Source organism: Phaethon lepturus, unplaced genomic scaffold (genome assembly GCF_000687285.1).
Source record: "Phaethon lepturus isolate BGI_N335 unplaced genomic scaffold, ASM68728v1 scaffold2251, whole genome shotgun sequence".
NCBI lineage: Eukaryota > Metazoa > Chordata > Aves > Phaethontiformes > Phaethontidae > Phaethon > Phaethon lepturus.
Genome location: NW_010519613.1, coordinates 1 through 59,332, shown reverse-complemented (window position 1 = coordinate 59,332; position 59,332 = coordinate 1). Strand labels below are relative to the sequence as shown.

General features: G+C 38.2%; 1 protein-coding gene across 1 annotated transcript; it reads right to left on the bottom strand.

Annotated features, from left to right (window-relative positions):
* Nucleotides 1-15,531: 15,531 nt before the first annotated feature.
* Nucleotides 15,532-55,359, bottom strand: IPO5 (importin 5). The gene is made up of 25 exons (XM_010297091.1): nucleotides 55,281-55,359; nucleotides 49,223-49,415; nucleotides 48,613-48,715; nucleotides 48,267-48,363; nucleotides 47,073-47,177; nucleotides 43,618-43,740; nucleotides 43,414-43,534; nucleotides 39,720-39,807; nucleotides 36,478-36,584; nucleotides 34,877-35,001; nucleotides 34,699-34,788; nucleotides 34,433-34,606; nucleotides 33,987-34,205; nucleotides 32,801-32,884; nucleotides 31,846-31,978; nucleotides 31,617-31,738; nucleotides 31,009-31,105; nucleotides 30,335-30,507; nucleotides 29,764-29,875; nucleotides 29,107-29,162; nucleotides 25,127-25,249; nucleotides 24,281-24,500; nucleotides 20,618-20,846; nucleotides 18,892-19,033; nucleotides 15,532-16,285 (listed from the first exon to the last, which is right to left on the bottom strand). The coding sequence occupies exons 2-25, from the start codon at nucleotides 49,404-49,406 to the stop codon at nucleotides 16,199-16,201; spliced, it is 3,114 nt and encodes a 1,037-aa protein (XP_010295393.1). The 5' UTR covers nucleotides 49,407-49,415; nucleotides 55,281-55,359; the 3' UTR covers nucleotides 15,532-16,198.
* Between the last annotated feature and the right edge of the window lie 3,973 nt (nucleotides 55,360-59,332).

Genomic DNA, 59,332 nt, shown 5'->3' with positions numbered 1-59,332 from the left:
CTTCCCGCCTGGAGCTGCTGGGGCAGGGGGGAGCAGCGGCCCTGCGCCATCACTGCCCCCTTCTGTGGATTTTGGGGACCATCCGACGTAGGTTGTCCCCTGCTGCCCTTGGAGAGGGCATTGGTTCCCTCGCCGGCAGCTGGGAGGCTGTTAAACTAGTTGCCCCGCTGAGGAGGGACCAGCACATTGCCTCGAGGCATCTGTCCAAACCCATCGATACCCCCAGCTGTTCTGCCTCAGGAACGCGCGGAGAACAGACCAATGTCCGATTTACCAGGAGGTACCCCTCCACACTCCTCACGCTCCAGGTGCTTGCCTGAGACACCAGAGAAGCCAAAGGAATAGGCGTATGGGTAGTGTATTCACGTTTATGGTTACTAGTTAATAACCTCTATTTTCTTCCTCGTTAGACAACCACAGACCACAGCACTGTAAAATTTAATAAGTAGTAGCGATACGGGCTTCAAGGGATGTCTCTCAAAACAGTGTCCGCTGCAGTACGTGAGTAGAAAAGACAGCAGCAGGCAAAGGCCGAGGATGGGGATGTGCCTTTTGCAGAGACTTTGTACATTCCCTCAGAGAAGATCCGGAGCTGTAGCAAAACACCTGGGACCAGCATTGGTGTCTGCATGCAGCAGCTCTTAAAAGACCGCTATCCAGTTGCAAAACTTAAGCTTTAGGGTGAGCATCTCTTTGAGCCTTTTCCAGTCTTCTACCCAAAGTTTTTTCAGGAAGAAGACTAGGTGGTGTACACAAATGAGTGATGCAGGGGAGACACTTCAGGCCTTTGAAGTTCTCTCAATGACTCAGAAGGGAGCAGTAACCTAGGTGTGTATTTATAAATAAACAAATATTTATTTATATATCAGGTGCCTTCTGAGCACCTAGCATTTAAAGACCGTTTGAGGAGCCCAAGTCCTATCTCATTTTTAATCACTGGGGGAAAGAGAAATGATACGTGAACGCTATTAATATTTTTTTTTGTATAAGCCTTGGCCTTGCTTAATCCCCAAAAGACAAATTCCTTTGCTGTCAATAGCAATGCCTCTATGCACAAACACCTCACTACAAATACCTCAATGCATATGCCAACCAACCTTGTGCGATTAAGAGAACTTCATTTCTTTGTTCAGCCCTGAAACCTTAACTGAAGTACGTAACATTACTGACTGAAAGGCTGGAAATTGCCTTTATCTGTCAATACTTGGTAAGATAGTAAATATTATTTTCCCCCAGAATTTTTCCACACAAAATGCATGGTCTGTCTGTAGAAGATCAAGGAGAAAGATTATGTTCTCATTCTGGCTATATAGACTAGAATAGAACAGAACATTTCAGTTGGAAGGGACCTACAACGGCCATCTAGTCCAACTGCCTGACCATATGAACTGTGGTTAAAAACACTGACATAATGAAAAAGATTGCCTTTTCCCAAATACTTATCTTGTCAGCAGCTTTAACTCTTGATTAAGGTGCAGTTTGTGTAAGAGCAGCACTGCAAGAGTCAATCTTAGCATTTAGAATTTCCTGGTGCTTTTTATGTACACCTCCAGATCACTAAAGCCTCATTCACAGGTAACAAAAGAGTTGTTGTAATCTACATCAAATGAGTGAGGTCATCTTCAATGTCTTCCAAGTTTGAGTGACCTTGAAACATTTCTCAGTACTGAACAGAAGTTAACAGGTTGCCCTGCAGCTACTGGTCATTTATCACAAGAGGTCCAAAGAGCACCAGTGAAATACTATCTTGAATGGTGTACTTACTGAAGCATCAAAGATGGTAATACGTTGCTCATTTCTCTAGGAGCCGCGAACAAGCTTGCATGTGTTTAGTTAACCCTTGATTCTTAAATCCTGTGAAGGTATCAAGGACAACTAGGGACTGACATGTAAAAAGGCTTCTTTACTGCCTCTTGATGTTTCTCTAGTCGGTCATGAAGTCATCTTTCACCCATCCATTCCCACTGATGCTCTCTACAGCAATTTTTCTCTAAAACAGATTTCTCTCTTGTAAATTACAAGTGGCAGCAATTTGCACTGTTCTGATTTGATGTTTCTGCTAAGAAAAGCACTCATTGCTGCTGTTAGTTTCCTGTAGTAGGTAGGGTTACATTTCTTACCTGTTGAATGAGATGTGGAATTTGTTGGGATGTCGAATAAACAGGATAATTTGAGAGAAACAGCATTTGTTTTTGAAAAGTCACTGAAATTAGAAAAATGGTTCTAGTTAGTTCATGTTTCTGAAAGAAAACAGATGAGCTTTGTTTGCATCCACTGACAAAGAAGAGAAGAGCTGGAACTGGATTTCAGATTAAGCAAGACCAAGCTAGCATGATCATTCATTTCTGTCTTACCTGATAAGAGGGAACCCAAGGGAAAGGAAAGGAAGGAGAGAAATATGTTCTGTCGAAAAGGATTCTGTCGTCTTGAGAGACGGCTGCTCTCTGCCTTCTGCCTTTTTCCCTGTTCGGAAAGATATAGCAACAGCTATGATGGAATGCCAACACGGATCTCTGGAGAGCCTTCACTTTTTACAACTCATATGCTGGGATGATTTGCAGTTATTTTTTCATTGATGTTTTCTCATATTTGTTGTGAGATTCTGAAAGGTATGCATGTATGCAGGCAGTTATGGCAGAGTGAATTCACATTTTCACCTGCCATGTGGTAACTTGTTTGCCTATCTGTGTGCTTTGTCAGACTAAATTATTGGACTCAAAACCCAAGTATGCAGATTAAGTTCTTTGGTCTGGTTTACACTAAAGTCAGACTAGCTTCTTCAGTGGTCCTTCTGGCCTTAAAATCTATGCCTCTTTTGTAAACTACTTTAAAATATGTGTTGAGTTGAAATGTTTTTCTGTGTTTTATTAAGGCGAAAAGCTAAGATGCTGCCCTTGTATCGAAGTCCGTGTATTATTTCAGCTATGTCTTTTGTCTAGTAATTCTTTTTCATAAAACATTCCACAAATGTTTTCCCTGGAGCCTGAAATTTTGTTTGAAAGACTCTTTTAGCAAATACTTGTGTGCTAGATTTATCAGTGTGTTCTTGTATAAACGTGGTTAGGGGCTCAATCTTGCAAACCTACAGCATTTGATTAGTCAGGTTTAGGCTCTCTCTTATATGTCTTTATGTTAACTTGTGTTAACTCATCTGTGTTTGCTAATTTCGTTGCAAGACCATGACAGAACTATGCATCCAGTTCTTTCAGGATCATTTCATCATTATTTTTAGTACAAGTTTGGTAGCATACATGCTTCCCACCATTTCAGTGGCTTTTTTTTGCAATATATTTTTATCCACGTCTTCTTAAAATATTATTACAGTCATCAGTTGTTAAGATTATTGTACCATTAGCTCTTCTGGTGAGGTTACTAATGTTGAACTAATAAGTCTTTCTTGCTTCTACATCAGAACGCAATGTCAAAATATAGCTAGATGCAGTGGTAATTAACAATTTTCATAATAGTGTATAATACTAGCAGTAGACCATGACTTAACTTTTGAGGGAAAAAAACAAAGGAAAAATAAATTTAGCCAGTTAGCAAAGGAGTCCCTTTCCATTCTCAAACTTCAGGCATTTCATGTGCAAGAATTACTTGACCATTGAAAATAAGCCATTCAAGCACTTAGAGCCAGCTAATTACCAGATTTTGTTTACTGCCTGCTCAAAGTGTGTAACATCATTAATTAAAAGCCAGCCTTTTAATGGTATATGTGACAGTTTCCCAAGCCCTTAAGAATTTCTATAAAGAGAGCTTTTGCATACCAAGCTATTGGAACAAGCCCCTCTCCCTTATTAATACCATACAACATCACCTCTATTATGTGTCATCATAGTTACCTTGTATTGTCCAATGTATTTGCCTGTTTCGGGATTAATGCATTTGTTACATTAGCTGCATATCTGTGCTAAGATGATCACCAGTGCAATAGTTAATAGGGCTAAAAAGCTCACTTGAAATTCATGAACAATTTATACTCCTCAAAATGACATTGATTGCGTGAGCTTATACTTGCTTCATGCTTCCTTGTTCCCTTCTGCAAATCTAACAAGAAAAAAAAACCTCAATTTTTGACACTGAGGATTCCAAAGTATTCATTAATGAACAAAATTCTCAACTCATGCAACATAAATACAAATATTAATAATAATTTATTATAGTTACCTATAAAATAATAATTTATCAAAGTACAAATATCATAACTGTCTAGAAAATAGAGGCCAAAGAAAAGGTTTACAGAGGTTTGTAAAGATAAATCAAACATCCTTTTGCTATTCAGGTTTCCTCTCCTACAATCCATTTTCACCTTTTCTCCCAAAAGAAGGGAAAAAGAACACTGGATGTCAGGACAAAAATACGTATTCCATGCAAGTATTCCCATCAGAAGCCATATACCTCTTCTATCATGGTGAGGTTAGAGAAGTGATAATGGAAAGAGGAAATATTTGCAGATACGAAATTGTTTCACATGTTGAGTAAAAGTAATGCTAAAGAAGAGCTGCCGCCTTCATCAAATGCCATCGAGCCTGCCATGCAAGACGCACCGTTGGGCAGGAACGAAAGCTCATAATCTCCCTGTTGAATGTGGCTTTTAGAAAAAAAACCAAACAACCACGTTAATATTTCAAGACTACTTTTGAGAAGGGAACCAAACGTGGTGTTTGAAACAGGAACACGCCCTTAGTATTCAGAGTTTAGGCTAGAACTCTCAGCGCCATAGTTCCTGCTCTTCCAGTGCTTTTGCCATTTTGGACAGAGCAAACTGTTCATCTGTTAAAAAAAAAGAAAGGTGGTGATACTTTCCAGGAGGACAGTGCAACTAGGTTCATTAAATGACTTTGAGACGATTTAACACTGTGATGAAGAAAAACCTTTAAGTATTTGGACTGATAGAAGCAAATACGGTTCTAAAACAGAGAAAAAAAATGCCGTTTCTGCAGCCCCTCATAATTTACACCATGGGTAAACACAGCTGAAGAGTCCTCTTGCAAATATAAAAAGCAGAAGAATATAGAACATTAAACATGGCTTTTAGCATTATCGGACTTAAAGATTCCCATGAAAATAGTAACTCTCTTGCCCCCCCCCCCCCAATATTTTTGCTTTGACGTTCTGCAAGGGAAGACATCTGGAACATGTCAGTGTGTCTGAATAAATCCTTCTGGGATAATCTCCACTTTAAAGTGGGGGGGGTGAGCCTTATCTATGTGCTCTGTCGCATTCAGGATCTCCCATGGGTCCTTTCTCACTTTGTGTTGGACGACAGTTTATGTTTACAACGGCTCGTTACAACAGGTGACTTAGTTACCGTCTTCTCCATTGTCATATTCTTCTGTTTTAATTTTTAGAACATCTAAACCTGGCTGGAGGGAGCAACTGTAAAACCTGTCAAAGCAAACACCAATTCAGCACATGATTTTGCTATTTCAGAATGCAGCCTCTGAAATAAACCCATTCCTAAATGTCAGACCAGAAGCTGGGTCTTCTAAGGGTGGGAGTTTATTTGCTTCCCATATGATAAACATAGCAGAATGAAGAGAAAAGAGACTGCCTATTTTCTATCCAGGTTTAGTATCTATTTTCTATCCAGGTTTATTTAGTTTAATGAAATTCCTTCCTCAAAAGGGATCTGTGAAATTTTCTGTTCAGAAAGGGAAAGGTATTAAATAATTTACAGAAATAATATTTCACTGTAGAAAGCTTAGCAAGGTCTGCATAACTTACGTTTAATAAAATCAAATAATCAAATTATTAGAGACTTGAAAAGCATTTATTTTCCTGCTTATTTTTCTCAGAAATAAAACTCCAATGAATGAAAACAAAATAACTGTTCTAAAAAGTAGAATTTAGAGTAAAAAAATATGAAGCAACATTTCCATTTTACTGATGGGAAAAATCATCTACAGTGGTATAGCCTACTTCCTGCTATAATCTACTTTCAAATCAAGAAGGAAAATTTGCCTTAAAGGTCAGGTAGATTAAGTCTACACTTTTTCCCCCATCAACTTGCTGGCGATGATGCGGCAGAACGCATTTTACTGATGGGAAAAATCATCTACAGTGGTATAGCCTACTTCCTGCTATAATCTACTTTCAAATCAAGAAGGAAAATTTGCCTTAAAGGTCAGGTAGATTAAGTCTACACTTTTTCTCCCATCAGCTCCCATCAACTTGCTGGCGATGATGTGGCAGAACGGTTGGTCCTGTTCTTTGCCGTGTAAACGCGTTAGCTGGTCTGTCACTGTCCAAGATCCTATTTAACCTGTTTTACATCTGTGGCAACTTGGGCTCTGCCTGTGAGTTTTAAGTGTGAGGGATGAAGACTCTCCTGTTTCCTAGGTTCTCATGCCAAAAGATGCACTGGGAACAGTTTTTGTTTAGTCTCTTAATTTTATGAGGTGCAGGGTGCAGGGTACAGGCAAAGATGGTATGAGTTTTTCCCGTGCCCAGGTTTTTCCACCTAATATGATCATTCATAATTCATTACCACTGCTTCCAATTAGATAATTTTCCCACTCTACTTGAGAAGAAAAAAAATCTCTTATGTCTGTTGTTACTCGTATTTTTTGCTTTTTCCTCAGTTAGTGGTCTGCATGTCATGTATGTCTGCATTGCCTTCAGCATTATGATCCATAGTCTTTCAGTTTATTGTACAGTTTTACAATTTATAAGTATTTTAAATGTGAGATTCACTGTTTGCTCTGACATTGAAGCAAAGAAAGCAATTGCTTCTGTTTTATCAGTAATCTCTAGGATAAATTTGTCCATTAAAAATATCGTAATCTTCTGTTACAAAAAAGAAAAAAAAAAAGAAAAAAACCTTATTTTTTAAATATTAGATTTCAATATGAATATGCACTTAATATGTAACTGGATTGAATTAACTCTGCTGAAATAGGACAGGCTTAACCAGAGCAGTTCCCAGGAAATGTTTTAAAGCACCAGGAGTTTTAATAATAGTCCATACTAAATTTAACCTGTTCTTTATATTAAAGGTGCCTACCACTTCGTGCTTTTAAATTCTGAAACGCTTTCTTTTCTTTGATATTTCCAGTTGCTTCACCACCGCCTGTTTAGTTTGCCCCCTCCGCAGTCTCCCTGCAGTTGTTGACCGCGCCGGGTATTGCACATCTGTGCCGTATCTCCCTCTGGCACGGGGGAGGAAATCTTAATCCCCGTTTCCTGCTGTAATCTCTCCTCCTGAAGAGGCAGATCAGTAACAAAGGAGCTGCAGTTCTCGTAAAAGTGCCCGAATATTAAAACGGTTTAATCTTCTACTAGGGGAAGGCGGAGAGTCTCACCGCGTGCCTGACTTTCTACTGCACTTTGATCCTTTGTGTAAGCTACTAAAATTCAGCGTTTCAGCTTTGCCACGTTTGACTGCATGAAAAATCCATTGGCCCCTTCAAAACGGTGCAGAGAAAAAAGGATAGAACATTTTACTATGTTTTCATTCGATTATATATTTCTCCTTTGTCTTTTATTTAGAATCCACGTAATGCTCAACAGTGTGAAGTTAAGAAAATATTTTTTCCTTCTCAGGCCCCAGAGTATGTGTCTACATGAATATTAGCATTGAGATATGTTTTACAGAAAGTCATTCCTGTTCTAGTTGATCCTGTACGACCTGGGTGAAGAATTATTTGTATCTCAGAAAGTCCCGTGCAAACATAGTGAGGCAGTTCTGATCCATATAAACAAAACCAGGGAGGGAAAAAGTGAGGAGCGGAATGATGTAATGAAGGATGTGTACAAATGGCGACGTGAAGCCTGATCAGAGAACCGGGTGTCTAACAGCAGATAGAGTAAGGGAGCCTGAGGGAAAGAATACAAGAAATGGGACAAATGTAGAGTGATCCTTTCCCTAGCCTACTCTCCCAGCTTCTGACAGCTGATGATTTACGGACTTCTTGAGCAAGTAGTTTCCTCAGGAAAACATTGCTCGTTAACCATTCACACACCTACCCCTAAATACCCAATTCTTTTTTTGGCTTCCAGACACATCCATCAGAAATTAGTTTTGTGCTTTAATTGCAGCGTGTGAAAAAATATTTCTTTTTGGTTTTAAACATCTAATACTTTATTTGGGTAGCATTTGATCCTGTGTTGGGAGAAAGAGTGAATTGTTCCCTCTTCACCTACTGCCCTCCATTTGGAACTACTGGAAGACTCTATCTTCTTCATAGGTATCTATTCTACTTCCCTGAGAGTTGTCACCTTGTTCCAGTCTGAAGAGCCTTAACCTCTTTAATTTCACCTCAGATGCCTGCACTGCATATACTGCACACTTCTTAAACTTCTCACCTCTTCCTCAACCTTTCCAGTTCTGCCACGTCCCTTTTCTGGTGCCGGCATCAGGACTGTGTGCAAAGTCAAGGCAGAGGTGCCGAGTGTTTGCACAGAACAGCCCTGGCAGTGGCAATGTCAGCGCCTGCTGCTCAACTCCCTCCTTAGGAAGGAAGAGGAATTCTTACAAGGAAAACCAGCCTAAAGTCGTTCAGCATCGCCCTTTTTCCAACCAAGGTAATCATTCTCTTCCACCATAATTACAGTATTGCCAGAGAATCACAGAATCATTAAGGTTGGAAAAGATCTTTAAGGTCACCAAGTCCAACCATCAAACCAACACCACCATGCCCACTAAACCATGTCCTGCCAGCTCATGTTCAGCCATCTGTCAACCAGCACCCCCAGGTCCCTTTCCACCAGGCAGCTCTCCAGCCACTCCTCCCCAAGCCTGTAGTGCTGCATGGGGTTGTTGTGACCCAAGTGCAGGACCCAGCCCTTGGTCTTATTGAACCTCATACAGTTGCACCTCAGCCCATCAAAAAACTTAGGATTTTGGGGAAAAGTAATTATGATTATGCTTTAGATGATCCGATAAAACCTTGCCTGCATTTTGAAGTTAGGAATGGTATTTCAGCATGAGGGCAAGAGAAAATATTTAGGTGTCCATGTCTCACAGTTTAGACACTAAGTCCATGTGATGGGTTGTCAGGAAGTTCATTTTTTAAATTTGTTTGAATTTTCAATTCACTTTTCATAAAGAAAAAAATTGGCAGCTGTGTTGAAGAAGAAAAATAGACCTACAAAGTGCGCCAACTAAAACGAGACCATCTTTTCTATAGGACCAGCAAGGGACTCCGATTCCCACAAATCAAACACTGTAGACAAGGTGGCTGAAAAATGATGCAGTGCAAAAATTATCTACTGCACTTATCTTAGGACCTAGAAAACATTACTAAATGTTTATCTAGCGAATAGAAGTTACAATGAGCAACTACTTAGAGTTCTGTTTTATGCTCAGGCATCAGAGTGATGAGAGGAGTCCAACTCCCAACAACCTGGTGGTTTGGGCTAGACCGTTTTACATGTAGTTTGTTTTCTTTCCCAATATTATGTGAAATAAATATTATGTGAAAAGATTTTAATAGCAACGAGGGCAAATGAAGACTCCATCTTCTCAGATTTTATATCTTCCCACCCCTCCCCCTCGTTATCCCTTTTCAACTTTCCACTTAAAATACATTCTCTTGTCACACTCTGCTACCTCCAACAATGTCTTTAAGGTTTTACTCATTTTAAGGACAGGAATCTGCACTTTTTTATGCTAATGTAGAGCCTCAGGAGCTCATCCACACAGCTGCCATTCCTTTTCGCTTGCTCCCAGAGACTGATGGGCAACCCCGAAGGAAACGCATTTCCTCCTTACCAGGTTCCAAAGACAGCGTTTGCCTTCCTGGCAGCAAGGAGAAAGTTGCTATGGCTGTCTCATCCCACAACGAGGCGTATATTTACGGGCATGGACTTTATTGAAACTTTTTAATGATGGGAGAAACGGGGATAGGGAGAAGACTTGGTTAAACCTGTATTGATTTAACGCTCCCCCCGCCCGCCCCGTTCTCTTTCTCTAGGGGTGCAACAGGCAGTTCTGGAGACAAACTACTCGCTCTGTGCACACATTTCCAGTAAACAGAAGTTACAGTTTAACACTCTGCCTATAAAATGGTCCTGTTCAGAAACACCCTCCCAAAAAACTAGGGACTGTAAGGATCAAAACGTCTCCAGTGCAAGTGCGTGGCCTCCTACTACTCCATTCTGTCATCTCCATCTACCGGTCAGGAGAAACTTCAGCTGGAGCAATAGAACCACTGCATCCACACGCTGCTTCATGCTCACTGTTGATAAGGCCCCATTTTAGCAATTTTGGGGTGTTTATTGAGTTACGCCCCCCCCCCCCCCCCCCCGGAATACCAACTCCTAAACAGACAAAACTCCACAGTAAAAACATCTCTTGGTATTTTATTCTCAGCTATTTAAAAAAGGTGATGTTGCATAATTTTACTTCAAGTAATTCAGGCAACGTTAACTTCCCCAATTCAAGATGTTGTGTTGTGACCATATTTTTTGCAGATCTGAGGACAAAATGTGAATTTTATTCCAAGCTTTTTTGGCTGGAAAATTAGCATTAGTTTTTAAGATAGATTATGAACAGAATATTAAACCTTTTCATTAATTTACATCAAATCCTATCACCTCAAGATAGGACCGTGCAGTTATTACAGGACAATGTTTTGTTAACAGCACGTATTACATGAAAAAAGCATACTTCAGATAGATTTAAAATACAACTTTCTGTTGCTACTTAGGAAAAACGCAGTCAGACGTTTAATGCAGAAATAATAAGTTGAAGAAATATCCCCTTACTTTTTTCCTCCTTCCTCACCCTCAAAAGACACTGGCCATCTGCAAAAGATAGCAAGCAGTGGTGATGGTGTTGGCAAGATGAAAGACAAGTAATGACCTTCCGAACAAAAGCGACAAGTTAAACTTGTAATGCCCGTCAGTCACCGCTAACTCGGGAATACTTCACTATATACCCCTGGGTAACGGTCCCCTGGGGAGCGTCTGCCAACATGCATCCTTCCCGCTTTTCTGGAATAAAATTCTAAAATTCCATTTCAGCAACCAGTGTTGCTCATCTGGAGCCTCAGGAGAGCTTTGAGCCTCTTCTGCTAACAGCAACACACAACACCCCATCCTCCAAAAAAAAAAAAAAAAACCCTAAACCAAACCCCTTCAGGCATTCACTGCTTACTGTTAAATTTTCAGTATCTATTGCTAAATAAGCGAAACTCCACTACAAATACTTGTGTGCATCTAAAGCTATATTACCTTAAGTTATTCTTAAACCAAGAGTGGTACCAATATTAAACTCAAAAGATGTTTTTATTTCACTGTTTAGCTGCTGCAAAAATTCCCTGCACCCGAAGCGAGGTCATGGGCAGCCTCTGGAGTGAGAAAGCGAAGTCATAAAAATCAAAACTGACTCAGAACTTTCTAGGCTGCCACTCCCAGGCTGATTTTCTAAATAGGCTCAGAAGAGCTGAGAGGCTCTTTGGTTTCTTCTCTATCAGGTAATTAGAAAGAGCAGAGGCAATTCTGCAAGCAAAATCTGTGAAAGTATAACAAATGTAAAGACCAAACATTTGGGCCTCACGGGCTGTGAAGAACCAGACACCGCCTTTGAAAAGCAAATATGTTCCAACACAAGAGGCAAAGCCTAGATTTGTGCTGGAACAACCACACTCCTACCGAGCATAGCATTTTGTGTTGAAGGACAAGGCAACACACAGCTTTCTCACGTCCCGAGTGGGTCTCCATGCCTCACATCTGAGTCAAGAAAGAATGTGTTAGAAAAGAACCTTTTCCTGAGCTACAGGCAAACCAAACTTATGGCTTCTAGGGCTATTGCAGTGGGTAATGTCTCCTGAATGAGGCTCCTGTGAAAGAGGAAAATTATGTGGTGTTATACCTGTTAATAGTTAGCGTGTTAATAGTATGTTAGTCTGAGGCTAACATAAATCAGAGAGAAATCTGACTTGATGACAAAAGGTGGTCTCGATGGAGGTAGCTTACACCCTCCGGAAATGAAGGCATCTTCTGAATCGTGTCTTTGAATGGGGATTAAATAGCAGGTTATTTACCTGTCAATGTGAAACACCTCAAGAGTTAGTGAAATCTCCTTGAGAGCTGAGATGATGAGGCAGCAGGGAGGCCGTCTGACTTTTAGAGAAGGGATATTTTTTCTATTGGTCAATTCCAGGAAATCAAAGTGTTTCCAAGTAGTTGCATTATAGTACAACTACGGTGGCTATTCAGTGAGCCACTGAGGTGCCAGTAATAAACATCATCCCAAGAACCGCCTGAGATACTAACAATTTCTCACCTATCAGCACCAACTCAGATGGGAATCTCCTATCACATTTAGACACACACATTTTCCTTCACTGAACAGGGCTGCAGACAATTATTTATGTACAAACTTTGTTACAGATAGCCAGTATCAGGTGAGATGAATCCCATGACTTTTATCCAATTGAGCCCATACCTCTGAAGTCTCGACACATGTTCAGCTGTCCTGAGAGATGTTCTTTCTTGAGGCAATAGAAACGTCTTCATGATAATCCGAAAAGGGAAAGGACCTCTACTAGACAGAAGCTTCGGTCCTGTTCACTGCCTCTTAGAAGACAACAAATGCATTTCTTAGCCAATTGTACTTACTTGTATGGGGCTTAATGGTCTCTTCAGTTCTAAGTTATGAAAATAAGAGTGGACTGAATGATTTAATAGGAAAGGCTAAGGCTGCTCCCCAAAGGTGCACAGCAAAATACTTAAAAGTTTAAAAAAATATATGGTGGCAAATACTTGACTTTCATATGATTTTCAATACCACCCTCATTGTATCTGGAAGACTCAGTGTATGTGTGCACCCCTATAGAAACCACCAAGGCAAAAATAAAGCTCCAATTCAAAAGCCCAGGCAGCTGCATACCCAGTACAGACATGCATACACAGTCATTAGGAAATTCACCTTTCCTTAATTCTTTATTTCATCAAAAATTCCAGCTGTGCAACACATCTTGCTCTCACGCATGTACTCCATACATGAGACTGAAAGATCTAGATGGGTAGAGAACAGACAACATTTGGCATAATAACAACTTCCCTATGCTGGGGAATAGCAGCCCTTGCACTCAGCATTACCTTGAAGTCTCTGCAGAGAAAGCAATGACAGAATGACACAGCAATACAGAAACCCCGTGATGAAAACATGAAGTCTACAAGTCCCTTCCTTATACAGATTTGCACAGGACTCTCAGGGACATCTCGTAGACAAAGCCAGGCAAAGGAGACTAGACATTTATCTGCATTAGTATCTTCATGAGAAACGAGCTGCAAACAAAAAGTAGTTTCACCTTCAGAACAGTAACATACGAGAGTTGTTGGGATGGGAACTCAACAAAGCTTCAGGAGATGAGCTACTTTTGAAAGCAATGCTCAGGGCTGCTAGTTACTATTACAAGATTAAACAAGCTAATGAAACTACAACACTGTGTCCTAAGTGTGGGGAGTTTTCTAGTTGTTTTTTGTTGTTACCAAATACAACTTTGAACACTTCTGCTTGGATGTCTAGGGTGGATTTGGTACCTTTGTTCTGCCAAAGCAGAGCACCACTAGTGTCTGCAGTGCTCTTTATGCCACATTAGGTACATCTCCTGCCAAATGCAATGGCTGAACATTTTGATAAAGCATGATTTGGAGTTCTACACTCAGGAAAAATGGTTGAAATAAAACCACGGCCTTTCCCATATCAGTACCACAGTTAGATTCCTTCAGCTCCTTCCTAAGGATGACTTTTTATTTTTTGATAGCTGCAGATAAAGCTACTGTCCTACTATACTTTGTCTGGGCAAGAGTACTTCAGTGCTGGGGAAGATCAAGAATGGTTGACTGCCTGAAAATTCTGTATTGCAAGCACCAATTAAGGAACCTGATAAGCTAAGATTAGTGATTCAGACAGCTTTTAAACAGGTGGAAAGGGAGTGTAGAGTTTTTAAAGCTTGCGTGAGTCGACAAAATGCTCCAGGAGCTTTTGGATTAAGCCTGACAAGTTCAGTGGGGACAGGCAAGATTAGACCTCCAGGTGCTCCCTGGAACTGACCCACCTGTCAGGGTGGCACAGCGACTCGGTGCCCTTGTCTTTGATAAAACTAAAATATTTTATTAATAAAATTTAATAAATTGTTAACAAGGTAGAAGCAACTGCACAAAGTTGCTGTAGGCTGACTCTGGCCCATGGAGCAACCCCATCTCCTGCTTCTATTTGTCCTCACTTACTTGGACCACAAGGAAGGAAGATTAAAGTTGGTCCTTTAGGAGAACAACTCGAATGCTGCTCTTATACATTACAGAGAGCCAAAGCTGATGCCGTTTCAGGGAAATACCAAATGTGCTATTATTTTCTCCACATATTGGTAGTCCAAAGAAAGAAAAAGAAAAAAATTTTAAGTCTGAAACTTTTTCTCAAAGTACAAAAAGCAAGCTGCAGGGGAAAAAAAAAGTTTTAGACTGAGAGGAAATTAAAATAAAGAATACTTTAAAAAAAAAAAAACAAACAACCAACAAACAAGAAAGATGAATGATATTATATAGCCCAATTTTTATAGTCAGGACCAGTGCCTGAAATAACTGACCTGACTTGCTAGTTCTGTCACAGTACTGGTATCTAATCCTTAACAGCTCATTTTCCAGATGTACGAAATGCTTGAATTTCTGCAAATACAAGATGAACAACATTTAACAAAGTGGAAACTGGACCAGTAGATCCTTTGTGACAGTTTCAGCTGCCTCAAAACCAACAACAGTGTCAACCTGTGTGGTTAAGGCATTTTGTGTCACAAACATTTGGATATAACGGTCCTAGGCCGTTTTTGCTACACCTCATTCTATATCAGGGTTGTTTTGGAAACATTTCAAAGCCAAAACTAAGTTTATTCTTTAGTAAGAGAAGAATTTATTACATGTAAAGTTCTACCTTTTCTTGTTATAAACGAAGAAAACTTACACTCTCTCTGAAAAGATTTCTGTTTTAAGAGACTATTGAGATTGGCTTCAAGAACACTTCAGTAAATAACCGAAGTTTTTAGAGATCAGTGCATATACTAACATCTTCAAAGTAATAGAGTGCAAAAACATCACTCACCTTTATTAGAAATCACATACTCTATGCTTATGTTTGCTGCTATGTTAGCTGGCAAATGACGTATTGCTCTTGCAGTACCAAAAAGACCTGAAAAGGTTTTTTGATTCTTTCAGGTGAGGCTACCAACTAACTGATCGTTTTAAACAAAACACAGATTCCTATAGCAGTATTGCTGGCTGCCAGATCATGCTGCACATTTGCAGCTGGAACAACACTATGTTTCCTAAGTCATGAAATGCAATCACATCTGAACATTAAAAACATTTTTAAGTCAGGATACGCAAATTTACTGTCATAAAAGGAAATGGCATTAAATTTCCATTCTACACACTTGGGTGAAAAATTTGTTAAAAAGTCAAGAAAAAAATGCATAAAATCAGTTAGAGGCAACAATATACAAAGTTCCAAATATAAAATCATGACTTGTATAGTTTGTTACTTGCATCTTTTCACAGGAGGAAATTAAAAGAACCACACATCACTGAACTGCTACACAAGCTTCTTGTGTTTCAATGTCGTTTATTGAGGAGTGAATGAGATACTGTCAGACATGCCAAAGAGACTTCACATTCAAGGGCTGGAAGCTGAACAGCTTTCCTCATTGAGTCACTGCACGAGTTGTTTTTGGGCATCTGAAAGTGCGATCAATGAGGTCTTCATGCGCGATGTTTGTCTTCAGTTTTTCATCTTTTGATCTATTAACTTGTTGGGCAGAAGGACACGTTCTACCCTACAAAGACTCACACTCCAATTAATACAATTAACACTAGATGTAGAGAAACGTTATAACGTACACCTACTGCTGAATACAAGGTCTTAAAGCTGTTTCTTAATTCATTATATCTAATGAGAAAATTCAACTTGTTTCCCTTTCACCATCGTATGGATGGCTTATACTGTTAGAAAAATACTCTTCAGTGCTATTGTAGGGTTTACAGGAAACTTCTTCCGTGTTGTGGGATAGAAACCAATTTAAACACCGTTCTGAAAGAATGCTTCTTCCTGCTGCCACTGCCTGTAGGTCGCAGAAGAATGGCCTACATGCACTACAGTTCTGGTTTTACTCAAAAAAAGAAACAAAAGAAACCTAAACAATAGGGTAAACGTTTATTTGGAGTTAGTTTTCTTGCAGATGATAATTAAGGCCCTTCAAGCAGAGTTCAGGAGCTCCTGTATGGCTGCCTGTTGATCTGCATTGAGCTGTGATATGCATTCTGTCCACAGTCCTCCAGAAGTCTAGAAAACAAATGAGAAGTTGTCTTTATGCAGGCTGACAAGCTTCTAAGGCACATGCTAAACTTCTGTATGTTTACAAAGCTCAACATTCACTGGGCTATATATGCCAAAGAGAACAGAGTGAAATTTTCAGTTATATGCAGCCCTACGTAGGTTCAACTAGAGATGCTCTCCAATGCTAAACAGAGGCAAGCTCTGGCTCGGTAGCAGAGGAGTGAGTAATGGATTCGAAACTCCTGGGAACTCCCTATAACTAAGTGGGTCAAATGACAATTGACACTCAAGTTAATCACAGCCTAAAGCATTTGCTCCCTTCTGCACTGAAGTTAAAAGGTAACTTTTCAGGCAAAACTGAACCATACCTAAATGCGAGAGTATCTTTTGGGCACTGGTACACCTGTGACGCATTCGGAGGAAGGGAGCACTGTGATTACAGCGTGACATGACACGCTACGCTACGGGTGTATGCACAAAATTCTGCTGCCAACACACGGCATTACTCTTTAGCGAAAAGAATGGTAAATTACCTCCCAGAGAGAATATACATAGCATCTATCTGGGTAAATGCAAACCCACACTTTCCTTCCCCTCAGTATACCTCACCTGTGTTACCACAGCCCTCAGCTGAGACATTAGCTTTTAAAGTCACCATCAGTAGGGCCTGGTTCTAATGGTACCAGGAAATGCTGTAAATTAAAAAAGGCTGGGAGTATTTATTTGCTTATCAATAGAAGCTGGAAGCAACTTGCACCCTGCATTCTTTAGAAGGACAATTATAGGAAAAAAAAGTTGCATGTGACTGGCTGTAGGTCTTGAGATTGTTTTTTGTGATAGCAGTATACTTGAAGTAAATTAAAAGGGATTGTTTTCATTTATATTTGGTATATTTTATGTTCAGCTCTATTATAATGCCATTTTCTCACACACACAAAAAATCAAATAAAAATTGATTCACAGAATTTGAAAGAATTTCAAAGCAAAGCCCTCAAGTTGAGTTTGGGTTTATGTTTTTAGTTTTAAATAATAGTAGGCATTTTAGACTCTCAATGTATAATGGAATATTGCAGAATTAGATGTGCTCTTCTAGAATTTCTGACACACCTTTAAATTGGTACTCTACACTGAAATATTTCTGGGGTATTTCTGGCCTGGGAATACCTAAGCATGAGAAAAAAGTTTATGTTTAATTCCAACTATGACCATAATGTTACTCATGTCAGCTGCTGGCAGTGGAACAGCTTACTGAGGTCATTAAAAAAAAAAGTCTTTCTCCTGGAATCTGGGAAGGTGCAGCAGGCAGACAGTTAGCAGCTACACAGCCTTTAAAGCTCCTACCATGGTGTAAAAGATTTACAGTGCTTCTCTAAAGTCAAATGATTATGTGTGAAGAGATACAGGATTGGTAATAATTGGTAACAGTAAGTTAAAATTATATTTTTAAATAAACATGACCTTTAAGATTTTCCCCCCTGTCTGAAGGTAAACCATTTAACCAATGCAGAAGTCTTGTTTCCATCTTAGTATTCCTATCATTCCTGGCCAAAACAAGACTTTGCTATACACAACTAATCTATACATGTATGTACCATTGTATTGTTATAAAAAAATTAAAAAAAAAAAATCAACTGACCTTGAGCATTTAAGGTAAACTGAACAAATTCATTAGCATACCCAAATACAAAAGTTCCATACCCAGACTTCAAGCACTAACAGCAAGGATTCATATCTGTCAGCCAGAACCTAGAGCAGCCGCTTATACCACTTTTACTTTGAAACTTTGCTTGTTGTTTTCATTCTTTTTATGCCTTCAGAGTTTTAACAGGATATTTTCTACCAGTCATAATGGATCTCACAGGCTGATATGCTCATCCAACTGCATCCTTTCCAAAATCATGTATTCTGAAAATTCTTGAACCTGTGTTTTGCCAGATCAGAGCTGCCCTGTGAGCACTATCACTCACAACACCGTAGAGAGCTGCAGCTTAAATATTTGGACATCCTCATCACCCAGCACTGTACAGACTCATGATGGCATAAAGGTTGGGGCAGCTCCACAGAGGTAGGGAAAACACTGAACAGCCGCCTCTACTTGCACTGAATTAAAGAGGGCAGTAGTAAAATTACTTGTGGTTTGTGCTCATTCTCTAGCAAAGATCCCAAGCCTCTTCTGCATTAGTAAGTCACCACAGGGTGCTGGGGACCCTTACAGGAACCCCATGTTGGATCAAATCCTGCAGTACAGTTCACTGATACAAAGATAGGCAGATTTCTCCACAGATTTTAATTTCTGGCTCAGAATAAAAACAACCACAAATAATTAATACTGGCTAGCTTGTTAACCATCTAGCTGCATATATCTTAAAGCTTTTTTTTTTTTTTAATTAATAAGCTTCTGAAGTTTATCAAAAGAGACAGACTTTATTCAAATGCAAATGTTACCAAGTTTTATCATTAATGGTTCAAGGAATGTCAAAGGATCTTCAAGATCACTGTTTGAAGCATTATTCTCTAAGGAGACAAGGCTCTCGGAATTGGTTTAACAGTTTGGTTACTTCTGAAAGTGGATTCTACATGTTCCCTTTATACCTAAGCAAGTGTTTATTTACCTGCACTTGGCGAACAACATTAGCCAACCGTTTGGTACATGGATCTTCATGTTTAATAGCTTCATGAATTTCACCATCCGCAATTATACCAAATATTCTGGGAAGGTTAGAGTTGTTGGGACCGAGGACAACTGGGTTGTTGCTGTTACAATCAAAATACGTATTACAAAGAAATTAATGTTTAACTAAAAAAAAAAAAAGCATTTTACACATAATTTGAATGATTTTGAAATATCTTATTCTAAAGCTATTTATTTACATCTAAGTTTCACTCAGCTGAGTAAGTATGCATAGCTTTGTTGCGTGCTGACAGAACGTTCCCTCTCCTGTTAATATTTAACCAGCTGATTCTTTCATCAGCCTACACTTTATCAGGAAGAAGTTACTTTACAGAATGGTGGAGTTCCATGCAGATGGAATTGTAAATAGTCTACCAGAAACACCCTGCCTAAAAGGGCTTATTTCTCTATCTCTCAGCACTGCAAGGGGGAGGAGGTTGTGTTACTGGCATCAGGAGCACCAGTGACTTCAGCTCTCTGCCAGCACTCTCACTGACACAGCAAGTAAGCAGTTCTGCTCCCTCTTTTCCAGCCAAGTCTTGGAGTAAAGGAGTGCTGGCAACCAGGGATCTGGGTGGAAAACAGTGATCCACGTCCAGCCCTGCCACCTACTGCTGCTGGAACGCAGAGGCTGTGAATGCAGGACTGACAGAGCTCCAGAGAAGTACGTAACAAGGCTGAGCCACCTGCACAGAGCTGGGTACCAAAGTGTGCCAGTACAAAAAGTACCACAGTATAGCTGGGTACCAAAGCATGCCGTACCATTTCTAGATATGTCTGTACGTGCACAGATGCCAGTATTACTGTGGTGGCTTTACAGAACTGTACTATATTCAGTATAGAGACCTCAGTTGCTACCACCCAATTTGAGACCTTGCCTTAGTACAGCACCAAGGCATTCACATAGCAAAAAAGACTGTAGGAAAGCAGAGTTATTTCCTTTCTGCTAAGACAGACTACAGTGTCAGCCACAACATGGCTACTACACAATGATTCAGAGAAGCTGAATTGTAGAAGACATGCCTCCACTCATTGATGAAGTGCAACTTGCGCCCGTGCTAGAGTATTTTTCTTTTCTTCCATTGACCTATGGAGGGAGCACAAATCTAAAGAACAAGCTGTGGGACAAGATGTTTTCAATAGTAATGGAAATTATTATTACAAATGTATTAAGGGAGACAGCACTGTAGCATGAATTTATCTGTATTATTTCTCTACTTCATACTTTGTTTTGTTGACATTTAAGCTTTTGGAAAGCAAAAAGGTGTAAAGCTACTTCAAAAGGTTATGAAAAGAAGGCTGCAAGGGCATGCGTGCTGCTCTTAAGTAAAAAGACCTGACTAGTTATGAATGCTGATAATAAGCAGAGCATCAAAAATTTTCCTGAAATTTTCTGTAGGAGTTCCCAGCTGATCCTTTCCCATCATGTACATAAAAAGCAGCCAGGAACTTTTTCCAAGACGTACAGACCTTAGTTCGGATGAGAACACTGACTGTTTAAAAACACAGCAATAACTCCATGGAAGGCTCAGTTCTGACATTCCAAATTATCTTCTCTAAAGCATATCCAGATTAACCTGGCAACTTCTCAGTTTTGGAAAATGAATGCAAGGAAAGAACGTGCAAACAGGCTTACTTTCTGCATTAATGTCAAGACTTTGCCTTACCTCTCAATTAAGTCACACAGATAATTGAAAGTATGAACAGCTTCTTCTTTATCTTCATGAAGTGGAAGCCATGATAACCAGTGTGGCAGGACTTCTTCAACATTTACACAGTCAGGCTTGAACTTCATTATCTTCCCTACAGCTGAAATGCAGTTCTCTGTTGCATTGACATTCTCTTTGGTTTTGGCATCTGGTGACTGAATGACTCTCACCAGCAATGGAAGCGCCTCTAGTTGTTAAAAAACACAAGAATAAAGTTTAATGCACAATCAAGTTATACTTTATTAACATCACAAATTCTACATGAGACTACTGCATGTATTGGAAGCGTGATTTTTTGTGGCACAAGCCACAAGCACCGAAATCCAGTCATCCCAGTGTCCCACTACTTCTAGGTTCTTCCCTGCTCAATAGCCATATGAAAACCAAAAAGATAGATAAAGCTATGCAAGGAAACACACGAAAACAACTACTGCAGAAGTGTGGATTTGCTTTATAAATCCAAAAGAAAAAAAAAACTTCCTCTGTGTGTCATAGTTATGCAATCTACGATATACAAAACATTGTAATTTATAGTAAAAACATAGATAACAAGCATTATCTTTTTAATCTAACAGGTTCTATAAACGTGGGGGATGATGAAAAGCACTGATACAGTGACATTCACATTAATTTGGACTCTAGTGCATGTCTACAGTGTATGCTTGCTGTACATCTATTGCTTGTGTGCACAAATATATATAAATATATATGTACATACACACCTCCCACCACTAAAAGGAGCACTAGGAAAAGCTCATAGGAGTAATCTCATCTGGTGAATCCATCTGGCATGGTTTAGATTGTAAAAACCAAACACCAAGGAAAAATGCTAATTTTCTTGCTTGGTTAACAGCAATTATATTTTTTTGAATAGTCATGTGGGTAACCACATGCACACTTGTAAATGAATATTAATGTCACGTTTTTAGTTACTAGTGTCCATGCAGACTTCAGAACACTCTACATGCATGCAAGAACAATTGTCCTTGTGTTGTTCTGCTAAAAATATAATGCTAAAGCTGTGAAATTCTGTATCAGCACAGAAAACAGGTTGTGGAATTGTGCAGAAAGCACACTTCAGAATAACTCCACTTACTGAGGAAGAGCGAGATTTCACACTACTTCATGAGTAAGTAGCAGCTTTGCAGTTAAGGGGTAACACAATGACACTTGCGATATTAACTCCACTGAATTAGATTTTTGAAGAATTTGGCAGCTATGGAAAAATATGATTAACCCTAAGCTAAATGAGAATACTTTTATGGGGATGATAAACATTACAGAAGTGCAGAAACATTGGTCATCAGACTCACTAGCTTCTGCATTGAATGCAGGGTAACGATGCTGGACTTTTCTGCAAAGCAGAATTGTTTCATAGAAGTCTACAATGTCCAGGCAAACTGAGTCTGCATTTTATACCTCAGGTTTTCATGACTGCTGAAGCTAAAACTCAACTGTGTTTCCTCATACTCTTTAATACTAATGGGTGACTCTGTAGGTATGTGTGTCCTTGCAGCCGTAAGATTAGGAGGGCATCAAAATGAATTAGGATGGTCTCCTCCCTACAGCTTAGCAGATGAGTCTTCTTCTTGTCTAGAGAACAGACCTATTCTTACATAGACATCGTGATAGATAAATCCTAAAAAAATTCTTTTGACTATGAAAGACTATCTTCTATAGTAATATTTTTCCAAGGACTAACTGCTCTGACATCTTGCACCACTAAAAGTTTCAAGGCCACTGGTATGATTTCAGAAGAAACACATGCAGCTAATTAATACAATATTCACAGAGAATATTCTTCCACCAACATAAGAAATAGAAGCACTGTCAACAGTCACATAAATTGTAACCTTGTAACCCCATTTAGAAAGTTACTTGATTTGCTGTAGTTTTTTCTTCAATCTTATTTCTTTGCTCTTTACCAATTCTATTTTTAGTTCTTTTTGTTTCATCATAATGTAGCTCTTCTGCCATTTACAAGTTCTCCCTATATTCCTGTATTATTTTCAACTGACTGCCAAAACCGCTCATGTTAGTACATCTGCTTTTTCTGGATAGGTTCGAGTCTTTACTTACTGCTACAAACTTGCAATAGAACAATATGCTGTGCTATATATTAATCAGTAAAGAAAGTATTTTTTAAGTAAAAGCTCACAAACATGATGTTTTCAGAGAAGACAGTAAAACCTATGAGACAGAAAGCTTCTCATGCCATGGATTTACTTTGTTTCTACTCACAGCACATCTTCATCTATTAAAATAAATCACAAAGTTCTTTCATGTACATACAAAAGAATTTAAAATACTTTTGAGGTGCCTACTAATAAACTGTATGCTGTAAAGCAAAAAGGTTATTGTATCTAAACAGCCAACTAAAGGAGAAGCCAAGTGTCTGGATTTAAGCAAGGATTATTTGTCCAAATACAAAGAAAACGATCAAAGTTGTTACAAAGTTTAAGTGGGCCAAGGTAAAGTCTAATGAATGAAAAACAAAATTAGACTTCAACAGATACTAAAACCCCCCTCAAAACTCCAAAATCGGAACTGTCTTGACCTCAGTCTCTACTCCTCTACCCTTGGGACAAGCTTATGGAAAAGTTTGCAAAAACCCCCATCTTTTAGGAAGTATTTTTCTAGACAATTTTGAATTTTAATGTTTCACTGCAAGGTTTCCCCCTTGCTTTTTTATAGATTTTTTTTTTAAAAGACACCTCATCATGTGACAATTACATTTATATTAACAGTGAAAATTACCACCTCTATTGATGTAAGACTTGTGTTAAAGCCCTAACTTATCTATCACATGGTTCTTATTTTCTTACATCATTTAATTACCTTAATCATTTAATTAATTAAATCCTAATTTCATTTAGAATTCATGTGAAATACATACCTGAAACAGCTGACAATATTTTCTTAAAAAAGGAAGAAAACCTCTGATAAGGGATGCTATGTAGTGTGCAAAATTAACTTTGTTGACTGGCAAGAAGAGTGCCAGCAGACAATAATTTCTTTAAGTTCAACACAAATTTGAAGTTCTAGAGAAGCTTGAGACATTCAGAACAAAAGCAGACAAAGTGTTTCTGATAGGCATTGTCATATTCATTTCCTTTCTTAGTCACAGAAACCAGGCTCCTCCTTTTAACATAACGGGACAGGAAAGCAGAGCACCACATAAGTTGTGTTCTAGGCTACTCCTTCATACAGGTCACTTGTATAATTTTTCCAGACATCCAAAGGGTTTTGTGGTATTTGTGGTAATATGTAACCACGTTAGTATTAATAAAAAACAACTATGAGACAGGTGTGTACCAGAAAGCTATTTTTTATGAAAAAATAAATGGTCTGACATTTGCATGTCAGACCATATTTAAAAAAAAAATATATATGTACATCAAATTTGCTAAGCAGTAAGTGCTGCAACAGAAAAACTACTAAGCAGAACATCATTAAAAGCCCAAGGAATTCAGGTATTTTACTAAGCATCACCACTCCGCCACACAGGTTATACTGGCAATCTATTTCACTGCCAAAGGGAAGAAACCTCATTAATCAAAAGGCAAGCAATTTTTAACCCCGCCCCAATCACATTCAAATCATTTTATCAGAAGTATGTACCTGTGCAAAAAGGACGATAGCTGTCCCCACCAAATTGTGCCATAACTCCAACACCGTAGGCAGCTGCTTGCCTAACCTCTGGGCTGTTGTCACATATTGACTGCAGCATTGGCCTCAGGAAGTATTCAGCGTACTTGAACGACGAGGGGCTGCAGTGCTCTACAATGTCGTCAAAAATGCATAGCCCCCACTGCCTGTCTGGCCATGGCCTGTGTGGACACTGCATCAAAAACAGGTAACATTCAAGCCACCTTAAAATCGGTATTTTTGTACAGCCAACGATGGTATCAACAGAACAATCATAGTAACAGTGGTCTAGTATTTTTGTTAAAATCTTCCTGGATCAAATTTAATCCTGCAAACGTATAGTTTTCTGTAATGATACTTGCAGCAATACCATAAACAAAACCAAATCCAGGTGAATACCTCAGCTAATTAAGAGAATAATGATCTTAGACTAAAACCTTTACCTCTATTTCACACTCTGTTACGTATTTCAATCTCAGTTTTCCCCACTAGTCTACAACACTTTTTTGGCCCTCTTCTTGAAATGCATTTTAGAGAGTAACAGACACTCCCAGGCAAACTAAATTTCCAAAATACTTGTGTGTGTCAATGATCCTGGGTCTTACAACACAAAAATTAGAAGTAGCACAGCAGTGCAGCTGTTCAAAAAGCATAGGGTAACAACTTCATACATGATTCAAAATAAACCTTCAACAGCCTCTATTTTCTAAAACTGTAATTGCTACATTCTATCTACCAAGTTCTCTAAGATAACAGCATGGAAGACCTATTAGCACATCAGAAAAAAATAATCAAAGTCAAAGAAAGCAAGGTACTTACAATTAGGTTGACAATTAGTGGAAGTAACCTTTCAAACCACGGTAGTACCTTCTCCTTATAACTGCTGAATATTGAGTGCAAAATGTCCGATACTTTAGTCAAAATATAAACGTCACTGTCATCCTGATAGGAAAAGGATACAACTCACATTAAAACTAATGATCTTTAAAATAGTAGAAGTCACATGAAATGCTAAGGTCTCTAAACTAATGGAATAAAGTTGTTTTAATGATTTGGTTTTGTAAAACCAACCTAAGTCCACTATTTTTCAACTCTTGGTCTAATCACAGAATGATAGAATCATAGAATGGTTTGGGTTGGAAGGGACCTTGAAACTTCATCTAGCCCACCCCCCTGCCATGGGCAGGGACATCTTCAACTAGATCAGGTTGCTCAGAGCCCTGTCCAACTTGACCTGGAATGGACCCAGGGACGGGGAATCTACCACCTCTCTGGGCAACCTGACCTTGAACACCTCTAGGGATGGGGCATCCTCAACTTCCCTGGGCAACTTCACCACCCTTGTCATGAAAAAAATTATTCCTCATGTCCAATCTAAACCTACCCTTTTTCAGTTCAAAACTGTTGCCACTTGTCCTGTCACTATAGGCCCCGGTAAAAGGTCTCTCTCCACTTTTCATGTAAGTACTGGAAGGCTGCAAGAAGGTCTCCCTGGAGCCTTCTCTTCTCCAGGCTCAGCAACCCCTACTCTCTCAGCCTGTCCTCACAGGAGAGGTGTTCCATCCTTCGGATCAGTTTTGTGGCCCTCCTCTGGACCCGCTCCAACAGGTTCATGTCTTTCTTGCACTCGGGACCCCAGAGCTGGATGCTCAGGTGGGTTCTCACCAGAGCGGAGTAGAGGGGCAGAATCCCCTCCCTCGACCTGCTGGCCACGCTTCTCTTTATGCAGCCCACGATACAGTTGGCTTTCTGGGCTGCAAGCGCGTGTTGCCCGCTCATGTCCAGCTTGTCATCCACCAGCACCCCCAAGTCCTCCTCGGCAGGTCCGCTTTCAATCCTTTCATCCCTCAGCCTGTACTGATATAGGGGGTTGCCCTGACCCAGGTGCAGGACCCTGCACTTGGCCTTGTTAAACCTCATGAGGTTCACACAGACCTGCCTTGCAAGCCTGTCCAGGTCCCTCTGGATGGCATCCCACCCCTCGGGCCTGTCAACTGCACCACTCAGCTTTGTGTCGTCTGCAAACTTGCTGAGGGTGCACTTGATTCCACTGTCTATGTCATTGATGAAGATATTAAACACTACTGGTTCCAGTAGAGATCCCTGAGGGACACCCCTTGTTATTGATCTCCACTTGGATATTGAACCACTGAACGCAACTCTGTGGACATGGCCATCCAGCCAATTCCTCATCCACCAAACAGTCCATCCATCAAATCTATATCTCTCCAATTCAGTGACAAGGATGTTGTGTGCGACTGTGTCAAAGGCCTTAGAGAAGTCAGTTGCTCTTAATCAGTTGCTCTTCCTTAATTCACCAATGCAGTCACTCCATCACAGAAACCACCAGATCAGTCGGGTATGATTTGCCCTTTGTGAAGCCACGTCAGATGTCCCTAATCACCTCTCTGTCTTCCATGTGCCTTGACATAACTTCCAGGAAAGTCTGTTCCATGATCTTACTGGGCACAGAGTGAGGCTGACAGGTCAGTAGTTCCCAGGGTCCTCCTTTTTACCCTTCTTAAAAATGTTAACTCCATTGCTAGTACTCAATTGCCTAGGACTTGAAGGTTTGTTTCAGGGACAGAAAAATTTTATCAAGACAAACACTGTCTTGTGCAAATTTACTGCTTCAAGTGGGTTCCCTTTACAGAAGGGAAAGCGTCCTTTTCCTCTTCTGTACCTTACAGATACTGTAACAAGCTTATATTGAAAAGTAAATGGATAACTGCCTTTGTGACAGAAGAGTGTGGCAAAAATGTAAGGAATATTAATCATCTCCTCCCATGGCTTAACTCCATTTTTCACCTTGCCCAATTAATGCATTAAGCTGGTGAAGTAAAGATCCTTAGCTCAGATTCAGGTATCAATTCATGTTATATCTGCAAGCAGATCAAGATTTATATCCTTGCAAATCTGCAAGGATTGTTCCCAGACACACCTGTGTCGGGAAAACCCCTTTAACTTTATTTTAAAGCAAGTTCTGTTGTACTCAGTATGGTTCCTTTAATCAGTTTATTCTTTAATAGGTAGGGAAAACATAAGACAGGTAGTTTCTAGTCCCTAGTGAGAAACTAATAAATATTTCTCATGCAACAGGCAGCTTCCCACAGCTGGATATTTAAACCCTCCCTGATTAGACAACTTCTGCATTGCCAAGGCATAATTCAAGCAGTAACTCTGGAATATATGCACAAATGAAAATAAAGGTAGAGAACTGCTGCAGCACACCGCAAGGTCCACCTGACATGTGTGTCAGTGCCTGTTTACTAATAGCTGATTAACAGATGCTCAGCGGGAGAGTGTAACACTTGCTTAGTATATGCCTTCTCCTCCCCTCTATCAATTCAGCAGTTTAGTTACTGCCTAAGCTAGGGCTGTATCTGGGTATCTTACTGAAACTACTGTTTGAATATCTTTCATGACTTCTGCACTCCTTTACATTTCTGCTGCCTTCAGGAAAGGGCTATATAAACATATTCTGCAAAGGTGTCTATCCCAATGTTACTCATTACCATATGTTAATTCTGTCCATATGGCAAGTGACATTCTGGTCCCACTCCTACTTTTCACAGGGTAATGCAGACAAGTCTTCCTTGCAGTCTTTAAAAAAAAAAATCAGCAAGGTCAAATATAAACTAAAGCATTTTAAAAAATGCATTGTTGTAGAGTATGGATTCAGCTTTTCTGAAACTGCTGCTTGCTAGCATTTTCTCTCATTATCAGCACAGAGTGACACATAAGAAAAAAAGGTAACAAACTGCCTAACTCAGTCTACAAGGATGAACAGTAAACATTGCAAATAAGAAAGTGAGAAAAATCAGAAAAGGCTCTTGGCTTAGAACTTGAGTTTTGTTATTTTTTTGATCCCATGCAGTATGTAGGTGCCAGAAATCTAGCCTTTTGAATGCTGGCCTAATGTTCCCAAAGGAAAAGGGCTCAAGAACTGCATTGTTATTTAAGAAAGTATTTACATATGGGTGCATCTTCTGTTGTATTCTGGAGTCTGCATAAAGGCTAAACTTGTGTAAACAAGCTTCACAAGTCAATTTCACAACTTCACATCTGCATTGTGTGGCAAAAGAAACCCCAGCTAGTTCTTGAATTTACTGAGTATCCTTTATGCCTCATGTTATAAGCAGCAGTGACTTACTATTCTTTATTACTGTCTCCATACCAGTAAGGATTTAATAGAACTATTGTCTCCCTTCTACAGTTACCTCCACTTCAAACTAAAAAGTCAGTTCGGTATCTTAGGGGCTAAGTAGTCATTTTGGTATTCTCTCATAAGAAAACACATTATGTCAGCTATTCATCCTGCTCTCCTCCTTTGGTACTATTCTAGGTCTATTCTTTTTGAGGCAGGCTCCTGACCTGGCACGTCAGAGATCTAAGTATCAGAGGTATGCTCAAGGTTAAGAGCCACCTAGGTCATAAGGCACAAAGAAAAAGCAAGTCAGCAGGGCTAGGCCTTATATTATCACTGATACAGCACTTGACAGCAGACTACATAAAGTCATCTAAGAAATGTTTGAGAGGATGAAGAACACGAGGAGCTGTATCCTGAACTTCTTCCTTCAGTATACTGAACACGGAAATGTTTCCTATTTTCTAATTCACATAGTTACTGTGATCCATTTCTTACTGGAAGTTTTGAAGAAATATGGTAACAGAACATTCTTCCAGGAAGAAATAATTCTGAGGATGCACTATGCATTAAATGAGTAGCATAGCATATCCATGTGATGTATTTCCATCCTGGTGCTTTATGAGTGGAAAAACTCCCCAAACCAACTTACTTCATCTTGTAATGACTCTTCAACTTGTTCATCATAGTCTTCATCTTGTCTTTTCACTAGATGGAAAAACAAATATTAAACCATTACATTTCTACAAGTGCATAAGAAGCCTGTGAAAAGAGAAAAAATGATGCAGAAACATATTTAGAAAACAGGAAATAAAGGCTGAGGATGCAACAGGAATTTTCTGTCTTGAAGAAGATTCAAAGAACTTTGAAGTATAATGAGACAGTTCAGTTTAAGAATGTGTAAAAGCACATGAAATAGAAATAAAACACACCAGCTTGTCCGCAATGACAGAAGTGCATAGAAATAAGAAACTACCATTGATATAAAAAAACTGCAAAGTCTTCAGATGGAGAAAAACAACAACACAGAAATGACAACACCATAGACATATGCACTGTCTTCAAGTAAATCTGTCCATCAACTTTCTATTAAACTACAGTGTTTCTGCAAATGATGCCAACTTACATCTCCCAGAGCTTACAAATATAACTCATGGATTCTGTTGTTTCAAAGCCTAATTACTTCACATAAATATGTGAATTAAAGAAATATGAACTAAGCTTTTTTTTTTTTGTGTTCAGAAATTATTAGGAATTCTGCTTTAAAGAACAGCCATTATCACCTTAACAGGAATTTGTGGTAACTTACCCTGTCTTAATTCTTGATTTTTAAAGTGCTCTTCTAGTTTTCCTTTCAATATTCCTCCAAGTTCTTCGAAGTGTTCATTGTTAAGGCATCCATCTCCCATTACCTCAATGCACTAGTGAAATAAAATGATCAGTTTTTCAGCTTTAAGGCACATGAGCAGTCTTAATGAATTCTACGGACACAGATAATATGAATACATGCTCTGCTTTAAGTGATCACTAGCAGAAATAAAACTAATAGAACATTCATAGTCTAATCAATGCTTAAATTATACAATTACTTGTATAATTGACTATTGGCGTAGTACCACTGTACATTTCATGCACAAAACTTCACTGGTTTGCAATTAAAATGAACAAATCTAGTAATTATTTCAGGTTAATACTTTGGTATTTTGGTTCTTGCAAAAAAAGAACAACTGAGTTTTTCAATCAGCTGTAACAACATTTATAGTTAACCCAAACTTCTTGCATTTCTTCCAGCCACTTAAATGAGCATCAAACACATGTCCTTTCTTACCACATAAAGCTATGAACAGAAACACCACAAAATTTGTAGGGAAGAAAGTTACCTTTGCAAAAGAATGCATTATTTCTGAGAGAACATCTGAATCTGGTTCTGTCCCAATGGCTTTGATGAGTGCATCACACATGAAGTGCCACATCTGTGTGAGGTACTCTGGCCCACGGACTCTAGCACATTCAAGAAGGAGGGGCATCGACTCTGCTGCTGCCACTCGAACACGTTTCATTATTAAGGAAATAAAACAATCCAGGCCGACATAAGGTGCTTAAAATTTAAGCACCCACCATCATGAAGTTATTAGTTTTCTACCTGAAGTTGATTTTTTTTATTATAGTCCAGTGCATTTGATTTCTTAATTAGATGCAGATTAAGATAATAGGAAAATTAAACTATTTGCTATTTAAAACTTGTTTCAAGCCTGATTCAGGCCATGACAGAAAAGCTACTCAAGTTCTCCTTCACTTTGTTGGCACAAACATCACTTTCTCTACTGTTTGCTTTTAGCATTATAGACATGCTTATTTAAAAAAAAAACTCGGGGGAAAAGTAGGATACATTGCCTAAAATAGCGTGTAAAACAACATTCTCTGAAACAATTTCTGCTATAAAACAACAGAATATTTTAACACTAACACTTTTTATTAATTTAGGAAAACAGTAAGCATGACATTCTTCCAAACTAAGTTTCCATTTTCACAGTAGAATTCATTAACAGGATATCATCATGGAAATAGAACTTCAGCAAGGGAACCATCAGCTTTACAACTTGCTCCGTGTACTCCACAAATCCTTCTTTTAGCTCTTTTGCATAGCAAACCTGAAACACAAAGCATGGAAATGACACTTTTAAGGGAAAATACTGTTACTAATATTTTTCAACTACGTAATGGTGAGAAAGATTGTTAAAAGTTTAAGTCTTCTCAATTTATTTTTAAAAATATGCAATAATCCACTTACCTACCCCCTCCACTGTGGTATTTTAAGGAACCCTGATAGCAGCATGAGTTCTCACTCTTAGTACATGTGTGTATTTTTCAAAATCAATTCAGAAACATCAACAGTTTCAAAAAGGACTACTCTCTAATGTCTCCAATTCCTTAAAAGTTCTGCTAACAAAGAAAAACTATCTGTTCACCTTAAAAATTAAAGGTCCAAAGTAAAGGAACTATTTTTAATCAATTAAGCCACACACAGTGAAGTGTCTGAAATCCAAACTTAACGCTATCACCCAAAGAAAAACAGAACTATTTCATTTGTTACTATAAAGAGTATTTGCAGCCTCGATTGTCCAGCAATACATAGATCACCAAAACTGCGCTATTACTCACCAACATCTGGCATGCAGTTGCTTTTTCTTCAAGGCCTGCAGTTTTAATTCCAAAACTTTGCTGATCTCCTAGGTTTACAAATTCCCAACCATCATCATCACTCATATTCTCCATATCTTGTGCTGTTACACGGGGAGGGGGGGAAGTAAAAAAAAAAAAAAAAATCTACAAGTGACACAAAATAATTTATTTCAGTATTTTTTCAAGCAAAACATTATCTTAAACTTACTGTCTAAAAGAGCTACTTCAGGTTTAATGGATGCAGTCTTCATTAAAGGTCCCATAACAACAGGAAGGTACTGCTGAAATTCCTTTCCAAGAATTTTACACATTCTGGCCCATGCTGAGATCATGTAAGAAATCTATAAAAGAAAAAGACAGTCAGAATTTTCATGTCCCACATTTTATTTTAATGCATACTTAAAAGGAAATCATAAAGAAAGAACATTATACAATAGGACATTTTAAAAGAATTTGTCAGCAGTGCATAGAACTTATTTCAAAGAGAACAACTCATCCAATATGCAATCCATGTAAAAATGCATCTTCAAAAGACCTGTCCCAAATCTTTATTTGTAATAACACATTGACAGTACCTCTCAAAGTTGCTATACATGTAAAACCATGACAGTATAAGACGTACTTGTAACACACTCATGACCATCTTGAAAAATAAATTTCTTTCTGAACTGAATAATTTCCTGAATTTAAATGATACTAGAGCCACATTTCTGAAAATAGCAAACAGAGAAAAAAAAAAAAAGAGTGCAGTACTGTTTTTTCAGAGGAGTATTTGTTTTCAGGTGCACAAGTCAAAATAGCTCTCCACTCATTAGAACAGCTGTCTAACAAGTCTTGTTGAACTATTTATAAGAAGGTGACAGCAAGGGAAAAGGTCATACAATGCCAAAGTAGTTACTAATAGACAAGTAACAATTACCCACATACTGAAATTTCTTCAGCAAATATAGGTCCTGGAAATCTCATTTCCTAAGCACTTCTGTGAAAGATTCTAAGGCCATCTTAAGGCAATCAATCAAAATTTTTGTACGACGTGATGATCGATTAGTCTGAAGGTGTAATTGAGGGGCGAGAGGGGAGGAGGCAGAAACATCACATGTACAAAGAAAGTTTTTAATACTAACCAACGAGCTATGCACTACAAAGACACAATTTTAACATACCTGTGGATCATCATCTTCTAGATCACTGAAGTCCGTTTGTGTCTTCAGTAACAGCTGCATTACATCTGATGCATCCTGCATAAACTAGATACAGGAAACAACTGTATGTTTTTAAAGGCAAATTAAAAAGGTACTTTTCAGAGACTTAAATGCTTACTTAAATTGTTTGGACTTAAGTCCAACGCACTATGAAGGCAAAAGCTAAAGCTTGAAATAGACTGAAATGTGGATAAAAGTGAAAACACAAGTTCTTTTTCTGGAAGCATCACTAAGTCATTCTTGTCTTAAGCTTCACTATAACTCTGTTCATACACTTGAAAGCAGAGGACTGTTTAAATAAAACACTACATAAATGCCCCAATGATGTTATACCTACCCTCTCTTCACTCCCCATTGTTCTCAGTAGTCCTCTAAGACTAATTTATTAAATGTTAGTCATGTTTAAAATTTGTTTAAAATTTAGTTGCATGAATGGTAAGTTTACTGGTAGTTCTTCTAAGTCAAAGGAAAGGGCTGGTAATTTTGCAGGGGCCTATAAGTATTTTCATACTGTGTACATCACATTATTCTACTTTTAAGTGTAATCCTCTGTTTTCTTCACTCAATAAAATGAAAATATTTAAACCGTAATATGAACTTGCTATCAGAACATCACGTAGACTCTTACATAGTCCTTCACAGTTGTTTCTCGGTACTTCTAGAGAGACATGTTTTAACCAACTTATCAGGAAAAAAACCTGCCTAATACATCAAACCTCATGACAAACAAGTACTTCAAGTTCTATTACCAGCACATTTAAACTTTTCCAGGCATCCACATACAAAAACTGTGCTAAGTTTCCTTTGAACTACATACATTTTACCTGCCATTCTGACACTGTGTAAATGAGAGGCTCCAGTGTTTCTCTTAAGGCAAAAAAACCCCAAATGAAATAAAAACTGCTTGTTTTCAACACTGTTCAGTGTGACAAGAAAAATTTAAGCTGTAAATATTTTCGTAAGATTCTATTGTGAATCTAAACAGCAAGACAGTCACCTCAGAAATGAAAACAGGAAAGCAAGCACAGAAATCAGCAACCACATAGCTACGTGTTTAACAAGTGAATATATTAATTCCATGTTAACACCACAAAAAACAAAGGCATTTTAAAATGTATTTAGACCATTGGATAAGATCTAAGCTTACCTTTTCTTTACCAACCGCAAGACCAATTAGGCTGATGCATTCAATAGTCTTTCCTCGTAAAAGTCTTAATTCCTTCTGAACAGCATTCTCAACAATGTGTTTTAAAGAGGGCATAAATAAGTCATAGTAGGGAACAAACTTCTCCTCTGCTGTATCTGCAACTGATGCAATTGAAGTCACAACTTGCTCCAAAACTAGCTTAGTGCCTTTCTGTATCAACTTGGAAAGAGGAAGAATAAAGTGTTACATTTCTAAAGCACATATTTTACTTAAAAGCATGCCAAATGTAAAAATCTGCACTTTTATGTATCCTAATTCTTGTCAGTTTAGACTAACATCAGCAGATAGGTATACTGGCTTCTTTCAGAGGTCTTAGTTCAGCTATACTGATCCTTTGTATGTAATAAGGTTATCCTCCATGAAACAACTTGCTCTGTATATTATACCTCTTGTAATTTTATCACCATAGTGGAATGAAGATGCTTCACTAGATTATCCAAATATGGAATAAGCAATGACTTGGGACAATCTTCAGTGAAGTTTATCAGTGCCGCAGCTGCATGGGCCTGAACACGCTGGTTGCCTTGATCTTCCATTGTTTGCAGCAGAGCTGCTATCACCTGAAAAAGTAACGTTTATTTTCAGAAGAATAAGTTTCTGAAGGGGACATAGTTTTACCACTTTTTTTTTTTTTCACTATTCTACTACTTGCCTTCTCATGAAATTTCTTTTGAAAACCAGGTGCAAAGTCAGTTGCCATTTGTCCAATAGCATTACAAGCGGCGTATCTTACTCTTGGATGCTGAAAAAGTATTTCCCTCAAATAGTTAACAAGTAGTCATGAGAGCAGAATGAAAACATTTTGAAGTAATTAATAGAATTATACTCACAGGATCCTGAAGGAATAGCAAAACAAAATTAACTATCTCATTTAAAATTCCCTCCATCTGTTGGTGGCATCCTTCTCCAATGGCTGAGAGCGCCATCAAGCCAGCATGCCTGTATTTCCAGTCAGCTACCAAAGAGTAAAAATGAAAATAGATATGTTATTCATTTTGGAAACTAAAAAGCACCACAAAGACAAATCACCTTCTAGGGGGTGGAGATGGACAGGAGGAGGAACAGTGAACAACAGGAGAGGGAAGGGAAATAGATGCATCAACTTGATTTGTTAAATACTTTTCACTTTTCCTCATACATACTTCCAGAGGTGTGCAAAAATTTGAGTATCTAATCCAGGCCAAATCCAGGCCTAGAAAAAAGATTCTTAACTGCTGATACAAGTATGTACATAGTACTAAGACCTGGGAACTGGATTTTAATTAAATGAGCTAACCAGGGAAACATCAAGACAGTATTTCTTTTTCCCCTCTCTCCTGTCTTTTTTTAACACTATCAAAACAGCTTATACCTTTCTCTTTAGGTGAGGAGGGGAAAAAGGTCTAGTGAGCCAAACAGTATCTAAATTTAAAGCAAATAAATAATCAGAAGTAAACTTTTCAGCAATCTCCCCAAGACTGTTTAAGAACAGTAACCTTCCATTTAGGGATGTAAGGGTTTCCCCACCTCCAAGTTCTATTAGCCTATTCCCAGATTAGTGGCTATTGTTGAAACTGATCTTTCATGCCCCCCTCCTTTTTCTTTAGGTAAGGGAAACATAAGAAACTCCACTTTCTTCTATTTATTTTTTTTTTTTAAATCTTTCTCTGTGCTAGAAACCATGGGATTACAGAAAAGAAAACCAGGAGAACACACAGGTTTATCAAACGATCGGTGGGAAAGGCATGAAACAGAACTTCTTTCCCAAAATAATGCAAGTTTTTTATTATTGCTGGTAATGTATTAAATTCCTGGAATGAAGAACACCACAATGTAGATTTTAAGAGGAAAAGCAGCACACAAAGCAACTGATAAGAATATATGGAAACACCTTATGATACCAATATTAAAACCAGCATACCAAAAGACAGCCAGGCGACCACAGACATCTGTATTTTGGTCCATCAAATTACAGGGGGAAAAAAAAGAACAAGTTTTCCTCTATGAACTGTAATAAAATGTCACTTAAATGCAGCATTTCTGAAGTAGCAAAAAACCTGAGCTACAGAATAACGGGTGGCACTTTAGGCACACTGATACTGTGAGGCGCTGTACAGGGATTTAGAGAGAATATTCTAAAGTAAAAAAAAAAAGAGTTTTCCCTTATTTAATTCATAGACTGAGTTTTAAAGAAATGTACTGGTTTGTTTTTGACATCTCCATTCAGCTGTCCATGTTCCAGAAACAAGTTGTAATGCACTGTATGCAAGTTTAATAAATCACAGACTAAGAAAAGATACAAACTTCCAAGTTCACAGCATTTACAGTTTTCGCTGCTGAAATCAAAAGTGGAAGTGTATAAAAATATACTAAGTAGCTAAACATGAAGATTTAAGAGGTATCAAAGTTCCTAGAAAGGATAGAATGGAAAAAAAAAAAAGCAGTTACTTACGATTCTGAAGCATTTGCATAATGTGTTCTTTAATCATAGGTAGAACAAGTTTTCCTCCAAGGCCACATGCCATCCTGTCCAGTGCACTCTCACCAGCAACTGCATTGCTAAATACCAGTTACAGAAATATCAGCGGTTTGATATCTACAATAAAACAAATAGTCCAACAGGGCACAGAATTGCCCTTTCTTGCAGTTCTATTATTCAGACTTTTGCCATCTGAATACACACAAGCCTCCATAAGTAAATAAAGCATACCTAAATCTAAAAGCACACACACCAGTCACAAAATAATTATTTACCCTCCACCTAAACATTTATTAAGTCTCATACTAAAGAAACTTGGGCCTTACCAGGTATTGACTGAATTTTTCAACAATTATACATACTCAGGAAGCTGAAACTAAATTTGCAATCAATCATGTGATAATACTGGCCATCATCTTTTTGTCATGAGAACACAAACCAGTTCAGACTTGATATGAATCAGGTGAACCAGCAGAATTCAAGCTTTGGCACATAAGAGACCTTTCTCGCATGCCTGCAGTACCAGTACTCTAGTAGCATGTTCTCTTGCCAGTGACTCAGGCATAAAACATCCAGACCAGGTGAGGAATTTGTGACTCTCAGCCAGTTGCAGAACTGAGAATAGCCAAAGATTACCTGTGCAAAGTGACTTGTTCCACCCAATAGAATTATTCCCAACAGAAAAGCAAGAAAGTTTCCAGGACACAGATAACTACTGTTACAGTCTGGGTATGGCTAGAACTCTAATAACCCACGCTGATGGAAAAGCTGAGTAATGGTTCAGAAAGGGATGAATCTCCCTCTTCTTCCAAGTATCAGTTGGCTGGGTCAGAAATAGAGGTCTTCAAACTATTATGCTTGAATCACCAAGTCTCATTTCAAACCATAAAGAGTCTAGAAACTCACATGCTCACATGCTGTGAACAAAGATGTTTGTGCAAAGATATTGACAATATTGTACTTGTTCTTCAGATTAGTCATGTTCAAATAGACACATTACCAGCAGGACAACAGAGCATGGACACACAGGTTTAGATTGGAGGAAATGTGCCAAAAATTAATGGCAGCCTTTGCCTGAAATATGTTCTTTGAGTTCTTTTCTCCCATCATTAATTTATACATTCAGTTTGAGGAAATAAAGATAGGCTACCTTAGAAAAATGACCACACACCTCCCTGCAATGTTTGCAAGGCTTTTGCCAGGAAAAGAGGAAGTTGAATTAACCTTTTCCTCCTTTAGAATTTCACTGCTTTATGAAGTTAGAGCAACAAAAAACTGGAAATGCTGTAATATTCCCTGCTGCTTTAGTGTAGGCTGACTCACATCCCCCTTAGACAGATCTGAACACACCCTAACTAGGCTACAGCCTGATGATCATTAGCCTGCTTCTTGGATTGCACAGAAATTCCAGTCATCTTACGAAGCTACAAAGACACAAGCACCAGAAGAGGTTAGCATGCACATCAGCTAATCAACAACTCTCCACAAAGGTGAACTTCAGTGGTGGGAGACACACAGTAACATAAATGAGCCTGCTAAAAGAAAAAACTACCACCACACACAATCACCAGAGACTAGATGATATCTGGTACTTTCTGTCTAAGCCTCAATCTCTCCTATCACTTCAGAGGGCCAAAGAAGCTACACTTCTCCTTTAGGCTAATGTCGCTGAGCATAACTTGTTTTCTGATCTTTGCTCACTCTACTTGCAGCTCACAAAAAAAAAGGAAAAGTTTCACTCTACAATCCATAGGCAGCTAACTTGTGTTTAGAAGAACAAAGTTACTCTGCTGACAATAAACAGAAATTGGCATGCCTCAAGTGGATGATTCAGAGTACTTACTAAGCTGCCTAAAGCAGGCCATCTGAATAAACTTCCACACCCTGAAAGGCTTGATGAGGACTTGAACTTTAATATTCTATTTCTCCTTAAAATTTAGCTGAATGAAAAGATTCAAGTACTCGACAAACCTGAATGCAGTGGTGTCTGACCATTCTACTTGTACGGCAAAATTTCAAAGCTGAGGAAATGAAACAGGTTAAAAGGGTCTGATCTACCACGTGAGAAGGGGAAGAAAGGACAGCTTACTTTCAATTCCATAATCAAAGGGAACAATAAAGAAGTATTCCGAGTCAAGCAGAGATTAAACAGGTTCTTCCATAAATTCCTATGCATCAGTTTTGCAAGCATCTTTACATGCCTGGTATCTAGTAGAAGTCACTATACAGTTCAGCGGTAAATCAACATCTCTTCTATTGCCTGTCTTCCTCTGAAGACCTCAAAGTGTTTGGTGACAAACTGTTTCAAAACACTAATTACATCCAAGTCTTGAAGGAGATGCCAAATGTGGCAAAAAAGCATCTAGAGGGGTAAATGAACATCCATGTCTTTACAGTAGTGTGAAGATAGTTATCTCTGACATGTATTTCTGCTTTCTTCTACTTCATTCTAACTGTATTTGGACAAGAGCAGATATAACAGGATGCTGTAGACAAACCACAGACAGTCTACTGAAAAACTGGAGCAATTTACAAAGCACACAGGAATAAGCAAATCAGAAAGACTGGACATCTTTAGTAGATCTCTCTCACTTAAGACACAACAAGATAAGCTACTGCTAGCCATATCAAGGGATTTAGAAAAATAGCAATATCACAATATTTTCAGCTAGATGAAATCCAGCAAGGAATTCCACCATGCATTCTGATGTCCTTTCAAAGGTAGGCAGCTTTTTTCTTTAATACCACCTTTTCAAGGGCATAGATACAGAAAAATATGAAGCGATTGGTTGTAGATGATTAAACATGTCAGTATCCTTCAGCTCTGGTTCCAGCTAACTTCAGGATAAGTCCTCCATTTAAAGGACTAGGAAGCACTGATTTCTGAACTGAGTATCATAGATGACAGAAGAAACAAAAGTTTGAAAAGTTAAAACAGTACAAAACAGCAGACAAGAGAACATGCAACTTGAATTGCAGCAATACACAAATACTGAAAGAATTTACTTACTTGCTGAGCAGTATCTAAATAGCCTACATATTAACTGTCTGAGAACAAGTCACATACACTGCTTATGACAGAGGGAACAAAACTGTAACAGTTACTTGAGTAAAGAAAAAGTAATGCACTGCAGTCATTTGCATCCTGCACTTAAAATTTGCCTTTACTCACACAGTCTTGGTAATATAATTGAAACAACTAGTTTCAGAATTACCTGTCAAAATCATCATCTTCAAGCTCATCTGCATTTGCCCAATCTTCATCTTCTTCCAAGTCAACCATCATTGTTAACATTTGAGGAACTGAAAAAAATAAGTTTTAAACTCAGGTTGTTTTCTTAAAATAGTTTCTCAAACAAGAAGCATAAATCTTAAGTTCTCTCCTTTCAAAAAAACATTGAAAAAAACCCAAACAAAACAACTCTTCTTCCAGTAGCAGAGAGCCAAGTCTGTCAAACTGCATCAGCCAATAACTCAGAATAGATTTTCAGAAAACGATTTTTGGAACATTCAAATGGAGAGTAAAAAAAAATGTTGAGTGTATTTCTTATAGTGCAACGCAAGACTTTTTAAAATCATGATGATTGTAAAAAGTGAATTCCTTAATAAAGTCTAAGTTCCTTGAAAGAGTTAAAAATAGTATGATATGCTTTAAAACTCAGATATACATTCTTTTTGCTGAAACTCTTACATCAACCTTTGAACATCTACTGATGAAAGAGACTATATTAATTATGGAAGAATAATACTCAATCCTGAGTTCTACTAACGTGATAAATTTTGTTAACTCTATCTACAGTGTCACTTAGCAAAAAGCTTTACTTTTAGAAAAAGATAACTGTTTAGAACTTGAGATTTTTCCCCACTTAATGTACATTTTTGTTTTGTATCATGAAAATATCTTGCACATAATCCACCTGTTTTCTACTTCTACCTCTGTAGATTGAGTGTGTCTGCTCTTCTCAGTATAGGTCTTTATAGAGGCTATTACACAATCTTTATCATAACGTTCAACTACTATGCAATAAGCAACACCTACTCTTCTGAGTTGTTCTCACAGGAAGAAGGAGTGCAGTGATTTGTTTTTTGTAAGCCTGCCTGTTCCTGTGCTCTTCAGAAGCCTGAGGGGTGAAAAGTATACCTTACACTTTCAAGAGCAAAGAAAGGAGCTCTCAAATGTTCCTCATATTACTCTAACTGCTCAGAGCAAGTCGCTTGAATTCAACATCATTTATGCAAAAAAGCTTCACTTTGCCCTGGAAACAAAAGTTTTCAGTCAAATACTCAACCTTTGAGCTTTAAGAATCTTTTTAGGACAGGCTATCACAAAAGTTGAAGACAGGCATCATGGTTAACTGTCCTTTACAGCAAGCTACCTCAAAAACTAGTAGGCATACAGTAGTCCATTCTGCTGCTAAGATATACTGCAACTGGTGAATTTCTTAATATATTTACACTACTGTAATCTATGATGGAGGCACAACCCTAAGCAAACTCACCTCACGAGACATCTGGAGAGATGAGAAACTTCTGGTCAACTGATGACAGAAGAAAGTATTACTCACTGACAGGGTTGCGGGGCAAGTATCAAGAAAAGATACAATTCTGTATTGATTTGCTTGATGTGGCTATGGATCTTCAGCCAGAGATTATACCATGGCAAAAACCTTCAGAGAGCTTCTATGTACATATCAAGATAACTTAATGGACGCTATGAACTCTCTAGCATGATGCCCACATGTCAGAATTCTTAAGTATATAAGTAACTAGTAAATAAGAATGCTTACTAGTCACTGAAAAGAATTTCCTCAAAAAAAAAAAAGTAGTATAGCCCAGAAGCTTTTCAGACACAGACACTCATAAGCACACATGTGAAAATGATGTATCATCACACCTCTGAAATATGGGAGTCAACCATCATCTGCCACAAATGCTATGCGGTTCCTAAAACTGATGTCATAGTGTTCGTTGCTACTAACAAACAACACTGAGAACAATCTGTCGTCCAAAGCTTTCTGGCCATCATTATATCCAGAACCTGCAAAAGCTTGTAAACATGTTGTTTCTTCTTGATGTTTAATATGAATGTAGTTGCCAGTAAGGTATAGTTTCACAAATTTTTTTTTAAAATACAGAGTTGCACATTGAAGTTTCAATATTGCCCTGACAAGCCCTCAAAGTTTAACTACTGCCAATATATAGACTGTTTACAAACAAGTTAAGGATGAGCCCACTAAGCCTGCTTGTCAGAGCATGCCATGATTCTCCATTTTCTGGAGACTGAGCAAAACTACAGCCAAAGATAGGCTGCTAAAGAGCAATAAAACACTCTGCTGTCCTGAACATTGAGCTCAAGGAGGGAAGTCTGAACCCAAATGGAATTCCTGAGCAGAAAACTGGTACACAGGACACAGACTTCCTCCTAAATTGGCATCATGTTCAGTAAAACCAGCATAAGATGACAGTTTTGCCTAAGACCCAGTTCTAGTTGTGAGGATCAAGTGATCTAGCAACTTTTTAGTTGAATGAAAACAGAAAGCCTTTTAAAAAAAGGCACAAAACCAAGACAAGGGCAATCCTTTTTGGATACCTTTTTATCATTCTCTGAACAGAACTGCTTTACTAGCTCTGCAAAATAAATGTCTTTCACCTAATGACTCATTAATATTAAGAGCACTTTTACAATGGGTTGCAAACCAAAAGCATTTCATTCCCACATGGTGCCCTATCTTAATACAGTATCTTAACACAAGTATTTCATTCCTAAACAGCAACTAGCAACCCAATATAAAAGTAATACATTCTAGAGATATGAGGTACTTCTCCACTATGCTGCCTGACCAGATAAAAAGCTTGTAATGATTTGGGAGACAGCAAGTGTCAAGCGTTAATATTCCCAACAAGCTACAGTGAAAACATGACATTATAAACATTTTCAAATTTCAAAATATATTCTAAAAGAATCTGTTCTTTCAAAAACTATTCTACAAGTAAACAAAACTTCTAGTCAATAGTTTAAACACTTCAGCCAAGCAGATCCAGTTTACAACCGTTTCCAGAAGTTTTCTGATTATCTTAGTGACATGTATACAAGTAACTTTCCCTAGCCCAAGCACACAAGTAAAAAAAGTTGCCTTTTAACAGATTGTCTTTATGCAATTTTCAGAAAACAAGCAAGAATCTAGACAAATACAAGTGTGACAGGGAGGGAAAAGAATCCTTCCAAAAAGCGGGCTACACTGCTGTCTCAGTGCCCTGACATACTCAGAAAAAGGGTTTAAAATGCAGAGAAATACCAGTGCGTACAGCATGGCTGCTGGGGCTGTCCAGAAGACAGTTATTTTTAGTATCTCAAATAATAATGCAGGATTAAAAAAGTGCCTCTCCAAAGAATTTACAGTCCACATGTTAAATAGACTAATTAGACTATCTCTAAGTATTTATATAAGCATCTGATTTTTAATTCACAGCTTTAACTCAACACTGAAGCTCAACATGCATGCTGAATTCCTTCAGTCTTCAGTTGCCAGCACCACAGAGTATCTGGCCTACATACCAAACCTGAAACGTAGAACTTCAGAACTAAATGCATCAACTTTTTTTAACAGTACAAATTTCCAAAGGCAGCAGAAAAGCATGGAAGTAGTATTTTCCTTGGAAACACCTAATGAAGAATCTACTGTATTTTTATTCGAACTGTTGGTGGCTGCATAACCACAGTTTAATTTATGAAGAATCATAATAAGGGGTTTTCTCCATAAGAAAACTCAATTCGGTGTCACCTAAAGTTTCCAGCACCAGCAAACTCCAAGTTAGACATAGCTTTGCCACTGACCACCTGCAAAGTCAGTTTAAATGCTGTAAAGGAAGACAAATTGATTCAACAAAGAAAATGAGTAAAATACTTACTGGCTTGTGCAACAATGTTTGTATGCCTCCTCAGCATAGCAGCAGCAGTTTCTGACAAGGTCACAATTACTTCGAGTGCCAACTGACGTTGCATGTTACTGAGACTGGAATCTGCACACAGCTACAATTCAGAAGATTAATGTAAATGGTTAGAACAGAAGTCTTGGGGCGAAAAAACTTTTTTTTAAGAATTCCTAGCTTTACCTTCAGACTTAGTTGTAAAGTAGGTTCTAAATGTGGTCGTAAATACTTGGGAACAGAATCTGCAATTTCTACAAGGGATTTCAGGACAGAATCATCGTTTTGGTAGCAGGAATCATTTACAGCCTATAAAGAGATAAGATGATGATAAGATTAAATAAAAAAGATAATACTATGAATGGGATCATCGTCATAGAAACTTGATTAACTGTGTTCTTGTCTCTCTGAAGTCTCATTTAGCATTTGTGGCTTAGCTCTAGTAGCTAAAGTAGTTGAAGCCTTACGCTGCAAGAACTGGCTGAGAGTAAACATTTTGATAAAACTAACACTGCCAACAAAGAACTAGCTGAATCCAGCAGATACGAGCGGAATGAAGAAGTTAAGGACCACGGAGACAACTCCAAGAGAATGAAGTAACTTCAGAAGGCAGCCATCACAGCAACAGTGAAAATCAGTAAGAAATCAAGAGTCCACTGTCCAGAATTAAGTGACTGAACTTGGGGATCAGGTGGTACAGGTATAATTGAAAGCTATGAATTGGGGTAGGGGTCCCCCCCTCCAGAGGCGCCCAGCTCTAGGTGTAACCTGAGAACTAAAAAAAAGACTAATCTGAAGCCTTCACGTGGACTTTGCTTTTTCAGCAGTATCCTAGGCTTGGACCCTGCTACAGTAGCCGGCATGCATAAATCCGTAACAACTACAAAGAGAGAATATGCACGGTCCAAAACTGAAGTTTTCTACAAGTAAGTTATAGCTCACAATATTATATGCCATCAGTTTGACTGTTACTAGTTTAAATCTAACACAGTAGACGGTCACTCGGAAAGAATTAAGTTCACACATCAGAGGCACCAACATGCAAAAACACACACTATGTTTTGACAAGCACAACTTCAAAACCCATTTTAAATAAAGAAAAACTATTCAAATTAACCTTGCCCAAATGAAGGAAAATGAGCCTAACTCCTTTTTTCCCCGTTATGTGAGAACAGCTTTGAATAGCTTATGCTTACAAACACCAGGAATCTCAACATTAAATAATTTATTTTTTTCCAGACAATTCTAGAGAGCCACCGAATTAAAGCAGACCTTTCAGCCTTCAGTCATAGGACACAGGAAAAAAAATCAAGTTTTTTGCAAGCATCTTTCCTAACGCATAGCTACATTCTGAAAAGTAATTTAAAATTTACTTTTAACTGACCAGGTTGATACTCTAGTACCAAAACAGCACACAGTTATTCAGTGGTGTTAGAACTCTTCCAGAAGTAGGACATGAAAACCCAAACCTCCAAAGAAAAAACAGTCTTTAAACACACTTTTGGGGTTTTAAAAGGAATTTTCTTTATCAAAGTATTTTATGCCTTCCTAACATAGAAGCATTTTTAAAAAATGAATAGTTAGGTGGTTTTTAATACTTAAATCTAGAATCCAACACTTTAAATAATGCCACTCAACCCATGCCTTCAATATAGAAGCAGCATTTTCTAGTATCAGAAATATTCGGGGGGGGCGGGGCGGGAATCTATCTTGGTTAAGGCCTTTTGGACTAATAGTTACCACTCGTCCTCTGATTCTAGCAAAGGATAATGTAACATTTACTGGAAGTTTCTGTAAAACTCTGTATTTTTATACCCACTGCAACTTCAACAGTTTTTTTAAAGCAAGACTAGGTTTCTGAAGTTCAAAAAGCATGGTGAGCCCTAAAAGGCAGAGGGACTTCTCTCTCTGTAGTATCAAACACCAACAACCACAGAAGTCAGCTGAAGTTCCAGTTGCTTTTACCTCCACCACAAGATAAACCTCTTGGATACAAGTTTCAACTCTTAGTTCTGAAAGTTCAACTTCTAGCATAACCATTACAGAAATTGTACTGAAAGCACTGAAACGCTAAGCCAGAGTTTTATTTTTAGCTTTTATTACCATGCCAATATTTTAACAAAACGAATTTCAACAGCAACAAAAAAAGCATCCAACTGTCTCCAAAGGTCACTCACCACTATTCTAACACATCCCATCTCCTATTTATAAACTCAGATCTTCATATCCATCTTGTGTTACCACAGCCAGAAAATCTAGCCCTTCTTGCAATAAGTACTTTAAAAAGACAGATTTCATAGCATAGTTCTGCGCCCTATATTTGCAAAATAAAGCTTGAAAATGCAAGCCAAGCACATGTACTTTTACAGCCTAAAATAGTAGCACTGAAACTGGTATCACACAAAGTGGGCTATTAGTCTGAAGTCTAAAAACAGCATACTATTTAATTGCCAAACATCATACAAATGGCATGTCCACCCCAAATCCTGCCTCACTCCCACTCATACAGTACTCAGTAGCCAAGGTCCTCTCAGCCAGTTACAATTTTTGAACAATACAACTGCCATTGCCAAAGTCACAGACAGGGACTAACCACCAAATAGTGACCTTAGTATTAAAATACTTATCTTGTACACACTAGAGTCCATTTTCAAGTTCAGTTGATTTTAATAAATTCCTCTCAGTTTCCATTCAAGATCAAGCAGAATTCCATCAGTTGCAGAAGCCAGTAAAGTTGGCACAATTTTCCTTCAGCTTGCCACAAAGCACACTGACAAGGTTTACAGCTTACACTGTCAACAGGAACCTGCTGTACTGACTGTAGCAAGAAGTCAGTCTTTAACCTAAATTTAGCCTAATTTAAAATTGCCAAAAGTTCACTACTATTGTTATCACGAGTACTTAGTTATTTCCACTTTTTTCTTAATATAGAAAGGGAACTGTAATGTGAAGTTGTTGTCTTTCAGAGCTCAAACCATTTCTATCTCTGGCTTGGTTTGTAATAGGCTTCCCCCAAAAACTAAACAGCCTTATATTACAATTCCAACTGTTGCTAAAATTCATCCATCCTAAAAAAGATGTAATCCAGCCTCAGAAATTATATGAAGCTTAAAAAGGCATTTTGTTTGCAAGTTCCTAATTTATCAAACAATAGAGATCATTTGTCCACACTGTTGTTACTCTGAGAATCTTTGTTCAGAATAATTCTATGCTTTCCTCTAAACTGAAAAGATACAGGATATCATGGGTCAATCAACTTCCCAATTACCGATTACATGAAATCTCCGGGTAGCCCATATTTAAAGCATATTTCAAGATCATGGTTAATTTAAAAGCTGTATAATTTTGAGTTAAATACCTTAGGAAGAATTTTAACTCCTTTTTCTAGGTAACACAGTGTAAGTTAATCAGAACTGAACTATTTTCCTTAAAACCCTATCAATTACCTTGTGTTTACAAAATTCCTTATCAGTTTCCACTGTATCTTGCTGGTGACTGATGTCAGGCTAACTAAGACATAATTAATCCAGGTCTCAGCAACAATTCATATGCTGCACAAATTGCAGACCAATAATTTACGTTCAGATACAGTCAATACAGACCTTAATGGCACATTAAGCGTTCCTTGTGTGGTTTCTTACCTGCAAGATTCCAGGTAGCAAGTCTGCAAAATGTTTAAGAAGGGGAAGATTGTGCTCATTAGCAAGCACAAATGCAGCTGCAGCTCTAGCAGACAGAGTCTTGATCTACGAGACAGGCAGGATTGGAGAAAGAAAGGTGAAGAACTGATAATGAAACATGCCTTTGTTTTCTTTTAACATTAGGCCTATTATGAGCCTATATTTTGTATTATCATTTCCCTTTTACATTTTCCTAATAGATAGAGCAATTGTTTTGTAACATGGGCTTTTACATCTTACTTATTTCACATTAAGGTGAAGCGATAATGATCTTCAGCATCTATATCCTCCATGACACTTCTGGTTTTGTTTGGGGATTTTTTGTTTTGGTGTTGGTTTGTGTGGTTTTTTTAATGAAAGAAAAAAGAAAAAACCTATTGTTTTCAACTTCCACTCCAATTTCAAATGTGTATGCAAGTGTCAAAGTCCAATTTTTCAAAAAGCATGATCCAAGTGTTTTAAACATGCTTCTTTAAAGGCATGACTTGTGGTACTTTAGAAAATGTTACTCCGTTGACTTTCAAAGGTCAGAAAAAGTAATCCATGGGGGAGCAGCAAACTGAACCCACATACCACAGCAGGGCTTCCTATCCTTGCCCAGCATTTTCCACAACAAGAAAAACATTTTCAGAGCACAATTCTCTGCACAAATCAATAAATCTGAAGCCTTCCAGAAAAGCAAGGCTTGCTAACATGCCCTTATGGCAAAGCATGCACAAACAGTTCAAGGAGCTGTCATATATTCAGAGTTTTGAGACATACTGCGTACATAGACTAAGCGTAGAGATACTATATATCTACACTGTTAAACACAAGGCCAGAAAGAGAACTTAACAAGATGTTTCTGACCACTCATGCTGCCAGATGAAACTGCCAGCTCTGCTTTGGGCCACTACCACTAGGTTTCTCCAAACATAACTACTAGGGAAGAGTCTGGGCTTAAGCAGTGCAGATATGAGCCAGTCAGTCAGCTGTAGGACCATGAAAAGGTTTGACCCTTTTGTCTTGCAGTAGGCATAGTCAACAACCCAGATGTACATCAGTTTCAGGTAATGCAATTCTCTGGTTGGAATCTATGGTTTAACCTATATGTCTGAGACTAGTACACTAAGTTTCTATGCTCAGGACATTTGAAAATGAACATAAAGGTCTTACTGATGGATGCTCTTGATCTTGCATACACTGAACCAGCATTCTCTTAATGACTTCCAAATAGTGTTGCTGCTGATTCCCGAAAATCCCAGGAAAATTCCTAAGGATAAGAAAAGACCAAAACGTTAATAAAAATTCACACAGTTTAACCTTAACTATTATTTTAAACTTATCCATTGTTTAAGCTACAGGTTTTAACTGTACGTGTAAGAGTTAAGTAAACCACAACACAACAGAATAAATGAAATATATATGATTGCTTGTTAATTAAGTTGTGACAGTTTTTCTTACATTTTTACAGATACAATGTGGCTAACCTGCAAAAATGTAGCAAAGTCTGAAAGCTTACCAGAAAATATGTAGAGCAGCCTCGCGCAGTCCCACATTCTGAGAGCTGACAGAGTCAAATAAGAATTTCAGAACTTCTGGCCACTGATTGTTGCCATCTTCATCTAGATTAAGCACAATAAAGTTTTATGATAAGCAAACTTGAGAGTGGTTAGATCTCAGTTGTGCAGGGCAACCAGTCATCACTACCAAATTAATTTCAAAAAAACTGATTTGAACATATGTCCAAGTCACAGTGTAAAATATGGCTGAAATGTTAAATCTAAAGGCACTCAGGAATACAAGACAATCTCTATTTACCATTATATAACAGCACTCAAAAAGAAACTGATGCAGATGTTCAGCATAACATTCATGAGAGTTGAAACAAAATTGGATTTCTAAACCTTAATACAATCTCACTTAAACTCAAGCAATTTAAGAAGCAGAGTTAAGGAATCTTACTTTTATCTGATCAAGGATAATGTAAACAAATATTAGGTTTTATTTTAAACCATGAAATCACTTAGTACATCATGTGCAATTGTCTACACAAGACTAAAGAGATAAAAATACAACTACTATCAATAGTAAACTAACATTTTACCACAATATCAGCTTATATAAAGTACCTATTAAGTTCCTGGCCAATTCAGCAACGATGTCACAAATCTTTTTCCTCATACTGGACTGCGTTTCCAACTGAATAATCAACAGCAATCCACTTTTGATAGAGGTCTGATCATCAGGTGAAAGAGCTGGATAAACTTCTTCAAAAGCAGAAGACAAAAGGCGTCGCAGGAGGACAGCTGCCATTTGTCTAGCCTATTGAGTAAGAAAGTATGTATGTTAAGAGTGTTTTGATATGATAATCACACTCTTATGAGGAAAGACACTGACATCATGCTTCCAAATGATCAGCTTTCACTGTGTAGACTCGTCTGGTGAACGGAACACCTCTCAAGCAACAGATGACAATTATAGTAGGAAGTAAAAACATAGTAAAGAAACATCAGTTTACAAACATGTTTCTGACAATTACAGCTCTTCAAAGAAACCATCATGAAATCCACTGAGGTATTCAGTTTTTTTCTAGAGCTGAACCTTGAACACATTTTGTGGCAAGTTAAGGACTTAGCTGCATTACTGAAAGATGTTTAAAGCATGTCTTCTTGTTGTTTTAAATGGCTCACTGAGATAATTATAATCCAGATGGGGTTTTTTTGATGAACAAGTGACTTAATGAGCCATCTTTGTCAGACAATTAACCCGTAAACCCTCCTTCACTTTCTCAAACAACTAAACTTCACACTAAGGATTCAGGAACTTACAGTTAGATTTTGGCAAAGAAAACTACTCTGAACAAAAAAAAAAACAATCCAAAGCTTTCAGCCTTTTGCAGACCTATGATGAAACATTTTACTTTAAACTTGAATTTGAGCACAGGAATCCCAATACCACATATTACAAACCTCTATGCTTCCTGCTTGCATACAGCAACTCTACAACAGTACCATTTACATATCTGTATTTATTTACAATTATACAAGAACTAGAAGCAAAAAACGTGGCTGATTAAGTAAAAATGAACAGAACAGCACACACAGTAAAGGCAAAGACACATGAAGCACTGAATAACTTAATAAATAGGATGTTCACTACCCAGTGTTTCTAGAAGGACAAATGTAATGAAAAACCACCCCTGAAACTTCTGAAGTTTACACATGTAACAAAACCTTACACATGTTAAATCCTCACAAAAAAATAATCCAATGCAACATGCACTCAATTTTTTCCCTAAGATACTCTTATTTAATGTGTACTCAAATGAAAAAGTTTCATTTACAAGAGCCTTTGTATTTCAAAAATGTTCAATGAGCAGCAGAACTAAGAAGTCTGATTTCCAAAAGATCTCTCAACTACAGTGCTACAGCATAACCTATAGATGAGAAACACAAAGTGCTGCAAAGTCTCAACTTCTAATGTGCCCTATAAAAACCAGGTATTGCTAGAACATCACCCAAGATACTATTCCTGTTATGTCTGGTAGTCTCCAGACTCACCGTGCCCTTTTCCAATCTACCCAGCTCTCTTCTATACAGCTACAGAGTAGTGCACACAAAGTGTGTCTCTAATAGCAGAAGGGAAGGACTAGAATTGGACCTTACTCTAGATCATTCCTCACCTCCTCCACCTCAACTGCTCCAGTGCAGATCAAAGCTACTACATATTTAGGATTAGTAGATCAGCCCTAGTAGATCTAAGGAAGACAGCTGCTGAACAAACAGGGTCACAGTGCCCACCTGTGCTGTAGCTCCCATCATAAGCCAAGGTTCTCTACCAATAGGTCATCACATGGGGAACACGAGTTAGGAAGTAAAAAGATTCTTTCCCCACTGCCTCTGGGGATCCCACTAACAATGTGCCAAAAAACTTTTACTATGATACCACAATATCATGGTATCTTCCCTTCTCCCATCCCCAGAAGCACCACTACTGTGAAAGATTCAATTTCTACTCATTGTGGTGCACATACACAGGAGAAGCCTTGACTGGGGACCAAGTTTGCTGGGACTAAACAAGGCACAAGCTCTGATGCAATGTCTTCCCTTGTTCAGGGCATCACGTTTCTGTGCATATTCTCTGACATCTGATAATGACTGAACTCACATTATATTAATTTCTTGCCTGAAATAGTAATAGGTGGCCAGATAGGGCATAGAGCTTGTTTTCGTAAAACACATGGTCTCAAAGATTAAGAATTTCCACCTGTGAAGAATTTAATTTAAAATATTAGATGACTGACAAATACAGATTGATAGCAAAGGAAGAAACAAGTAACAAGGTATACAGAAAGACAAGATCAGTACTGCATGAATTAGCTTCTCATTAACTGTTACTAGCTTAGAAGAAAATTCCCAAATTCCCTAAAGCAAATTTAAATGTTTGAAGGAGTGACAAAGCAGCAATTGACTTCTAATAATAAATGGCAAATTTTCCTCAGCAGATATCCACCTATATACAAAAATGACCATTTCCAATTTAATTATGACAAACATGGCTGGATTAATGGCAACTCTGGGGCTATTTCTTTTGCTTTAAGGAAGAAAGTATGTATTTTTCACACACACCAAAGGCTCTTTTATATTTAAGTATTACAAGATATGTACCCAAACAAGCATTTTAAAATCCTGCAACTTAGCAGCTATAGCTTTTAGGAACAATATACTAAAGTGTATATCCCCAAAGAAGAACTTCCATCCAACTTCCAGAAGAAGCACAAAAAAGCAGAATTCTCTCCTAGCATTGGAGTCTTCTGCATGTCTAAATTACTGAGGTGCTTGCATACAACTGAAATGTCAGAGGTGTTAACATAAAAAGTAGTCATAATATTCAAATTTCAACGCACCTCTACTTACTAGTAGAAGGTCCAGTGCTTTAAAAATGTTCTAGGATTTTACAGATGGTGGAACCAAGGCACAAGAAGCAAACCAACTTGCTGAGTAGGGCAGCAGAAGAATTAGGAACAGAAATCTGGGATGCCATGTTCCACAGCAGCATTCAAAGTGTCCAGGTAATCCTAGACATTTTGCAAGAAAAAAACTGACCACCTTGTACAGCACACTCACAGTGATTTTTACTGTTGTTTTACTGCTCCTTTTAAATCCTCAAGGAGGAAAACACACATGGATGGAAGCAATAAATATTTAGGACACAGTCCAAAGATGGTCCTGCACAACCTCATTTGGGGATCCAGCCCCATGTGGAATCCAAAGCACACAGTGCCTCAGGTCCACGTACAACTCAAAGGCAGAACTGTGGTGCATCAGGAGTCCAGGGGCTGCCCTCCGCCCCCTCCAAGTGCTGAACAGGAAGCTGCCCACAGCAGTAGTCTTCAGACTAAGAAATGCAACTGCTTCATGTGACAATATGAAGAGGGAGAAGGGAAAGGTCAGACCCCTCTAAGAGGGCTGCGAGTACAGCAGAAACACAGTTTTATACAGCATTTGTTACTGTATTTCACAGTGCTTGAAATTAGTCAACTGTAAATTAGGACATAATTGAAGACTGCCAATCTAGAGTTAACCAGGAAGAAAACAAATGCAGGAGAATATGTTGTTCCTCTCTAAAGATTCAGATGGTAAATCAAAACTGCAAAGGAAGAAGCCTCGTAACACCTCAGACACATTCTGAGAACAAAAATCATCAAAGAAACTGAATATATATCACCTTTCTGTTCAATTCTTTAAAATGCAGTTGTGTAGAAAGGAGTAGAGTCCTAGCTTCGTAAGACTGCAGGTTCAACAAGTTGAAGATGTGGGTTCAAGACCCTCTTTAGCCTGAGGTGTACAAACTTGCATATCATCTGGCAAAAAAAGTGTTCTAACTCCTAGGTCATGTGCTTCTGTCCACCTCTGTGACAGTGTTACTCTGATATCAGGAAAATAAGAGATGAAAACAGTGGGAAAAGGTGATTATTTCCACAGTTTAGGCATTTGGTTAGAAGGAGAAAATTTGTTACACAGTTTTTAGAAGAGTTATTTCTGATCTAGCTTAGGTTTTTTTCCATATCAAATGCAAGGAGTCCTGGAAGCAGTATCTGAATCCCTGTTTCTCCATTTAAATGCCAAAATTACTAGGTTGCAGAGTCAGGATTCCCTCGGTTGCTGTCCCAATAGTCCTACGAATCTTGTCTTCTCTACAACACAGCAGCCCAGCTCCTGCAAACAGGATGGAGTATTTTCTTCAGACTAGTTTTCCTGTGAGGGGGTAAAGCAATACAGAGGCTTCAGCACAAACAGGGATCTGAACCCAGCTTTCCCATAGCCTGGGCAAGGGATCTTTAAAGTTCTAAGGGTTATTCCAGCTGCCTCTGTTCAGTGGTGCTGGTACATTTGATGTGCTCAGGGGACACATACCAGGCCCAAAGCCACTGGTGCCACATGCACGATTCTGCCCAACACTTGGATCTACATGAAACATATGCAGACACAAAGTGCCTAGCTGTTCATGCCAGCACCATACTGAACACTCACAGAATGCTTCCCTGCATGTTTAAATGCAATGTTTACATCACACATGAGGATGACTTCACTTAGGCTCTAATTAGGCTACTGTGTATTTGGATTTACAGGGAAGAGAGGTTTTTCGCAGGTTTTATTAATCAGGATTTTTTCAGTCCAGCACCTAATACCTACTTTAGTTAAGAGCCAACGTTTAAACCTTTCTTTGATTTATCCATTGGTGGAGTTAAATGTCAAGTTATTCTACAAATGTTAACCTCTGATGTCTTTCGTAAGAGTAACTTCCACAGGTGATAAATTTCTTTGTATTTGAGTAAGTTGGAAGCCAAGTCACGATTCTGAACAAGTTTTAGACTGGGCTATTTCTTTACTGGATGTAAAGGAAATAAAATCAGTAAACATAGGGAGCAGGTTATTTATTTACACTTTGTAGCTGTCAACTCAGATTTATCAAATGTATTCAATACAAAACAGAAGCATGTGCAATGGAGCTATGACTTCTAGGGCATAGTATTATCTTCTGATGAAAAAGGGGCAGCGCTAGATCTTACTTTTCATGGTAAATACAAACACGAGATACTGCTCTATAGCTTTCTATCATTTGAAACATCTCAGAGGGGCAGAAGGGAAAACTACACAGCTTTTATGCAACCAGTTGCTAGTATAATATTGAAGGATTCTGTCAGAAGAACACTCCTTTGTAGGTAGATAAGCGTAAGTATTAGTAAGCTGATACTTACTGAGCATTAAAAAGCACAAATAGCATCTACCACTAAACTAAATACAATCTACCAGAAGAGATCATCCAGAGAGAAACAGCACACTTATATTCTCCTTACAATATTGTTCAGAAATTCTACATGCTACATCCTTCCGTTGTTCAGTAAAACTCTCAATTTGAAAAAGTCAAATGTTTTTACTTTTAAGTGACTCTGAAGTTTGTAGTATCTTGAAAGCTTAGTTCTTCACTCTGTATATCCAAGTGAATAATGGCTTTACCAAGAAGTACTATACCCAAGAGCCTTTACAAAATTAAGAAATAACTAAAAGGCACAGTTACTGTATGCCCACAGAAAAAAAATGTATATAGTGCTTGGACTGCTCTGCATTCAGTCTATAACACTGCTAAATGACTTAATAAGCATATCCTCCCCAAATAGGACAAAATACAAAAGCCATCTAAATAAAACATGCAAAACAACTGCTACCTTATCTCCCCCCACTTCCTATTTGAGGAGCACAAGAAGTTTCAGATGATACATGAGTTTAACACATTGAGGCGCAGGACCCCCAAAATGGAAAGCATTTCTCAACTCTAACTTGAAGGAACATCACAGTAACAGTCATCTATTAGTTACACATTTTTAAGGAAAAAACCCATTCATTAAGCAAAACACACCACCAGAAAACAATGGAGATCTAAGCAGTGACTTATGAAAGACTACTTTTGAAACTAAATATCCTACATGAAAAAGTCTCAGCTTTTGCGAACTTGACATGCAACAAACTAGATGAGTGGTCCCTCTACAACTGTGCAGTAAATTAAGATGATTCAGTTAATGTCTGACTTACTCATTTATCCAAAAATGTCTGGCACTGAAACTGTCCTCCCTCCTTCTCAAGTTCCCTTGAAAATCTGCAGAATTCAAAGATTATTGAGACATACCTCCTCAGCAGCAGCAGTATTCCTGATTGCTTGAAGGAGGAACGTGATCTTGGATTGACCTGGAATATTCTCATACGTCTCCTGCATAAAAAGAATGCAGCTTATTGTAAACAATTACTAGAAAGCATGTGTTAAGCATTAGTAAGAATTGCCTTTTGTTTTAAAACAACTTCAGTATTCATCCAGTTAACAGAAAATAACATAGCAAAAAAAAAAAACCTATCAAAATAAACATTTCTGACCTATTTTAAAATTATGAGCAAAGTCTTAGTTACTGAATAAGACCTGCCATATTGGCATAATCTAGATATGTATTACTGGCCACTTACAAGATGAGTTAAGAAATACAACATATACAGAACACATATCCTCCTGGGAATCTATCTATGTGTAGCTTCTATCACATCAGAGGATTAAGAACTGTGGAAGCATGAGACTGAACTATGACCAACAGCTTAATAACCACTGACAAATGTATAGTCCAAAAATGTGTTCTTTTTTTGAACCTTTTTAGGGCCTTTACAACATCCATGTGGCAGTCACACATCTCAACTACATGTTTTGACTAAGAACTTTTCGTTTTTAATCTCCTACCTGAATTTCAGGGAGTGAGACTATTTAGTCTCCCCCATTAGGGAAACTCCCTTAATAAAATGTAAAGTTTAATGAGAAGTTCAGTTATGTTGCCTTACACACTTCTGGCATGCAGTTCATTCACTATGGCTTTTTAAATTAGATTGTTACTTTGACGCTAGAGTGAGCACACAGCAAAAAAACTTTTGCTATCCAAAACACAGCATATGTGAGCATTTTAAAACTGTAAATGCTTGTTTCTAATATACTAAACCTATGTAGGTAAGAGCAGGGGAATTACAAGCTGAAGAACAACCACTTAAAACATTCAGAAATAGTTCTATACTTACTAACTCTGAAAGAGTTATTTTTATGGGCATAATCTTGAAGATAAATTACTCCACCCTTTCCAAATATTCACTACCCCATCCTGAACCCAAGGAACAAGCCTACTACACAAAGCCCAGGTTCATTTCAATCAATTCCCTGCCTGCCTACTTTCCATTCTTACTATTGCAGCGCTCTTTCTAATACTCTAGCAAATTTACACACCTTGACAGTATACCTGCTATTTTCAATAAAGTAGTTTCCCCACCACACATTTAATATTAGACATCATCTTCCTCCACTTTCTCTAGCTGTTTCCTAGTAGGCTTCATTTACGAAGTCAATTCTTACTTCATACTCTCTCTAGTTGCTCATATGTGCTCACAGTCAATGAGCGACGAATCCCTGGATTTAATCTAGTAATTTCATAGAGATTGCAAAATTAAATTAGTTTTAGGGTCAGAATAGAGAGTCTTCTCAGATTAACCATCTCCATGAATGTATATATTTATATTGCACTATTATCTACAAATACAGAAATAAGAAGGTTCCCTAAACACAGGCCCAGCATGGACCTGAAGCTATGCTTTTATGGACAGCTGAAGCACTGTAAAAGCTGGCTTCCCTCATGCCAATTACGATAAAAATGAAATTCTAATTTGAGTTGTTTAAACTCACTAGAAGTGTCAGCAACCTATCCCGTCGTGCACTGGCAAAATTATGTCAGTGCAGTAAACTGGATTCAGAGGATGCTAAAGAGCACCAGGGCAAGGTAGGCAAAAGGAACATATGGCCAAAAACAGAAAACTTCCCTCTGTGCTGGTGGAGGACTGCTCTGCTGGCTCCACCCATGTTACTACCAGCCTTAGCTACACCCATAACTATGTACCTGGATCCTGCTACATCTTCAGTGTATTCTTTTAGTTCACGATTAGTTCCCCAGCTACCTAGTCCAGACGTATAAATTTCTCACACAGCATGACTAACTTTCAGAATACAAGCAAGCAAGTATCTGTTATCTACACTTATGTTCTTCCAAATCTGAGAAATATATTTTTGAAAAGAGTATAAAATCACCAAGGCAAAGTAAATAACAGTTTCTCTGTCAGATGATAGACACACAAGTAAGAGAAAAACAGCCTTTTACAGTCAACAGAACATTCCAGCAATTTTTAATGGGAGATAAAATGAATGAACCAGGTTTCAGCAAACTGGGCAGAGTTACAAGTGTGCTAGCACATACACAGATCTATATACATAAATACTTAAAGAAAAACAGGTTTTAGGTGATTGGACTTTCTCCCCTTCTGTTTTTTTTTAGTTTTTAGTACACCCTCACCCAAACAGGCTATAACTATATCTCCATCAAGTCTGGTCTTCAATATAACATCCCTCATCCCAATTTCAATGAAATAACCCAAGTCTGACTCCTTCAGGTCCATGTCTATCCATTTCTCATTCTCATCGGTTTTCATTGGACACAAATGAAAATCTGCTATTCAATTTACCTGCAGTTATATGAATCCCTATAGTAGTCAATATTGCCTTCCAACAGTAAGTAGACTTTTAAAAAACTGATCAGGCTATACAGATGTTAAGATTAAATAGCTAGGCTGTGTGAAGATCAAATATGAGTCCTGTATGATTTTAGTAGGCCGATATTCTAAAGATTAGACAATACTTTCATCCAAAGAAATCTTACTCCAAGAAACAGACAACTTAAAAAGAAAAAGTCAATCTAGCTACACTGTAGAGAGAGATTTTTGTTTCTAGGTACAGGTTCATTAACCCATCATGAAGAAGACTGAGCTGGGTTCTTCACAGCTATGCATGGTGGAAGACATAAGAGACAACAGGCATGAATTGAAAAGAGGAGGTTCAGACTGGATAGAGGTTCAGACCTCGTTGCTTTAATGAAGACAGTCAAGCAGGAGCGGGTTGCTCAGAGAGCTTGTGCAGTCTCCATTCTTAGAGGTTTTCAAGACCCAACAGGACAAAGCCCCCAGTGACCTGAGCTGACCTGACAGCTGACACTGAACAGGAGATTGCACTACAGACTCCTGAGGACCCTTCCACTCTGAACGACCCTAAATCATTAAAATACTTCCAATATAACTTGGAAATATGTAGAAATCAATGCCAGATTCAGTGCAGTTAAATAAGTAAGAATTATACTACTTGCTTGTGTCTACATACAAAACTAATGGACTTGGAAAAACCTGGTAATCTATTATGACGATTGAGGTTTCTTATTCCACTTGACCATAGCGCACATGTATCTATGAAGATTAAACAAACTCCAACTCAGTTCCAAGCAAGTTTCTGACAAGATATGCCAGTGGTAAGAGTCTAAGAATTTTAGACTTCTTTTCCAAGAACGTTTTATTTCACAGGCATTATGACACAGCTGCCCAATAAATTTGCTTTGTTACAATTTTAATAAAGTTCAAAAAGTTGTGAGAAATGTTCTTATGTTACATGTAGGCACTTGGGAAGAGAAAGAAATTCAGCTGCCAGGGAATGGCCTCCTTTCCATGCCTCTGTTCAGGAACGTGGGAATAATTCTTGCTGCTTCTCTAGAAAGTGTTTGCAGTAATCAATACTGAACTTTGCTGTCTTCCTAAAAACGTATGTCTCCCCTCCTTCGCATTCCCAAATTATATTTTAGGAATTTTCACTGCAGTATCAGGAACAATACTTTTTATTCTTTGCCAAACAATGCACTGAACTCTGCTGACCGCTTAAGTGATGAGAGCGATAAAAGACCCGACGCAGCCATGCAGTTGGAATTCATGCTAAACCTAGATGCTAGTATTTAATTCAATGGGAGAGATTCCCCACCAGGCTTGACAATGGAGTCTTAAGCATGACAGAGAGAAAGAATTAACGTGGCTTAGCCATCACAAAGAATTTCAGCTGAAATAACACATCCGAAAAGTTTTTGCTGATAACGGAGAAACTCAGTACATTGCAAATGCTTCTTTTGGGGAAATATTTCTTAGGTGACGGAACACTTGAATATATGTCCCATTCCAAAGTTAAAAACCAAACTGCTGGTGTGGAAAGAGGACCTCGGCGGGCGGGCGGGGTGACTGCGGCCCCGCTCCTGCCCCAGCACAGGCAGCACGCCCGCGGGGCACAGACCCTCGGCG

Coding starts and splice junctions, on each gene's coding strand:
- IPO5 (XM_010297091.1), bottom strand. CDS start 49,406: ATGGCAGCTGTCCTCCTGCGACGCCTTTTGTCTTCTGCTTTTGAAGAA. Junction 31,739..31,845: donor TGAAGTAGCTCTTTTAGACA/GTAAGTTTAAGA, acceptor CCCGTGTAACAG/CACAAGATATGGAGAATATG. Junction 19,034..20,617: donor CTGTGTGACTTAATTGAGAG/GTAAGGCAAAGT, acceptor TGATTGTAACAG/CAACAACCCAGTTGTCCTCG.